Source organism: Doryrhamphus excisus, chromosome 3 (assembly GCF_030265055.1).
Source record: "Doryrhamphus excisus isolate RoL2022-K1 chromosome 3, RoL_Dexc_1.0, whole genome shotgun sequence".
In the NCBI taxonomy this organism is placed as follows: domain Eukaryota; kingdom Metazoa; phylum Chordata; class Actinopteri; order Syngnathiformes; family Syngnathidae; genus Doryrhamphus; species Doryrhamphus excisus.
The window spans coordinates 1,423,097-1,484,044 of NC_080468.1; the positions used below are offsets into that span (position 1 = coordinate 1,423,097).

At 41.9% G+C, this 60,948-nt stretch overlaps 4 protein-coding genes across 6 annotated transcripts; 2 read left to right on the forward strand and 2 right to left on the reverse strand.

The window, feature by feature from the left end:
- The first annotated feature begins 23,560 nt into the window (after positions 1-23,560).
- On the forward strand, positions 23,561-30,662 carry dmbx1a (diencephalon/mesencephalon homeobox 1a). Of its 2 annotated transcripts, none has more exons than XM_058065985.1 (5): positions 23,561-23,685; positions 26,391-26,558; positions 26,802-26,980; positions 27,131-27,524; positions 28,823-30,662. In XM_058065985.1, exons 2-5 carry the CDS (start codon positions 26,405-26,407, stop codon positions 29,266-29,268), a joined length of 1,173 nt encoding a protein of 390 aa, XP_057921968.1. In that variant the 5' UTR covers positions 23,561-23,685; positions 26,391-26,404; the 3' UTR covers positions 29,269-30,662. The 2 variants fall into 2 exon arrangements, with proteins under 2 accessions (XP_057921968.1, XP_057921967.1); XM_058065984.1 differs by having other exon boundaries at positions 26,391-26,557; positions 26,786-26,980.
- Positions 30,663-35,015: 4,353 nt separating this feature from the next.
- nsun4 (NOP2/Sun RNA methyltransferase 4) lies at positions 35,016-43,340 on the reverse strand. 2 transcript variants are annotated; one of them, XM_058065988.1, is made up of 8 exons: positions 43,215-43,340; positions 41,708-41,927; positions 41,430-41,577; positions 41,185-41,339; positions 40,803-40,963; positions 40,605-40,729; positions 40,401-40,533; positions 35,016-40,293 (listed from the first exon to the last, which is right to left on the reverse strand). In XM_058065988.1, exons 1-8 carry the CDS (start codon positions 43,230-43,232, stop codon positions 40,150-40,152), a joined length of 1,104 nt encoding a protein of 367 aa, XP_057921971.1. In that variant the 5' UTR covers positions 43,233-43,340; the 3' UTR covers positions 35,016-40,149. The 2 variants fall into 2 exon arrangements, with proteins under 2 accessions (XP_057921971.1, XP_057921969.1); XM_058065986.1 differs by lacking the exon at positions 43,215-43,340 and adding an exon at positions 42,345-42,504.
- On the forward strand, positions 42,484-45,106 carry LOC131124970 (cytochrome b-c1 complex subunit 6, mitochondrial-like). The gene is made up of 5 exons (XM_058066000.1): positions 42,484-42,534; positions 42,619-42,765; positions 43,502-43,552; positions 43,693-43,854; positions 43,930-45,106. Exons 1-5 carry the CDS (start codon positions 42,499-42,501, stop codon positions 43,960-43,962), a joined length of 429 nt encoding a protein of 142 aa, XP_057921983.1. The 5' UTR covers positions 42,484-42,498; the 3' UTR covers positions 43,963-45,106.
- A 905-nt stretch (positions 45,107-46,011) lies between these two features.
- pif1 (PIF1 5'-to-3' DNA helicase homolog (S. cerevisiae)) lies at positions 46,012-58,090 on the reverse strand. The gene is made up of 13 exons (XM_058065980.1): positions 57,940-58,090; positions 57,192-57,765; positions 56,888-57,011; positions 55,719-55,844; positions 55,461-55,614; positions 54,545-54,659; positions 53,680-53,786; positions 53,438-53,577; positions 51,660-51,766; positions 51,485-51,572; positions 49,566-49,711; positions 46,444-46,635; positions 46,012-46,308 (listed from the first exon to the last, which is right to left on the reverse strand). The coding sequence occupies exons 2-13, from the start codon at positions 57,750-57,752 to the stop codon at positions 46,252-46,254; spliced, it is 1,917 nt and encodes a 638-aa protein (XP_057921963.1). The 5' UTR covers positions 57,753-57,765; positions 57,940-58,090; the 3' UTR covers positions 46,012-46,251.
- Positions 58,091-60,948: the final 2,858 nt, after the last annotated feature.

A 60,948-nucleotide genomic window follows, 5' to 3' on the forward strand; every position in this document is an offset into this window, starting at 1 on the left:
GCCTTCTGGTCTGCTTTTCCTTGTTTTCCAGATATCCTGGAGCGGGCTGGAGGCGGGAGGACTGGGCACACCTGAATCCCATCCAATCAACTGCCCATTTAAGGCCGCCGCTTGCAGCGGGAGTCGCTGGTTCCTCGCATAGTATCCTGCTATCCTACTGGTACTTCGGTTTACCCAGCACTCCCTAGCCGTCCAGCCAGCCTCCTGTAGTACTATTGAGTATTTATGTTAGCCGTGCTCTGTGGCGAGATTTTGTTTTTTTCTCCTCGTGTCTTCCCTCGCCACCGCCTTGTGTTGCCCCCTGGGCAGTTTGTTTCTGAGACTTTGCCCATTAAAAAGAGACTCTAACTGCAACTCCTGCTGGCCTTCCTCTGCATCTGGGGTCCAACCCTCGACACCCCGTGACACTCTTGTCTACATGCGCCGTGAAAATCAACCAGAATAGTCAATAGGGCATGCCCAGTAAAACGTAAACATCAACATCACGTGATACCGGCTTCCCCGAGTTTTTCTTTCACTTGTTGGAATAACTCCGTATTGCCAGTTTTTCGTCTGTCCAGTCTTGAAATTGAGTTTGAATCAAAAACAAACTTTGCTTAGTCCAGTGCCGATCGCTTGCCTCCATTTTTAAAAGTGAAGAACGTCTGGATCTGCGTGTTACGTCATATCTGAGCATGCGCTGAAAGAACGCACCCGGGATCAATTTAAACAGGAAAAGATCAAATTCAATCTTGCTAATATTTTATAATTAAACTCAGGACATGTTTTATATAGATATATATTTTCTTTTTTAATAAAAGTAGACTTGTGAATGGCGTATAGAAGGGTTTAGATTCTGTTCCACAGATGGCGCTAATGCATACAAAAGCTGCTTGCCAACCGCCAATAAACAACAGAAGAAGAAAAACACCAGGAAGAAGAAGGCACCCTGACAACTTTCCGTTTGAGCGGGTACAAGATACCTCAATGGGATTGGTTAAAGGAATATTCCATCCCTGTTCAATTCTTTCCGTTTGAGCAAATAAACCAAAGTGAATTGGAATATTTGGGTCCATGTATACTATTGACATAATGGCTATTGACATCATATTTGCAAATGATGATTAATAAATGTTAATTATAAAAAGTGATATTGGATAATTCCTCACGGCACACCTGACGGTTTCTCAACGTACACTAGTGTGGTTGGAAATCACTGCTTTATAGTCTCTTCAAATGAAGGCCACATTATTCCTTCACTCCTAGAACCGAAACGTTTCACATGTTGCCTGATGCTTTATCACCTGACAGTTGGAATCTTGTAAGGTCGGAATCTTGTAAATGACCCATCGGGCTCATCTGTCCGTCAGCTCACTTCTCATCAACTATTGGTCGTGGGACTTGACAAACAGATGATCATTTCTTATGACTTCTTTCAATGACATCCAATCGTAAAGTTGACGTTGCCGTAGTGTTCATGCCAGGCCAGCGGTTGGTAGAAGAATCTATCTTTTGGCTATGGCACATGACCAAAACCAGCCATTTCTATGTTTAGCCGATGATTGCAATGAGCTAACGCATTGCCAATTATTTCTTGTTCGTGCCATAAAAAGTTGTCAACTTTTTGTATTTCTCGGCCCCCAAGCCACTATTACCATTACAGAGGAACTATTATGCTAATTGTTGGCGCTTTGTATTGAGTTGTGGACTCTTATAGAGCAGCTACACACAATAATCCATGCAGACAGCTTTCTAGATCTTCTAGATTCTGCAGTATTTCCATGGATTTCTTGCTTCCATCCCGAACGGTCTGTTAATTTACTCCACCCCCTCCCCTCCTCTATTGGTCAAATTCCCAACACTACGGAGTACTTCCGGATACGGATCGCATTAGAACTTGGTCTCATTAAAAGGTTGTAAAACCAGTCTAGTCCTTCAGCAAGACACTGAACCCTCTTGCTTTTGCTTGGATTTGCAAAGGAGTCAGCTCCATCAATGGAGAATGATGGAGTGAAGAGTTAGTGAAGCCACGGGTTATTATTATTATTAATGAAGATGTGAATTCTAATGGCAGTGACAGATACCTAATAACCTGACAGGTGAGTGTCTGTTTTCAGGGTCGTAAACAGGGTCTACAAAGTAAGAGCGGTGTGACGCGGACGAGACGCTACTCTGTCGGACCAACCGTGAGATGAGAGTAAATATTAACACTGACACACTGCTGTGGAAATACCTCAGGGACTTACTTACAGGGGCACCAGGAGGAGTGGGAGGAGAAGAAAGATGAGGGGATGAAGACGTGGAGGTGTGCCCAAAGGTAAACTGCAGGGCAAAGCCTACACACATACTATAACCCCGAATACAAGCATAGACACACACACTCACACACACACACACACACACACACACACACACACACACACAGTGATAACATCTAAGCCCTCCCCATTAACTCTCCAAACACCTTCAACCCCAAGATGACATGTTCCTTCAACACCTACTACAGGATCCTTCAGGAAAATATAGCCAGAAGCTCCACACTAAAACAACAGAGGAATATCACAATCTTTGTTTAGCAATAAAGTTTTCTTTCAAAGTCAACACCAAGAATTGGGATAGCAAATTAGAGAGCTGATGATGATGATGACTCTCGGAAAATAAGAGCAGGTACAGTTTTCAAACTCACACTCAGTCTTAAGAGGCGGCAGCTGTACCATTACACCATCCTTGGGTTGACTTACTGTACTTACTATGCTGAAGGTATTTTCTCAATTTTGCTAGCTAAAGATCAAAGCAAACACATAGTCTCCCAAATCCAAAGGATACTTTGGATATAAAGGATACACGCTCCCGCACACAAAAACGAGGACTAACGTGACATCTGACAGTTCAGGTGGAAACATGGAGTACGCATATGACAGCTTGCTTTGCAACAAAGGAAAAGCAGAATGTTCCAGACGCCCTGATGCCCCTGCAAAGGAAAAGACACCTTGATGCCCCTATGGTTCAAGCAAGGGCAGTGGCGAAAGCTGATTGGTCCAGGACTCCAGCCTGAGGACTCCAGCCCTGAGTGTATAAAAGACCGGGCAGGGAAAGGAAGGGTGCTTTTTGCAGCTGTGCTGTTCATCAGACCCGCTTACTTGTAGGCATACAGGGACTTCAGATAAGCCCGGATGTCTGTATTAGGTATTGTTGTCAGGAATAAATAATCTGGTTCTCATTCTATAATTTGGTTCTTTAAGATTCCCTTATCTTCTATTCGAAACCCACATAGAGTCCTCAAGGGGAGGATTTCTACAATGCCTGATTCTTGAATTTGAGTGACAGGAGGCACAGGTTGTGTCCTGTGTGAAAGGAGAGGAGGTTTTGCTGTAGAGTATAAAACTGTGGCATCAGGGTAACCTAATATTAACACATGTTAAACACATTTTACTCAACACATTCATTTTCTACCACTTGTCCTCACAAGGGTCACTGGGGTGCTGGAGCCTATCCCAGCTGTCTTCGGGTGAGAGGCGGGGTACACCCTGGACTGGTGAATATGGGAGGAAACCGGAGTCCCCGGAGAAAACCTACACGCACCACTCGACCGCCGTGTAACCTTTTGCTCGACACACTCAGTGAAAATCTGATGTTCAAGTCTAGAACATCAGACTAAAATCCAAATCAAGTCCGGAGTCACTGATTTCAAAGTCCGAGTCCAGGTTGCAAGACTTTGATGATATTTTCAAGTCGATTTTTCAAAGTCGTCAAAATTGTCAGTCAAGTCCATGTCACATGACGCGAGTCCATAACCCTGGTGGGCCGTACTTCAAATTTTGGAATGGATCCAATACGAATTAAATATAGGACCAATATCAACATGAGTGTCACTGGGCTTGTCCGTGTGCAAACTACCAACAAACTACCAACAAACTACCAACAAACTACCAACAAACTACCAACAAACTTCCAACAAACTTCCAACAAACTACCGACAAACCACCGACAAACCACCGACAAACCACCGACAAACCACCGACAAACCACCGACAAACTACCGACAAACTACCGACAAACTACCGACAAACTACCAACAAACTACCAACAAACTACCAACAAACTTCCAACAAACTTCCAACAAACTACCGACAAACTACCGACAAACTACCGACAAACCACCGACAAACCACCGACAAACCACCGACAAACTACCGACAAACTACCAACAAACTACCAATGAGACACTCTCCATAAAAATGAAAAGCGCTTTTCCTGATGGAATATTACTTTCTAAAACAATTGTTAAGGTCATTGAAGTTACTATTTCTGGTTGGGTTCATCTGAACGAGAAACGGAGGAGAGGCAAGCAGGAGGTCCACGCTAGTATTTGCAGTCAAGGTGTAAGATTTCATCATGGGCCTGTTAATAGAGTCAACACACTCAGCACAGGTTTAGAGGGACAAAGATGTATATGAGGAATGTGAGCGTGGCAAATACTATCTTTTTGCTCCACCATAGACACATACATACATATTCCACTATAGTGTGGCCAGGACTCGTACATACATATTCCACTATAGTGTGGCCAGGACACATACATACATATTCCACTATAGTGTGGCCAGGACTCATACATACATATTCCACTATAGTGTGGCCAGGACTCATACATACATATTCCACTATAGTGTGGCCAGGACTCATACATACATATTCCACTATAGTGTGGCCAGGACACATACATACATATTCCACTATAGTGTGGCCAGGACTCATACATACATATTCCACTATAGTGTGGCCAGGACTCATACATACATATTCCACTATAGTGTGGCCAGGACACATACATACATATTCCACTACGTATAGTGTGGCCAGGACTCATACATACATATTCCACTATAGTGTGGCCAGGACTCATACATACATATTCCACTATAGTGTGGCCAGGACTCATACATACATATTCCACTACGTATAGTGTGGCCAGGACTCATACATACATATTCCACTATAGTGTGGCCAGGACTCATACATACATATTCCACTATAGTGTGGCCAGGACTCATACATACATATTCCACTACGTATAGTGTGGCCAGGACTCATACATACATATTCCACTACGTATAGTGTGGCCAGGACTCATACATACATATTCCACTATAGTGTGGCCAGGACTCATACATACATATTCCACTATAGTGTGGCCAGGACTCATACATACATATTCCACTATAGTGTGGCCAGGACTCATACATACATATTCCACTATAGTGTGGCCAGGACTCGTACATACATATTCCACTATAGTGTGGCCAGGACTCGTACATACATATTCCACTATAGTGTGGCCAGGACTCGTACATACATATTCCACTATAGTGTGGCCAGGACTCATACATACATATTCCACTATAGTGTGGCCAGGACTCATACATACATATTCCACTATAGTGTGGCCAGGACACATACATACATATTCCACTATAGTGTGGCCAGGACTCATACATACATATTCCACTATAGTGTGGCCAGGACTCATACATACATATTCCACTATAGTGTGGCCAGGACTCATACATACATATTCCACTATAGTGTGGCCAGGACTCATACATACATATTCCACTATAGTGTGGCCAGGACTCATACATACATATTCCACTATAGTGTGGCCAGGACTCGTACATACATATTCCACTATAGTGTGGCCAGGACTCATACATACATATTCCACTATAGTGTGGCCAGGACTCATACATACATATTCCACTATAGTGTGGCCAGGACTCATACATACATATTCCACTATAGTGTGGTCTGCACCTGGCAAACTATTGGATTTCGCTAAATGGACTTTATATTTAAAATATGGATTATGAAAAGTGTGCTAAGAATGACAAGTTCATTTATTTAAAAATAAAACAATAAAGTATAGGGCAAAAGGTAAAAGCCGTTAGTGTGTTATGGGCTTTCCATGGCATCAATCTTGTGTTTGTGAGACAAACAAGATTAGGAGATTATGAGCAACAGAGATGTGGACTAATCGCTGGATTTGTTGTGAGGAATGCCTCCAAATCCTCCCACTTTGCCACCACGCTTTAGTTGTTAATCCAACATGAGAGATGCAGCGGTTTCACTTTACCGCCATGAAGCCCCAAAGCATCATAGCATCTTTTTTTTGGCTACATATTCGATTTTTTCATCTATGTTTAAAAAAAATCCACAAAAAGTAGTTTAAGATTTCATTGAGCAGACACCCGGGAGAATGATGTAAGAGGACACGGGGCGGCAATAACAAGAACGGAGATGAATGCTTTGGATGGGGTGGGGCGGGGGGGCGGCGGGGCACTGAGGGAAGGCTGTGATTCACCACAGAGGGAGGTGTAACCTCCCAGGACCTTGTAATAGTTAAATCATATCAATTAAGCGTGGAGCCATCAGGAGATTAGAGCTTAATCTCTCCCTAGAGAGAGAGAGAGAGAGAGAAGCTGTAAATTAGAAAGCAAATAAAAGGCTGCACGAGTGCTGATTTGATGAATGGTTATTATGGTTCACCTCCACATTTGTCTGAGCGGGATGACAACTTCACATGATTAACAATGATGCAGCGATTCCAAATGAAAGGAAACGGGCAAAGTAATGCTACATTCGCATCCCCCTCCCAGCAATGAAGTGGCATTTAGGGATTAAAAACAACAAAACCCAAGCTAATCCCGCAGCTCGGCCACACCCGCATGGGAACTGATTTATGCCACTTTCAATTTGGCTGGGAGGGTGAGGTTTTGCGAGAAGAAAAGGGGTACGAATAATTTACCCCCATAATCAGCCCCCATAAAACGGCCCTCTCAGATTGGGACCGAGGAGCTCACACGAGGGGAGATGGTCTACGAGGTTTGGGGGATGATTTGGAAGGACTGAGGGGTTGAAAAAAGTCAAGAAGAGCCCCCTTTTTCTTTGGTGTGTATATGCAAAAATGGCTGAAGTGGGTAATGGAGCCGCAAGCTAAGAGGATTAAGATCAGCATTGGGTCAGGACTGATAGTCAGGAGTGGGGGGGGGGGGGGACATGCTGGGACAAAGGGGATGAGGAAGAGAGAAAGGAAAGTGGACAAAGAGCCAAAACTAGACAGGTTGGTTATTTAAGAGGGGAAATATGAAATGGACAATAATGGTTCCATTCAGGAGACACTTCAGACTCTGAAGTGATCATTTCAGATGTGTGTGTGCGTAGGTGTGTGTACCAGGATTCTGCGACATGGATACCAGGATACCAGGAGGTATTGTAGAATATGGAAGGAAGTGACAACTTACGAGGACTGTTTTAATCATGCTGTTGTTTTATCTTTACAAAAAGTATCTAATAAAGAGGTGTGTCTCTCATAATGCTTGATGAACATTTCTATAGATATTATTATGTGTTCACAGCAATTCTTAGCAACAGGAGATCACTTAACCTGGAGCAGAAAGTAAAAGAATCGGTCTGATTCCGTATTGCTGATCCCCGCATATTACCAGATTTCAACATTTTTGGTAAAAAATCATTATTTTTTCCCATGAAAATAGGCCATTTTTTCCCTGCAAGATATGCATCTCATTTACCATCAGTCAGAAATAATTTGTAAATACGTGATAATGCAGGTGGAATGTACCGCATACGTGTACCACTGTTAGCATTGGTACATTTTTATGTCTGGTACATGTTAGCATTGGTACATTTAGTGCGCAGACCTCACAGCTAGGAGACCAGGGTTCGATTCCACCCTCGGCCATCTCTGTGTGGAGTTTGCATGTTCTCCCCGTGCATGCGTGGGTTTTCTCCGGGTACTCCGGTTTCCTCCCACATTCCAAAAACATGCTAGGTTAATTAGCCACTCCAAATTGTCCATAGGTATGAATGTGAGTGTGAATGGTTGTTTGTCTATATGTGCCCTGTGATTGGCTGGCCACCAGTCCAGGGTGTACCCCGCCTCTCGCCCAAAGACAGCTGGGCCCCCGCGACCCTCGTGAGGAAAAAGCGGTAGAAAATGAATGAATGAATAAACTGAACTGATCATGTTTGTGAATTTGCACATTTTTTGAAAGTCTTTGAACGCACCATAGTTGGGTGCTGCGCAGGTCTGCCCTATTGAGCTTTTGTGGCATTTGTGAGAGTTATATCAATTTTGCACCTTGCAAAATATGCCATAAAAATATCTATATGACATTTGATGAACAAAGTTGGAGTATGTATGTTGAGTCTTCATGGTCGATGATGTGGTCGTCAGTCAAACTGCAGCTAAGGAGACAAAATGCTGGACAACACTCGTCCATATGTGCGCAAAAGAAAATAACCCCAAAAATAATTGAATTCGTCAGACTAGATGCCCAGCGTCTCCCAGCGTATAAGACGCCAAGTTTGCTGAATGAACGGTCACTTGGAGCCCCGCTGCACGATACCTTTAAGTCCTGCTAGAATGCCATCAAAATATGAACTCTCTCATCCTCGTCTCGCTTATACTGCACCCCTGGCCGAGCGTGCGTCATAAATATGATTGCAATCGGAATCAGCACCATAAAAACATGATTGACGCATCCCTAGTGGAAAGTATACGTAGGTTAAACACGCACAAACACCTGGACTGGTGGCCAGCCAATCACAGGGCACATATAGACAAACAACCATTCACACTCACATTCATACCTATGGACAATTTGGAGTGGCTAATTAACCTAGCATGTTTTTGGAATGTGGGAGGAAACCGGAGTACCCGGAGAAAACCCACGCATGCACGGGGAGAACATGCAAACTCCACACAGAGATGGCCGAAGGTGGGAATTGAACCCTGGTCTCCTAACTGAGAGGTGTGCGTGCTAACCACTAGACCTTTGTGCAGCCTAAATTCATAGAAAATAAATATTAAAGTGCATTTTTAACTCCGTTACACATACATGCAAAAAAAAAAAAAAAACAACAACCCACGCATGCACGGGGAGAACATACAAAGTCCACACAGAGATGGCCGAGGGCGGCCCACAAATATTATGAAAAATACATTTTATAGAGAGTATTTCTAATTGTATATGTAGAAAACAATGGAAAATAATAATATATTTTGCTGCGGACTTCCCGTACATCCAAGATTGAATATGAAAGCGTTTGTCACCTTCTTTGTCACTCACAACATTCTTTGGCCCCATGGCAAGTTATTTATCAGTCATATTCAATTAAAAAAAATACACAGATGTTTTGTTTTGGGCTAGGAAAGAGGAAATGGGCTAGTTGGAATGCAATATTGTACAAAAAGTGAAGATTTTTGATGAAAAATGATTCTCACACCTGGGGCGTACCAAGTTAAACGTAAGTTAAAGTGATACTTCTCTCCCAGTGTAATTCAAACCGGAGCATTGTTCCCTTTGTAAGTAATGCAGGCGTACCTAATGAGTGTCCAGTGAGGTTGCGTCGAGGAGGTCAGATTTTCTAGCTGGCTTTTTGTCTTCTTTTGAGACATTTCCTCGGAATGTGTGCAGTATGCGAGCGTGCTTCCTGTCAGGAGCGAGCAAAAGGCTTTTCAAGCAACCATTTGTCCTTTTTCAACGCAGCTTGCAATAATCCCTTCTCGCTCCTCCACTGCGGCGCCACCTGCTTATGGATCAGGTTAGAGATTTCACAGCAGTGTTCGGAGGTGACACACTTAAACATAATCTTTTTTTCTTATTTAATTTCCTGCCGTCCTCTCAGCTGATTCTCTCCCTGTCACATTAGACGCAGCTGAGAGACTGATTTGGCGTCCATAATCTCTTCTGGCCCCCCCACTTGGAGAAACCCTGAAATATCATAAGGAGATTATTTTATTCGTAATTGATTGAGTAGCTCCTCACCTCGGACCAAGATACTTCAAAGTGTCTGAATTAAGACTTGGGATGGGAGGGCTGTGAAGGCGGCGTGTGCCTCCATGCAGGCGGGGTCGTGCGGCTGAGCCTCTTTGGCGGGCAAATAAGAGCTGAATCGTAGCCCGTGATGGTGGCTAATTGGCTAAAGGAGAGACGTGCGGGTCAGAGGAACGTTCAGATGATTCCGTTCAGCCTCTTCGGGCTCGGTTTTAAGCTCCGAAATGGGTCACCCAGGGCTGCGCTGCGCACGGGGGAAAAAGTTGACAAACTTTGGTCAACACCTTTCACGGGGTGCTGTTTTAGTCGTCTTTTAGCCCTCGTATGGAATTCTTTCGCGCATGTTTTGTTGCGGCTACTCCGTATCAGATTGCACTGGTGTACCTAATATTGTGTCCATTTTGCACTATTACCGGTTACACTACTGTTACTTTTCATTACTACAATGAGTTTTTAAAAATCTGTATTGTAAGTGTATATTGCATGAACAGGGCCACTGTATGTTGGTATAGTCTAAAAATAGACATTTAGAGACAACAGCCCCCCAGGAAAGGAAACAAATACAGTCCCCCACTTAAGGACCTCCAGAAAACGGCGAAAAACTGCAAGTAAAAATGTCGATTTTTGACACACCGCTTACTCCCCCCGTCTCCAAACCCTCCTGCTAGCTTGATGTTGACATTCTCCTCTGACTTCAGATTAACATTTGCAATAAAAGCAACAGATTCCGCCCAGAACCTTCCTCGTCTCTCTTCGGTCGCCATTGTTCACTCACAGCATAACCGAGGTTTAAGGTCACCACTCATTCATATTTCTGTCGGGAAACCGACATTTCCAAAATTGGTGTCTTGGAATAATTGGCGAGTCGACAACTTGATTCCAAAGAGTCCGATTCAATCCCTCCGTGGAATCATATGAAAATGTCATGTGATGAAGGTAGCGCCATTCCGACTACTGGACATGGGAGCATACATTTTCAAAAGTTCAATAGTTTTTGTTATAAATAGCCTATTTAGATATGCCTTATTTATATTCATATAGAATTGAAAGTCAGGCCACACAGCTAGGAGACCAGGGTTCAATTCCACCCTCGGCCATCTCTGTGTGGAGTTTGCATGTTCTCCCCGTGCATGCGTGGGTTTTCTCCGGGTACTCCGGTTTCCTCCCACATTCCAAAAACATGCTAGGTTAATTAGCCACTCCAAATTGTCCATAGGTATGAATGTGAGTGTGAATGGTTGTTTGTCTATATGTGCCCTGTGATTGGCTGGCCACCAGTCCAGGGTGTACCCCGCCTCTCGCCCCAAGACAGCTGGGATAGGCTCCAGCACCCCCGCGACCCTCCTGAGGAAAAAGCGGTAGAAAATGAATGAATGAATATTTGGGGTCTGGAACAGAACAATTGGATTTATAATATTTCTTATGGGAAAAATTGCCTCTGTTTTCATGTTCAAATTTATTTAATTTTTATTTTTATTTTATTTTTTTATTAATTATTATTTTATTTATTTAACCTTTTGGAATGAGTTAACAACATGGCAAAGGAAATCTATTAGAAACAAGACACAAGGTGTTATTATCTCTTAAACAGCTCAGTGAATCATTTCTAAAATGTATTGAACTGAGAAAGTTGCCCCAAAATGTCTGATAAAAAATGAAATGTACAAAAACCAAGGCTATTTCTCCCCCTCGTATTTAAGTAGTTTGCTCCAGACAAAAATATGAAGGAACAAAACCTTTTATAATAAGGTAATAATAGATTGATAGGTAGATAGGTAATAGATAGGTAATAATAAAAGAATAATTCTAGTTCTCAAGTGCCCTGTGATTGGCTGGCGACCAGTCCAGGGTGTACCCTGACAGCTGGGGTAGGCCCCAGCATAAATAGAATAGAAAATACATTGAATGAGAAGGTGCATCCAGTACTGTACCTGTATATACTAATACCTTTTTGCAATGTACTAGTAAAATACTACTAAGTATCCTTCATCCTCACACCCTCCCCAGCATGAGTGTTGCTCAGCCGTTGAGCCGGAGCCCTTTTTGATTTCCTCCACGGCCGAGTGTTGTTTGTGCTGCTGCAGGCTCGGCCATCAGACAGCATTGATCGCTGGGCTTCATCCTCGCCGTGCCCTCCCTTATACCTGACTAGGACCGCTAATTCCCCCGTCCTCTCCCTTCTTCACCCAAGATTGAGCGGGTCGGAGGGAAGAAAATCAATAATGGTGCCAAGTGGGGCGGGGTCATGGGTCAACGAGGTTCTTGACAAGTGTGTCGCGGCAAGGAAGTGGCGAGCAGGTTTTTGCACGTGTGTGTGTGTTGTGTAAGGAGTGGTCAACAGAAACCGTGTGACCAAAGGCCTCGTGGGTGCTCGTGTCGGGCTCGTCACGGATCAAATTTATTACCATTGATCGAAGCTCCGTGTGTGTGTGTGCGTTCTTTTGGATCATTGTGGATTCTGACAGGGGTGAGGAGTCATCACATAAAGCCCATTACGGCCAAACAAGCCAGGGAAGCAAAGGAATGGCTCCCGTGTTACTCCAAATGAAGCTCCATCCATCATTTACGTATCTATGACCTTCGGAAAACTCACCATACAGTTGAGCATCAACATTTAAATGCTCTACAACAGGGGTGGGCAAACTTTTTGACTCGCGGGCCGCTTTGAGTTAACAAAATTGTCCCGGGGGGGCCAGAATATATATTTAATACACACTATTTTACGCTTATAATTCTGACAGTCCGCATTGAATTATTAGTCTAATTTTATCTGTAAAAGTGTCGTACTATCAGCTGTCACTATCATACCACAGCAAATTACGAAATTGAATTTTACAGTTTTGTTTTTTTCTGAATCATACATCCGACTTGACTTATGTTGCCAGCTGTTGTATGTTAAAATTTGAAATAATTAGAAGCAGTTGATGTTTGCAAAATAATCACTAATAAATACAATAAATCACTATATTGACAGTTACTATGGTACCCATTATGTCATTGTATGGTCATATCACCTCGTACTTCGGTACGTGACAAAAAAAACCTTACACCATATTAGGAAAGCAGGAAGTGATCAAATTATTATGTCATTGTAGAGTCACATCACTTCTGTACGAGGTACATTATAAAAAAACAACAAAAAAAACCTTAAACTGTATTATGGAAAGCAGGAAGTGAACAAATGTAACAGTTAGTGATTGTAAAAGTACCAGATGGAGGGGTAGGATTTAATAAGATTTGCTTCTTCCTACTCCTTTTGGACATGTGGAACTGGGAACTGATTATGTGATGCATTCAATTGTAATCTGATGCATGTTCAAATGAAATTAAACCATTACCATTACTATAGAAAGCAACTGGCGGGCCGGATTCAACCGCTTAGTGGGCCGCATGTGGCCCCCGGGCCGTAGTTTGCCCACCCCTGCTCTACAATATGGAAACTAAAACAATGAATATGCTTCCAGAGTCACACAAAAACCTCAGAAGTCAAACAATAATGGAAAAACCCGTAACCACTCGACCACCGTGCAGCCTAAATTCACACATTTAGAAAAAAATAATAAAGTGCATTTTAACTCTCATTACACATCATGCAAAAAAAACCAAAAGACACAATTTTCACACCACTGTACTTTATATGAACTGTTTTCAGATTTGACCAAATCGGAAGTGGACCAGTATCTCGGAATACATTGTCTTCCACCTTAATCTAATGCTAATTACCTCGGACAGAAATTCCGACAGCATCAGCTTCTTTGGAAAATGTCTTTCCAACGCTTGGAATACTGGAGTAACATTTGAAGTAGAGTATTCCGGTTAGGCCCACATGCCACCCAAACTGCTTTACCAACAAGCTCATCACTGATAGTGTCAATTAGCGCTTAGCTTAGCTTAGCTTAGCAATCCCCTGCTGCTACTCAATTTGCTTGCATATTCCCCTACTGTTAAATTCCACATCAGTAATCATTCACTGAAATCTGCTGAAGAGAACATAATCAGCAGCTTTTAGCAGGCTTGGCTTTCTCTCCTCTAGTGGGAATGTGTGTGTGTGTGTGTGTGTGTGTGTGTGTGTGTGTGTGTGAGTGTGTGTGTCTTGATTGCAGCCATTTCATTTGCAATACAAGTAATTATCCTGCAACTTTCCTTGGAGCAGACAAGAGCATTCCCTTGTATGTGAACTCCATCAGTGTCCCTAGACCAGGGGTCAGCAACCCACGGCTCCAGAGCCGCATGTGGCTCTTCAGCCTCTTTGTTGTGGCTCCATTCGCAATGCTCAATTATTTTTTTTAACACAAGAATGGGGAAAATACGCATCTTTGTAATGAGTTTTGAAAAAAATACTTTCTTTTTCTCCTCTGAACTACTTTGATACCCCAAAATTCCCTCCAAATCGGGCAGTCAATCAAAATATTTGGAGGCCTCATCAGGTATTGATGTTTAACCAAGATGATACTATCATTACCCTATGAGTTGGCAACCATCATACATGCACACTGCACTTCTATTTATTGTATTCTGCTGTTAAAACTTGTTAAAATTAGAAAAGTATTAACTATTTGAAAGTTTATAAAATATTTTTATATAGATAGATTTATACAATGTTTTTAAATTACGTTTGGCGGCCCCACTCTATTTTTTTTCTAGTGAGCGAGTGGGTAAAATGGCTCTTTTGATAGTAAAGGTTGCCGACCCCTGCCCTAGACACACACTGACAGTATATTCATTCCACATAAACACACACACACACACACACACACACACACATTCCCACCCCACAAAGTTGGGAATGGAAGATGAAAACTCGAAGAAATCCATTAGCAATTTAAATGGAAATGTAATGAGCTAGCCTGGCAGTGAATTAGCCTGCTGATCAATTGATCAAGTCAAGGACAAATAGGTAAACAAACATATCTATTAGCCTCCTGCTCCGCCTCCTCCTCCGCCTCCTCCCCTGCTGTCACAAAGTACCGGAGGATCACGGAGAGGGGAGGATGCGTCTGTGCGTGTCGGAGCGCTTGCTCTCTCACCGGGAGGTTTCTTTAACAAACGTGCACAAAGTGCTCACTGCGAGCCCATATACACAAATGTAAACACACACCCCCACACACAGAGCGGCTCGGACCCCACTGGGGGTGCCCTGCCCAGCTTGTTACACAGACAGTTGGGCCCAGCAAGGTTCCTTTCAGAGGCAATGGGAGAGAGCGGAGAAGAGGCAAGCAGTCAGGGAGCCTCGGTGACTCCAACAAGGAGTAGGAGAAAGACAGGATAGGACGGGAACAAGTGGAAAGACGAGCCAAATCAGCCCAAATCTCCATTCTATTAACGGGGCGTTTTACCCGATAGAAATAGAAGACAAACACCCTCGATCCTCTTCATGAACAGTACTGTGATGGCAACGGTTTCACTTTGTGGTTATGCTCAGGTGCTCAAAATCCTGCATTTGCGGCATCAGCAGTGTACCAGTGGTAAACTAGGACACCTTCAACTAAACGGCCGTGTATCTGCCACCATCCCTGCTCATCAGAAAGTCATCCTGCGAGGTTTTGCTAGTGCTAGGACAGTAGGCAATGAGAAGTGGACACCGATTGAACCACCATCAAATTCATCCTTACCTGGTGCAATCTTCACAGACTGTTGTCTAATCACCACACCAACCAAGAATCCCCACAGAATTCCTGTGATATTGAGAAATGAAATAATTATTATTACGTATTACCGTAGGTTTGTACAAGATTATGCCAAGATTGTGCAGCCTTTGACCAATTAACTGCTGGTTATCCACCTATGCGAAAGGGAAACAAGTTAAGTGAAACCGATGGCAAATACTTCCATCCCAAGGAGCCATTTGACGAGCGATGGACCCCTTCCTGTCAGCAAGGTTTTGAGAACATCATTGGTCAACTTACCTCATCTGCAGTGTTAGAATTTGCCAATCCCAAATCACCATATGTTCCACTTAGAGCAGGGGTGCTCATTAAGTCGATCGCGATCTACCGGTCGATCGCGGAGGCGGTACTGGTCGATTGCGGCGTGACATTAAAAAAAATATCATCCCAGCATCAATGCCGTCACTTGATTGATATACAGGGCAGCCATTCAGATGACAACTGAATGTTGCCCTTCGGGCGACCAATCAAATCAAACAACGTCTCTAAGTGCAGCAGAACTTACGATGTCAGCCTATCATCCATCCCCGTTACTTGATTGACATACAGGACAACCAATCAGATGACAACTGAATTTTGACCTTTAGGTCACCGCTCATGCGTAAACAACGATGCAAAGTGCTAAGCTAGTCGGCGAATTGCGAGATTTTAAGCCCTCGCTAAAGTTTATGGTCACTAAAATGAGTGAAGGAGCTGGACCAAGTAAAAAGGCAAAAACTGGACCAAGTAAAAAGGCAAAAAACATATCACTTCCATACGGATATGGAATATTATACGGATATTATGATACGGATATTATCCATGACTGATAAACATTTGGAAGTGTGCTTGAGGCTGGCTATCAGCAGCTACTGTCCGGACTATGCATCCCTGGCTGGTTCAATTCAGTGCAAGTCATCAAAGTAAACTCAGGTAATTACAAAAAATGTTAATAGTTAATTATGTGTGTTTTGCAATATTGGCTCATTTGGTTATGTAAGGTACATCAACATACATTGTACGTACAAATAATCCTCAATACATTTGAAAATAAATAGATGTTTTGCATTTTTGTAGTGGGTAGATCATTTTGACTCGCTCATTTTAAAAGTAGCTCGCATGCTGAAAAAGTGTGAGCACCCCTGACTTAGAGTGACATTGTATCAGGAGCAGGATGGAAAAAAAACAGAGTCATCGCTTTTGTCACGCAGTTACCGAGCTGGTAAACGGAATCAAGACACTGATGGTTTGTCAAAAAGGCCTCAAGGTGAGTTAACCAATGACAGCCATTCACAAAGCAAAGGTCAAAGAATTCAAGAATTTACTTTTCATCACCTGAACCCTAGGATCGGCAGCCTGTCGGAGCCACATCGTTGAACAGGTAGAGGAAGATACGTAGCTATACAGAGCGTTCATAGATACATAGCCACCAAGTAACATTGGTAAAGTGATGCTAGAGCACCATACCCTCATCTTGGGCCCGTTTCTCCTCTTCTCTCGAAATTGTGCACCTGATGGCTTTGGCTTTTTTAGGTTTTGTTGACATAAATTAAGAGCATTTTTATCGTCTCTGAACGTCACCCGACTGGCAGCTTAGACTGGGCCAACTCATAACGACTTTTTTTTCACATTTTCAAAGTGAAATAGCATGTTTGAAGCTCTTGGTCGGCAATATAATTAGGTTCTTAATAATAGGTTCTTTTTTCTTTCGCCCTCCGCATTACCCCCTCATTACCCCCGCATCACCCCCTGGAGAATGCTAGAACTGCCACTGAATCCACTTCAAGCTAAAACTGAAATAGTTTTCATGAAAAGAAGCATTGAAAAACAACGAAGGCTCGACTCTACGACTTTATATCTCAGCTTCGTATCTCAGTTACGTCGACCTATACTTAATTGCACGGTGGTCGAGTGGTTAGCACGGAGGCCTCACAGCTCGGAGACCGGAGATCAATTCCACCCTCAACTATCTGTGTGAGGTTTGCATGTTTGGATGCGTGGGTTTTCTCCGGGTACTCCGGTTTCCTCCCACATTCCAAAAACATGCTAGGTTAATTAGCCACTCCAAATTGTCCATAAGTATGAATGTGAGTGTGAATGGTTGTTTGTCTATATGTGCCCTGTGATTGGCTGGCCAACAGGCCAGGGTGTACCCCGCCTCTCGGCCAAAGACAGCTGGGATAGGCTCCAGCACACGTGAGGATAAGCGGTAGAAAATTAATGAATGAATGGATGAGCCTACTTAATCATAATTGCATGAATAATACTCTCACCAAAAGCTAATGAATGTCAAAAGAAACCTAGCAAGGACAACATAAAACATCTCCATTCATTTAAATACAAAATCAAAAAGCTTTTGTGATGATATCTCGGATGACAGCTTCAGCATTTCTTTGCGGGGTGATTTCATGCCGAGCGCCTGTTCAACGAACAGAAAAAAGTGCTGCCACCTCCACTTTGGATGCATTTGATAGGATATTACCCTTAGCTTTCCTGGCCAAGGACACATGCAAAGGCGTTTGGGAAGTGATAATATCGGAGCACGTACGGACCTCCAACGCTATTGGAACAGTCAGGTTAGTTCCTTAGACTCAAAACATTAGGGTTTGATATCAAAAGAAGGATTTCTGATTTTATTTCCAGGTATTTGCATCTGGATGGGAGGCCCAACTTAGAAGATAGCACATACAAATTAGCATGCATCTTGTTGTGTTATTAATACACCGAGTGAGTCCAATTGTGTTCATGTACTTTTATCCCAAAACGTCCTGTTGGCATCCTTAGCTTGCTAACAAAATGGAAACCAGAAGCGGAAGTCAGCTTTGTCACCCATCCATGATGTCATGAACAGTTTACTTTCAAATATAAAACATTTTTATAGTTGTATAATTCCATTTTTAATGTATAAAACAATTGTAAATGCTGAATGAATGAGATAAATCAACATTTAAGGTTACTTTTACCTTCATTGAAGATGTGATTCTGTACTTGCCAGTTCCCAAAGTCACCATGTGAATACCTGCCTCTTCAACGCCACCTTCCTGTTTTGCCATGAGTTATTTCTTCAATTCAGTCAGGTGCCCTGTTTTTGTTTTTTAATCAAAATGCAGGCACTTGCAACTTTCTTTGGTTTCATATTTTGGCGAGAAACACTGTTGAATTCAATAAATAACTCATGGCAAAACAGGAAGGTGGTGTTGAAGAGGACCAGTCATGTCAAGAATCACGTAAAAACGTAATTTTACATTTATTTCATCACATTTAAAATTGTTTACTGCATCAAGAATAATGTGTGATGGTCGAAATAAAAGGCCTCAAAGTAACATATAGTAAGTATATAAGTAAGTATAGACATTGTTTTGTATATGCTCCCAACTTAGAGTAGTAGGAACCGTTTTGGGGAAGGCCTCCAAAGCAAGGTTCATCAAGGCATGCTTGATGAGCTGGGTGTGGGAGAATTGTGCAGCACTGGCCTGTCAAACATCTTTGGGATAAACGACAACAGGGATGATCACCGTATTAAAATTCCCATGCGTCCCAATATTTCTGTCTAAATACCATATTATCCTCAGCTCTTTATGGGCTGACCTGCATACGGACGAGGCGGAAGAAAGAAAAAAGACTGCTGATGAGGGAACAGCAGGTTAATACAGGATAAAGAAAGATGCTGACAAAAAGAACAAGCCTTTTAAAGAGGGCCGTTTGTAAAACAAGGAGTTTGATCCAGATTATCGGGCAACAATGACACAATCCCTTATGTTCATTCCTGTAATGCGCTGTGAAGAAGAGGATTTCTACTTTATTGTGAAGGAATGCACGGAGTCTGCCTTGCGTCTCCTGCGCTGCCTGCCTGCCTATTTGGGAAACATTCCCCCCTCCGGAGGCCAGGTGTAATCCCTGCATGGCGGAACCACAGACGCCTTCAGCCAACGGCTGATCAGCCTTATAATGGTTGGAGTATTTCGAGTGATACCACCGGGGGGGAAATTCCCTCAATCCAGTCTAAAGCTTTCTGTGACTCCACGGAGGAAGATGCTGCTGCTTTTACTTCTTCTTCTGCTCCTTGGTGGGTTGCATTGGAAGGTCTTAATTGCCTTTAATGACTTAATTGCCACAACTATTTGCCTCATTAGCACCGTTAGCTCTATTAGGAGTGAACAGGCGGTAATTGACAGAGGTAATGATGGCAAATGTGTTGATTAAATTAAATGTTGATTTTCAGTCAAATCGCAAAGACAATGAAACTTAATGAAACTTAAGAGTCCTAGCAAGTACTAAGTGGAACAGGGTGGGGTTTTTTTTTTTTTTTGGTTCTGACTTAAACCGCGTAAGCTCTCAAGGTTCAGAAAGTCATCTGCAGCTTATTGCTGAAGAGTGCAGCAGATACAGTGGGATTGTCTCTAAAAGTAAGACAGATGTCGAAGAGGAAGTGAAGGGATTGCGGTACAACAGGGTGGTTTCTCCAGACCTTGTTAAGATGGTCTTAAATGAGGGAGAAGAATGAAGGCAGGGCCACACCTGAATCTAATAGCATTTGGAAGATTAGCTCAAGAATGTGGAGATTACCCTTAAGTGAGTCAAACACCGATTTTAAACACGGGAATTAAACAAGAAAATGGTGAGCCACTCACAAACCGTTAGCATGTTAAGAGCGTTTAATCCCATATAGTCCTTTTACTCAATAGGAATCAGCCGCTGTGATTCAGTATCAAAAAATTCAGTATCAAAAATGAAACATAATTTGGGTATTTTTTGGATAAACGAAAGAGGTTTGTATATTTGTTATCTGGAGATCTGGGTTTTTATCTCCGCTAGTGTGGAGTCCCGTGCATGCTTGGGTTTTCTCCGGATACTCCATGTTAGGTTAAATGAAGGCTTGTCCATAGGTATGAAAGTGAGTGTGAATGGTTGTTTGTCTATATGTGCCCTGTGATTGGCTGGCCACCAGTCTAAGGTCTACCAAACGGCATAGAAACTAAATGAATGAACAAATGTACCGTTTTAAAACATGAGCTAACTCCCCATTGATTCATGTTTGTTGTCTACATTCCTTATCGTTGAATTTACATCCCAGTGTATTGTATTTGTTTGGGCTCCTGAAGTGATCAGAATGTGTCAAGTGACACCACATGGTGGCGTTGTCAATAAACCAAGAGTTTGACGCCATAAATCGTATTATCACACTAATACCTTCTGTAACTTGAGGGTGTATAAACAAATCATCACGAAATTTGGCACGCACCGCGAGGGGACTGATAAGCAAATGTGTGTAAAATTTGAGCGAGATTGGTTGAAAAACGTGGTTGTCGTCAAGCGACGTATGAGGGGCACCGATGGGTATTAGAACCTAATTGGCCATAAGTCATTGGCCAATTGTCTAATGACAATAAGACTTGGAGGATTTCTGTGTTCCCAAGCATTTTGACTACAACCCGTAGGGGGCGCCACAAATGTTTAGGTGTATGACTTTGCTATGACCTCCACCTTTGTGTAAACATATGGTGACACACAAACTGTCCTGCTTCAGACTCCAAGCCCCTCTTTTATACGATCTCACCTTTTTTTTTCCTTGTTCTGTCTTCTTTTCTTTCTCTGCATCTCCAGTTTTTCTGCAGCACATAGGTGGATTAAGGCAGAGGGGCTTTTGTTTAGATAAAGCGAAGGATTAGGGAGAGATTTGCCCCCATAAAGTTGTGGGCTTGATGGTCCTTTTATCCCTGCATGTCCCTAAAGCTGTGTTGCCTCTGGATTAGGACCATACAATGGAGGCCCTTGTGCACAGGGATGCGGGCCAGGGAGAGAAAGAGAGGAGTGAAGGCAAGGAAAAGAAATGCGACACAGGAATTGAGACAAGGGAGAAAGGAGAAGTGGATGGATGGATGGATGGATGGATGAGAGAGAGAATTCTACAACTATTAGAGGAAAGTGACCGATTCCAAACTTAAAGAGGTTTGCACAGTAGCTCCGAGATCTTGTCACCAATAAAAAGGTATGAGAAGGATTCTGCCCACAATAAAATCTAAACCAGGGGTGTCCACACTTTTTCCATCCAGGTCCGCATATTTTGTAAAAATGCCTAAAAACAACCCATTTGTTAAAGTGCCTAGGCCTATATTTAAAAAAAAAAGTGTGGTGCCCTTTGGACACCCCTGACAGAAGCAACCAAGGCCTTTTTAAATTCATTTGGAAAAATCAGTAAAGGAAACAGGAGTGTGTTTGTGGCTGTGCAAGCGTGCTAATAACGTGTCTAATAGGCGGCTCAAGGCTAATTGCTTTGTTATTCTTGTCCAAAAAAAAGGGTCCCCTGCAAGTAGTCGATTTTAAAGTACACATCAAAATGATGAATTGCTGTGGTGTGAACAGATGCTGAAACACCCTCGAATGGCGCCGCGGAGGCTGAGTCTTGCAGGATTGTACATCTAATGTATTCATGAAGTTGCAGAGACATCATTAAGAGTATTAATTAGCTATTAGGGAGCATCGCTCAGCAGCATTTAAGCATATTTTCTATACACACGTGACCTTTTTTTCCCTGTGATTTCTCTTGTATTTTATTGCTTATGAATTGTTTTATATTGTCTGTTGTGATGTGTGTTATACCCTCATGGCATGTGGCATATTTACCAATGTACAATTTATATGTATTATCCATAAGAAAATATTTTCTGCAAAATAGCATGCATAGTTTAAAAGTAATTCACATTAATTGTTGGGAGGGGGTCACTGTTGAGCCACCTTGTATTGAGCAGTGCATCGGGCTACAGGAGTAAGGGGAGATGTTTTTTTTTTTTTTTTTGGGGGGGGGGGCGTTTAAGCCCCTCAGATGCGCTGGACAGCTCTCGACGCTCTAAGGAGCTTTGGGTGGAGAGGCGCTCAGAAGAAACTCTTTCTCGCTTTAATTGCTTTAGAGACGCTCCTTACAAAGAGACAGTGGCCAGATTTACCTCCCGTTTAAGTTCTTATTTCCATTGGTTCACAAGTTAATCCTCTTTCTCGCGCAGAACCCGAAGAAAAGCGCAGATAGAAGAGGAACCATGAGAGGGAAGGCATATGGGAAAGGATGAGTGAAATGTTATACTAATAATAATGATAACTGTGCTAAATAAAAGTGATTTTTTCAGGCTATATCACATCAAATGAACCCATCTTAATTTAAATATACACATACATTCTTGCATATTAATATTAATATTCCATGTTGCATATCTTTTCTGACAAGTTGCGTCCAACACGGTGAAAGATATAAATTAAAAACCACTTTCCTAGAGAATCTTTTACAGCAAAATATGCAAGCTTGACATTAAAAGGCTACTTTGCGCTGCCCTTAATTCCCTACCTAAACGGTTTTGCTCCGGGAGAAAAAAAAATCTTCTCTCTGGAAAAAAAAAAAAAAACCTTGAAGAAGAGAAGGGCATTATTGCCCTAATCCTCTTACCCGCAGTCATTTTAAGACAGGGGTTTTTGGAGGCTGAGGTGGCGTCTTGTCTTCCCTATATTCCATCCCAAAATCCTTCCAGGCCGGGAAAAGCAGCACCCTGGCATCCATTAGTCATCTCTGTAAAGTCCTTCTTCTCTCCAGTAGCATGAAGGAAGGAGGGAAGAAAAGCCCAAACGCAAACAAACCAAAGGTTTTCATCACAAAAACTAAAGACCAATTGGATGGTTTTTAAGAAGCAATGGGACGTGTGGAAAAAATGTGTTAAAATAAAGTGAAATAATTATACTTAATTAAAATGTGATGACACATCTTCACTATAATTGGGTTGTATTTATTTACATAACCCATTAGCGAAAGTGCTGCGTTGGCTCATATCTTCGGGCCTCTGATGACAAACGAATACACCGAATAGTCAAAAAAGGTATTAAGTGGTGGAATTAGAACAAAAGGCGCTCCACATTAAACGCAGAGCTTCAAAATACAAAAATGTCTAAAACGTATCGTTTTGGAAAGTTACATTGGGAAAAAAAAAATCCAGTCTGTAAAGCCCCCGTGCAGCTGGACGAATAATTGGCTCGTTGTCTTGAGTGACGTCTCGAGCAGCCAATAGGAAGCCAGCAACAGCCTCTCCAAGCGCTCTTTAAAAATCCCTGGTCCCAGCTCTCAGCAGCAAGCCGCTGTGGACTTGGAGACCAACACGCAACAAGACGCAGGACTTTTTGAGGGATAACCGAAGACTCGCTGGGACAACTACTGAAATTACACGGTAAAAACAACTTTTGAAATATTATATTCCTTTTTGCTCGCCTGACATGTAAAGAAAAATGTGTTAAAAAAACGGCAATGTTTTGCCAAGTTGAAAACATTCCTCATCTTTAAACGCTTACATTCCAAAGAGAAAATAAATTATAGACCATAACTATTACCAAGTACCATGTAAACATCATTTCAAAGTACGGCTCTATTAAAATGCTAAATCTTACTCCAAAATGTACCAAAGTCAGTATAATGGATCTATCAATTACAAATATTTGTTGTTTTATGTACGCAATGTAATCGTGATAAGGCCATGCAAAACAAACACGTGGTTTTGATTGGTTTTATTGACGCACGTGATTTCAGTCAATTCAGGAAATATGCAAATCGGCAATAATGCAACTTTATTTGAAATAAACCACAGTTAAAATGTAATGTTAATTACCCTAACGTATAATAAATATATACCTGTATGATAAATAAGTACATGTTAATATTAATATTATAAATGCAAATATAGGCCTATAATAGAGCAAAATGTAATAATACACTTTGTTCTCTTTGTCAAGAGAATAATCTAACCAGACATTGACATAATGCCCATATTTGTCTCCGCTTAACAAATGTTTCTAATAAGAGAATAAAAGGGGGATAAAAGGGGGTTCCTCGCCCTCGGTGACCCACCGTGACACGGCAAAGAGCAGACTGTCAGGCCCCGCAGGGCTGCTGGAGCAAATAACATTTTTCCTCATTTAGCGGGATGAAAGAGTTGCACTGTACATGCCAATTTACATAATGACGCTTTGATAATCGAAGCATTGAGCAGAGCCGCCAAGGAGGTCCCCGCGGTGCCTGCAGCACTCATGCAGCTTTACGAATGACAATAAGAACAGGAAGCATTCGTACTTTGTCCGCAGGTGGACACTACAAGCGGCCGTTAACTTGGTCATCGTTGCAAAACACAGTCGCTTAAAGTTCAAGTTGACATTTCAGGGGGACTCGAAGAAAAAAACGTAAAGTTCCTTTTTCCTGCGCATGTCAGCGTTGATGATAAATGGAGGGCCTCGCAGTCGAAACCTATTTGCACTTCCATTAGACGCGGAGCCAAATGGGGATCAACATGCATATTTTTACCCGCGGAGAAGCAATACATCTCAGCCAAAACGTTGCCCGGGGGCGATGGGATAAGAGGCCGCCAGAGAGGGGAAAGGAGGATGGAGGAGGGGTGCAGAGGGGGGGGGGCATTCAACTCAAATACTTGAGGGACTAAAGTAAATGTTTAGCGAAGCACCTTCTGTCCCGGCGAATTAAACTATTCCCCACTGCCCTCTGATCACATTCATCAGCCTCAGCAACCTCCTAATAGGCGGAGGATGGCCGCGCACGCACGCACGCACGCACACACACACACACACACACTTCAGCATAATACAAGTTTCAACTGTCGACTAAAAGTAACATTTCTAAACAATATAGTCCAAGATTGCCACTTGAAGGCCTTCCATAAAATGTCTCTTTTTATACAGGCGCATCTCCATAATCAGAATAATAATACATGCTGCAAAAGTTATTCGATTCAAGAGTTCCGTTCACACTGAGAGATCAATTAAAGATTGAGGACGTTTTGGCAGATTATTTTTTTTTGACAATTTTATGAGATACTGCATTTTTACTGCGTTTTTAAAATAATAAAAATAATTAAGAAATCAACTGGAATTTCATTGTTTTATCTAATTTACAATATAAATTAAATGAATGATAAATATGTATGCATGCAATGACTATGACAAATATATTGCATGGTTATGTGAAAAAAAAAAGATTATGGATTGTGTTTTCTCAATACCTAACAATAATTATATAATAACAACATTTAAATAATAATATGTATCTGTTCAGATATACCCTAAAAAATACAAAATATTCCAAAATTAGACTGTACAAAAATAAAATAACCTAATAAGACAGCAAATATTACAAACAGCTCTCTAACCTCAAACTCCAATGTCAATCATGAATGGGAATTATTATTACGGAAGTATTTATTATTATTAATTAATCTAAAATCAATGAATACATTATAGCCAAATTGAATGAAATAACATAATTGAGTCATTTTTATAAATGATTTTTTACTACGTATGACACATGCATAAAAAAACATAACTTTTTGATATCAGCGATAATAATAGTTATAGAGATGATAGTTCGAACCTCGGAGATGCCTCCTGCTGACTAATACATATCTAATCATGTCCTCAAGCGGTACATCTAAAACTGCCAAAATGGAGTTTGCAGCCGCGTGGAATATTGCGTGGAGGGTGGTTCTGTTCAAAAAGCATGACTGGATTAATAAGATTTAGATATGAAAAATAGCAGCAAATAAGGAGGCGTCACTTCAATGAATCACAGCCTGTTCAAAATAATCCAATTCGCTTTTTAAAAATCATTTTCCTTTCATTAATGCCTTGAAGTGTGAAAGCAATGTGGATTCGGCTTGTGGGATCAGAGTGAATACATTCATGAATAAGGCATCCGTCACGGTTCATTATGGGAACGAGTGGTAATTACCCCAATTAAAAGCCTTTTGTATAATTAATGGAATGAACCCAGCGATAATTGGATGTTAATGGATAACACGTTTATTGGGGTGCAAACATTAACACCCGTTGGCCTTGTCGGTGCATGGGCCGTCTGTCATCTGCTCATCAACAGTCAAAGACGGCAGGATGCAGCACTACGGGGTGAACGGATACTCCCTGCACGCCATGAACTCCCTCAGCGCCATGTACAACCTCCACCAGCAGGCGGCGCAACAGGCGCAGCACGCTCCGGACTACCGGCCCTCTGTGCATGCTCTCACGCTGGCAGAGAGACTGGCTGGTAATTGAGTACACAAACACTCACACGCACACGCACACGCACACGCACACACTTTGAAGGATTTGCAAATTTGTGGTTTTGCTAGTTTTTCTGACAGCTCATACGTGACACAGGTTAAAGTCCCACTGCGCACCACGCTGCAAGTGTCATAAAGAAAGAAATCAAGCCCTTCTAAGAACTGCTCACACCGCCCTTCAAATAAAACCTCCCATGTTTTCTCTTTCAACGGCTGTGCATTTCAAGACATCATCTTGGAGGCTCGATACGGCTCTCAGCACCGCAAACAGCGCCGGAGTCGCACGGCCTTCACCGCCCAGCAGCTGGAGGCTCTAGAGAAGACCTTCCAGAAGACCCACTATCCCGATGTGGTGATGCGGGAGCGACTGGCCATGTGCACCAACTTGCCAGAGGCTCGTGTGCAGGTAGGTCTGGTCTAAGAAGCCTTTCGAAGATCTGCAGATTAGCTCCTATCTTGATCTCATATCTCAGGCTCATCCTACAATTCGGTCTATCTGCCGCACCAATCAAACATTGAGCACTCACCAAAATGGCCCCTCGTCTGTCTCTCCTAGGTCTGGTTCAAGAACCGCAGGGCCAAGTTCCGTAAGAAGCAGCGCAGCCTCCAGAAGGAGCAGCTGCAGAAACAGAAGGAGCCAACCGGTGAAGGAGGATCTGAGAAGGAGGATCCCCCCGCCGCCACCGACGCCATCCTTCCCGACTCTCAGCTGCCCCCATCCTCCTCTTCCACATCTCTGGGAACAGATGGTCCCGTGGTCCGTCCGGTACCGCTTGACATGGAACTCAACGTCACGTCGGCCGAGCAGTCCGGCAGCGAGTCTGCCACAGAGGACAACGGCACGGATAAGGAGGAGGACAGCAAATGTCAGACAGAGGAGATGCAGAGCGAGAGAGCCGTGACGCCCGCAGACATTTCTTCTCCTTGCAAAAGACTCAGTCCTAAACCAGGTAGGAGGCCATCGCACGGAAATTAGCCTGATGAAAGTGTACTTTCATAGACTCTAATGTCTGCATATGCCTCGATATTTATTAGCGATGTCAGCGTCGCGAGACGATACCCGAGATTGTACAATAGAAAACTATTCAAAAAATGTCACACACAATCTGCACTACTAATATAATAATGAGTACATTACACTCTTCTGCACTCTGTGTGTATGCTACCGGCCCCGTCTCCATCCAGCGAAACAAACACACTATCCTTGTATGATATTGAGGCTGGAAAAATCAATGAATGTATTTATTAGCGTCCCAGTCCTAGCGACCACAAACTCTGAGAAATCTTGTCACGTTTTAAACTCCTAATATTCATACTTAAATAACATTATAGTACTGAGGTATCAAAAGTGTGGCTTTTTTTGCCTGCAAAAATGGACATATCTGCAGTAATTTTACAAGACTAAAGTAAAAATACTATGAAAAAAATTATGAGAATAATAAAAAAAATAATGTCACTTTATTCTCCTAAAGTCATAATTTTTATTTTAATTAAGTCATAATATGAGAAACAACCAAAACAACAAAGTTTGAATTTTTGAAAAATTTGGTTACAACACTATGAGAATAAAATCTAAATATTAGGAGAACAAAGTCATAATTCTGAGAAGAGAATATACAATATACAAGAAAGTTGAAATAGAAAACAAAAGAAATTAAAAAAACAAATTAAAAAAAAATGTCCGATTCGAGAGAAAAAAGTCGCAAAGAAATTCTGACAAAAAACTTAAAATAAAATATTAAAAGTCATAATATTATGAGAACCAAAACAAAATAAAGTGGTAATTTTTAAAATATTAGATTGGGGAAATCATGGGAATAAAGTCATAATATTACAGAAAGAACATGCATTATAAATATGGGGTGAAAAAGACAGATATTTCATGTGTGGCCCTTGCTATTGAAGAGTGTAAATAAATAATAGTACATTTGTACTGTAATGGTGTCTTCCTTGCCCAAACAGGCTTCACTGTGCTCATTTGTATCAGCATCAAAGCGTGCCTTAATGTTAATAGATAATAGATAATCGTAGATGACCACAACACATCAAACAGGGCAGCTGAAAATTGTCATTGATGTTGAGCTAAGTACTGGATTTCAACTTCGGTTGGTACCAGAAAAAACTGACAAAGTACTTCCTTGTGTCATGACTCACCTGTCAGTCAAGCGGTTCCTGGACAAACAGACTAAAACGCAATCAAAACACAAACTTGGCTACGTGACATTAAAAGCGATTTCCTTCTGTGCAGACTCACCCGGCGTCTCGCCGTCTGTCACCCCTCCTTCGTCGTCTAGCGGTGGTCTGGCCGCCGGAGGTCCGCTCTCCCAGAACCACTCCTACGCTTCCTCCCCTCTGAGCCTGTTCCGCCTGCAGGAGCAGTTCCGCCAGCACATGGCTGCCACTAACAACCTGGTGCACTACCCCGCTTTTGACCTCGCCGCCCCCTCGTCACTCCCATACCTGGGGATGAATGTCAACATGCCCCCCCATACGCCGCTGGGTACCCTGCCTTGCCAGTCGTACTACCAGTCGCTGTCCCATCACGCCCAGCAGGTGTGGAACAGCCCGCTGCTGCAGGCGTCTGCCGGGGGCGGCCTCAGCAGCCACAACAGCAAGACCACCAGCATCGAGAATCTGCGGCTGAGGGCCAAACAGCACGCCGCCTCGCTGGGACTGGACACCTTGTCTAACTGACAATCCCACCTGGATGGAGTAAAACATAATGCGACGTTTCCGAGGAGTGACGGACCCTTCATCCATTCTTGGTCACGTCACCGAGAGCTTGCTGACTTGCAGCATCTGCTTCAGACTTGACATGAAAGGAGGGAAAAAGAATAGAGGACGTCACAGAAAGTGAACATTCATTAAAAAAGGACAAAAGACTGGAAAAAAAAAAAAGACAATGACTAGTAATGTTTACAAGAAAAATGTGAATATGTGAGGCACTTTGTGAGGTATTGCAGTGAAGAAGCTTGTGAAAAACAATTGTATTGCAGTACTGGTTAACAGTTTAACAGGTTAACAATGGCGCCTGCTCACACACACAAGAGCATACACAGGCCGCTTTTCCTCAACAGCGTCATTAATAGCCACAAATTCACCCGTTGAACGGACGTCGCTTTGACTCGATAATGACAAAATGATTTCAGTGACTAAATTCTCAAAGCGTTTAATTAGATTTGGCCCCAGGCGGAGATGGGCGGGGGCAAATGTAATAATGAACATGCATATCATTGAGGATTGGCTTTTATCACTTCCAGGGGTAGTTACATTTAAGATGTCGAGTCACGTAGCGACATCACCGACTTGATCAATCCGGAAACTAAATAAAAACAGAGTCTCTGGAGGAAATGGTTACACTCACTGTTAGCACTTCTGATGTTGGCTGTTCATGTTGCTCGGATGGGGTAAATTGAAAAAAAAACAACAAATGAAAAAAAACATGCACATTATTTTAATAGGTGAAATATAAAATCTATCTATTAATGTTTACGGATAAGGTCATTGTAAAGTACTGTACTATGTTTTATTATTGATAATGAACTCTGATAAAAGTCCTTTTAGCTGTAAGATTGTACTTGCTCATCCCATCCTACTTCCATCCACTCCTCCTTGAGCCATCTTGGAACGGATCAAGACATTTACTGGTCCTGCTTTGGACTGCTGAGAATATTTCAGCCATTGTTGGGCCCCAAGTCATCCATGTTCTGCTGTCTCGGTTTTATTTCAGCTGAGGTTGTTGCTGCTGTTACTGTCTTTGTCCCCAACTTGGTCCTGTGCTAGATAGACTTAAAATGTGGTGGTGGTGGGGGCGGGGGTGTTGTTTCCTTTCCTCTGCCCAGACAGTGTTGACTTAGTGTTGTTGTAAAATATCCACCAATAAAAATACTGCTTGAAGATCTTTATACTTGAGACGTGTCTGCTGAGTGTTTCAATACACAAAGAGAGGAACATATTTGTTAAACATTATTTCTGCATAGTACGGTCGTCCCTCGCCACTTTGCGGAAATAAATCGATTCATAAATTATGCTGTGTTGTGGTTGAATATGGCACATTACTGCAGTATTTCACTGGTCTACAAGCAAAATCCGGTCCAAAATTAGTGAAACTTTTCTTAGTTTATGCAGAATAAGGCAAAAACTGTAGTTTATCAGAACATACAGTGTGTCTACAAGCAACTACAGTAAACCTCGGATATATCGGACTCGGATATATCGGAAATTCGCTCACAACGGACAGATAAACAAGAACCCATTTTTCTGTAATGCATTTCCAATAAAAATTCATTGCATATATCGGATTTTTTATAACGGATTTCGCCTATTTGGGACAAAATCTCCAGTCCCGTTCCAATGCATTTCCATGAAATTTCCCTGGCATATATCGGATGGCCGCATCGTGGCGCTCCGATTCGCCGAATCGTGACAGGCCGCTATACGACGTCATTTGCAGCGTTTGCAGCGTTGCCTGCGCGTCCAGGTACATTGGAAACATAGTCAAGGAAGTGCCTTTTTATAACGGATAAAATCCCATTTACGCATATACCGGATATAAATCCCATATATGCGTAAAACGGACATTTTCTGGTATACGCATATAACAGATTTCACTTATATCGGACAAAACCAGTGGGAACAATTGAATCCGATATATCCGAGGTTTACTGTAGTTCTATCCGAAAGTCTGTCTGCACATTCCTATACATTCATTTTAATATGGAGGTCTGGAATATGTAGAGTTTTGACATCAGAAATCTCTCTCTTGGAAGTGGACAAAATGCATGCATGTAGAGAAATTACATGAACGGTAGCGCTAAGTGACTTTGACATCAGAGTTTCTTGGACCCTACGAGGGAGATCACTATAAGCAGCTGGTGGCAAACCTCCTGAAGTCCTACAAAGCAATATGTCAATGATAATACACTTTTTGCATTCTGTGGGGAACTGTGGCACAATAATACCCTATAAAAACATGTGATACTGTTACTGTGGCTGTAACACATTCCGAGCTGAAACTCAACTCTGAACTCCCAGCATCACTTCCTGTCCACCACTTTCAACATTTATTGCAACACACACAAGCATGAGTCTTATTCATTCATTCATTCATTTTCTACCGCTTATCGTGGGGGTCCTGGAGCCTATCCCCGGCTGTCTTCGGGTGAGAGGCGGGGTACACCCAGGACTGGTCTCCAGCCAATCACAGGGCACATATAGACAAACAACCATTCACACTCACATTCATACCTATGGACAATTTGGAGTGGCTAATTAATCTAGCATGTTTTTGGAATGTGGGAGGAAACCAGAGTACTCGGAGAAAACTTAGATGCAAACTCCACACAGAAATGCCCCAGCGGTGAATCAAACCCAGGTCCCCTAGCTGTGTGGCCTGCGCGCTAACCACTCCACCACTATCTTATTTATATCTTATATCTTACTTATGACTAACATATTTGGTGTAAAGGTGACTATAGGACTGTAAATTCATGTCTAGAGGGCTCTAATAACAAAAACTGAACTCAGAAGGTGGTTTTCTATATGCTAACTATGAAAATATTCTATTTGCAAATAAGGAATCCTATATTTCACAGAAATTCACTTATCACTGCCAGGTCTCGAACCAATGAACCACAATAAAAGAGGTATTACTGTATATCCAAGTCAGAGCTTTTTTTTTTTTATTACAGAATACACCTGTTCAAAATTTCAAACATTAAAATTTCCAAGAATCTTAAGCAGCCTTTGTGAGAAAACACATGGAAATATGTTACATCTGAGGAGTGACAATAATGCTGTTAAGGGCTTGGGATAGGAAATCAATTATTCCACAGATGATTAAAAAAAAACACAAATAAAAATCTGAATGCAGAAGCAAAAAAAAGAGCAATATGATGTGTAAAATAAAAAGCTGCATGGAGACATAAGCCGTCCCCAATGAATAAGCAGGCCATTATCCTGAAGAATGGCGGCCCGGGGCGGTGATTATGCTGCTATTATATCTTTAACAGCATGGTTTGTCAAAACGCACAGACCCCCAGCCCTGCCGCTAAGCACACTCACACACACGCACACTCACACACACACAAAAGGGGGCATTTAAACAGCTTGTCCACCTCCAAGATGTGTCCTTGCTCTTCCCACGCAAACACATAAGAGTGCTCCGTTGAGCCTTTTCCTCCTGTTGTGTAAATAACAAATACATCTTCTTTGTTGCTTGAAGCAATTCTTAAGATGGCTATAAATTAACGCTACTAAGATAACAAGCTGAGAAGATTAGCAGAATTAATGTGGTTGTGACACATCACCCTGACCTTGTTGTGTTTCATTACACCACAACACGCGTGTTCTCCTCCAAGGGCGTCCTGATTGCACCTCTGGTACCATCACGTTTATATATGCAGCCAATGTGAATGTCCTTGTTATCCACAACCTGTCCAGGTACATAGCGGGATTTTCTCCCATGAGGCGTTATAGGCTTGTTAACATAACACAATACTGTTCTAGTATTCACACACACACACACACACACACACATTTCCCTCCCACCAAAACACACGCCTAAGGCTCGAACAGGGATTGTTAGATTGTACTGCTGCAGGGTCAAATGCCCTTGATGTTGGATCAGGTTGCTTTCATCTCTGGATTGTCAACACTACAGCCACTTGCAAACTGTTATGCAGCATTGGGTATACTGTACGTCAGGGGTGCTCACACTTTTTCAGCATGCGAGCTACTTTTAAAATGACCGAGTCAAAATGATCTACCCACTACAAAAATGCAAAACATCTATTTATTTTCAAATGTATTGAGGATTATTTGTACGTACAATGTATGTTGATGTACCTTACATAACCAAATGAGCCAATATTGCAAAACACACATAATTAACTATTAACATTTTTTGTAATTACCTGAGTTTACTTTGATGACTTGCACTGAATTGAACCAGCCAGGGATGCATAGTCCGGACAGTAGCTGCTGATAGCCAGCCTCAAGCACACTTCCAAATGTTTATCAGTCATGGATAATATCCGTATCACAATATCCGTATAATATTCCATATCCGTATGGAAGTGATATGTTTTTGCCTTTTTACTTGGTCCAGTTTTTGCCTTTTTACTTGGTCCAGCTCCTTCACTCATTTTAGTGACCATAAACTTTAGCGAGGGCTTTAAAATTTCTCAATTCGCCGACTAGCTTAGCACTTTGCATCGTTGTTTACGCATGAGCGGTGACCTAAAGGTCAAAATTCAGTTGTCATCTGATTGGTTGTCCTGTATGTCAATCAAGTAACGGGGATGGATGATAGGCTGACATCGTAAGTTCTGCTGCACTTAGAGACGTTGTTTGATTTGATTGGTCGCCCGAAGGGCAACATTCAGTTGTCATCTGAATGGCTGCCCTGTATATCAATCAAGTGACGGCATTGATGCTGGGATGATATTTTTTTAATGTCACGCCGCGATCGACCAGCGATCGACCAGTACCACCTCCGCGATCGACCGGTAGCTCGCGATCGACTTAATGAGCACCCCTGCTGTACGTAGTACATCTGTATATTCCAATGGAGAATCCATATCCAGTATTCCCTAGTTTATCAAGGTTAATTGGTTCCAGACCCGACTGTGATAGGTGAATTTAAGTAAAATTGCTTACTTATAAATGGAATATTTCACAGTTAGAACAAAGAAAACATGTTTTACGACCTTCTAAACTAGTTTTTTTTTAACAGTAGAGCCCTTGAACTACACCCCTGTAGTCCCCTTTACACTTGGATTACCCAGTATAGCAGACACAAGAATAAATAGGCCATTTAAGGCACACATACTTGGACTTGCGCTCGTATGTGTGGCTATAAATGTGTCCCCCAGGAGAGCAATGGGAACAATTAACAGTTGTTGAACTATTTTTATATTCAATTGAATTGGCAGAGTGAACTACTGTTATTTCAACTACAGTAAACCTCGGATATATCGGATTCAATTGTTCCCACTGGTTTTGTCCGATATAAGCGAAATCCGTTATATGCGTATACCGGAAAATGTCCGTTTTACGCATATATCGGATTTATATCCGGTATATGCGTAAATGGGATTTTATCCGTTATAAAAAGGCACTTCCTTGACTATGTTTCCAATGTACCTGGACGCGCCGGCAACGCTGCAAACGCTGCAAATGACGTCGTATAGCGGCCTGTCACGATTCGGCGAATCGGAGCGCCACCGGATGCGGCCATCCGATATATGCCAGGGGAAATTTAATGGAAATGCATTGGAACGGGACTGGAGATTTTGTCCGAAATAGGCGAAATCCGTTATAAAATTTTTTTATTGGAAATGCATTACAGAAAAATCGGTTCTTTTTTATCTGTCCGTTGTGAGCGAATTTCCGATATATCCGAGTCCGATATATCCGAGGTTTATTGTACAAGCTAGTTGAGATTGGATCTAAAGTGCCTCTGCTGCTTGGGGGATCTAATATACTCCTTTTTGGGCCTTTGTATTGAGTTCTGGACTCTTATAGAGCATCTACAAATGAGACCTGCACAGAAAGCTTTCTAGGTCTTCCAGACTCTGCACCTCTTCCTATAGTGTTTCCAAGGATTTCCTGCTTCCCACCCAAACCACCTGTGTAATTTTCTCCACCTCAAGCCCTCCTCTCGGCATGCCTCCCACCGAGCCCACTCTGCTGTGATTGGTCACACTTCCAAACGCTCCCGAGGACTTCTGGACAGCTGTTCATTTTGTTCGATTACTTACACAAAATAAACACAGACAATAATAAATTGTTATTTACACCTTGCTCCTTTGACTCTTCGTTACGAAAGGTGTCGGACTTCAGCAACATTCAAAGCTGATGACGTAGCCGTCTACACTGGTTACTAGGTGTCAGTAATGCTACTGTAATTGCCAAAACAATAGGCTTTTATTGCAGGTGTGAATAATCTCAGAACAGGCACAATGATTCCTAATCAATGAATCCCCAACACAGGCTAACGCACAGGCTACTTTTGTGGTCATAACCCACGACAAGTTGAAATTCAACTGTGAATCCGCCCGCATCACTTCCCGTCTGCCACTCACTCTGCTAATCAAGTGTAAAAGTGTCAAATGTTCATCCCCATTACAAGTAGAAGCATAAATTCTACATTTTTGACGCCACGTCCAGCACAACAGAAAAACAAAAGCACCACTAAAAGGTTTAAGGTTTTGCGAACAAGCCTCCCAGGCCCGCTGCTTTACTGCCACTCTCTCACAGTACCACACAGAACCCCCCAGAGCAAGCCTCCCCACACAAAAATCACAGTGTACCATTCAATCAGTGCCTCTCTCTGCCCCCTCTCCATGGTTCCCTTAAAGGTTTTAACCATGCCGAGAATGAAAAGTGCCAGCGTAAGAAACCTCGGCCAATTGAGGAGGTGACAAGGTCTGCCAGAAAATGATCCTAATCCTGTTTCCAGCATTCTTTTAGCCCACTGGCATGGCCATTTCGCAGCATATTCTCTGAGCTGTCAGGCCTGGGGAAATCCCTCTAATAGTGTGCATTGGCCAGATACACATCAAAGCTCTCCTGGAAAGCGCCAGCAGGAACTTGAAGGAGAGGAACAATCGGGCTTGCGGCTGCAAGGCCAAAACGTGCCTCTGAATAAACAACACCCAAGACGACACAACCAGCACTGACGGGACTTGGACTAACTCTTGCCTTAAAGATAGTACAGACAGCCATTAAAAACAACAGGTGTCTAAACGGCATCTCGGGCCACCCTCCATTAGTTCCACCTCATCTTCTGTTTTCTCCTTGTCCCCTTTTTCCTAAACACTGCGCCTGCGATCTTGCCCCTCCCGGGTAATCTTCTTAAGAGAGAAGAAAACCCCCATTCTGTCTCGCGCTAATCTGGTTGCAGCCTAAATTTACGGCTGCATTTCTAATGTGGGCCTCCGAAAAGAAGATAGGGTGCCCTCCAGGAAAGTTTGTAGCTACCATTGGCGGAGAGAAAATACTTCAAATGACACATTTGGTAGACAGAGTGTAAATCTTGGGAGTGGTTTTAAAAGTTCCATTGTGTTCCTAGATGTGTTCCAACATGCAAAAAATACTGCTTAACATCATTAAAACACAAGAAATTAAATTTATTTTTACTTTAAAGTCTCCTCTCCGGGATGCCGAGGGCACAGAAAAGGGTGTTGGTTGCATCTCTGGTTCAGAAGGCAGGGGATGCGGCTGGAGGGGCCAGCAGTGGCGGGCAAACCAATTTCCATTTTGTAAAAGTAGCTCTCTCTCAAGAAAAAAAAAACCCATTTATGATTTTTAATACAGTATATTCAGTAGTACATTTAAACATTAACATTTCACCTATGTGATTGGTATCGGTATCGATGATCAGGATTGGTGTCAGCAGCTTAAAACCCTGATCGGAACATCCCTACTTTTGAGGACATTCAAATCAAAGAAAATATACTGAAAATGTAATATAAAAAAAAAATATATATATATATATATACTGCGCATACACAACACTAATTATATAACACATGAAACCTTTTGTGTGGCAACATTACTATTTTTAAAAAAATCATCCAAGGTCCAGAAATGCTAAATGGACAAACACTTCCTCGACAATAAGATTATAAACGCCTGGAAAAGCACAATATCAGGTTTCTTTATATAATGACATTTACATGACCTTGATGTTTCCATTGATGTGTGGGCAAGGCCAGCAAAGCCTTCTCCGCTGGTCTAAAAGCACTCATCTACACTTAAACTTAAATTCTGGTATTTGTTCCATGAAAATGTATTGATTTATTCCCAATAGTCTATTATTTGAATTTGGTAGCATGTCTCTTGGCTGCACTGCTTCCAGTTTAGGTGTAAAGATTTATGTTGTCCAATCAGATTTCAGATTCTTTATGTTGCCATATTCTGCACATGGCCTTCACAATCACGAGTGTTGGCCCTTGTCACTTAAACACTATTAATAACGCAGCTGTTACACTAAACAATGATATTTCACATATACTAGCTGGCCTGCAATAATGGCAGCATGTTTCTGTCCTCTGATTGGTTCATCGCAGCAAATTGATAATAAAAGTTTTATTTCATGTCAAGGTTTTTACACCACTATTGATGCCGAATTGCTCCAAAGTTGTCTGAATCTAACCCCCAAACAGCTTAATAAACTTTATTTTAGTCATAAACTGATGAATATGGACACAAATGACTGTAATGATCTCATGCGTGCATTTGTACAATACTTTATGAGGGACAATGTGCAAGACTGTGAGTGTTTTGCATCTTTATTGACAAAAAGACATCATAGAAATTGTTTCTGCAGGCCTCCGAGAAACAGGGTTAAACCCGTGATATTCATCTTTTTAATACGCAGCACGCGTCTGTCTATGGCTGGCTTATACATGGAGACTAAACTGCACAGCGCCTCATTGGCCAATTCAATAAAGTCGAGACAGACCGAATAGAGCGCTAACTCATCTCTAACAGTCTGCCGTCTCCTGAGTGTTAAAACATGTAAATTTATGTAAGGGCCCCATAGGAAACACATATTTACAATATGTTTAGGTAATCACAAGAGATGTGAACAGGCACTCAAGGCCCTGGAGACGAAAGCAGTCAATACAAAAATAGTTTTTATGTGTCATTAATTCCCTCTGCATTGTCCAATACATCCCCCTTGTACCTCGGTAATACAGTAATCACTCACAATCGCCGAGATAATTATCTGCACTCATCTGTGGAATAAAAAAGCGGAGGGGCAAAAGCGGGCCAGACGTCCCATTTTAGCTCTCTGCTGCCTTTTTAATGTTCATCTGGGAGCAGCGTGGCCGTCCAATGTGGATGGGAGTCAGTGTGCTTGGAGCAGCTTAATGATAGTGGAGAGTGGATGACACTCTCGCTTGCCCTGCTCGTTAGAGACACACACTCACGCTTTTCTTTTTTTTTTTTTTTTACACACCTTTTTCATGCTACATTGACTGGCCGGGACAACATAAAGGGTCATCTATGATGTGATGGAAAAAGAAGCACCTCTCTGCCGCTCACATTTAGGGGGACATTTCACCTCTGAGTGATGCCAATGCAAAACAGAGGTGGAGCAGCACCGTAATGCACATATTGAGATGGTCAAATAAGCCAAGGCCTGCCTGCTCATTATAAAGTCCTGCTATGTGGCGCATTATTAGGCAAAGCTATCAAACCTGACCAATACCCGGCCCTCTTTGGGAAGCTGAAAGAGGGTGCTGGTGTATTTGGGAAGACATTTGTGATTTCTCAAGCTCAAAGCATTATCATGTGACACACAGCGGGAGGTAAAATATGATGGATTTATTGGCTTCATGGAAGATTTGGGATAGCTCATTTGTGGCCTCTGGTGGCCAAAGAATATACAAGGTCTACATGATTTTATAAATGAAACTCTTAAAATATTGCAGTTTACAAAACTGGTTTGCTCACAGTTTGCTTGGTTACTATTATTATTATTATTATTATTATTATTATTATTATTAAGAAATGAGGCTCATGAACCTGACACTGTGTTCAAGTGAAAGTTAAGCTTGAAATTGATATTTTCCACAAAAAAAACTAGTTTTCTGTCTTTTTAGTCAGGAACTGATATTTACCTGAAACTTACCCATGTTCTACTGTTCATTACTAAAGAAAGGTGAGCTGCAGATTCCAGCATTTTGTTAATATTGTGGTAAAACAACATATTGGCATTGTTTGGCTTGAAGTGAGCTATGAAAATAAATGAGAAGTAAAAGTAGCGCTCAGAAGAACAAAACCTTGGTGAAGCCTAATATAGCTAGATTTAAACATTTACACTGCATCTATGTGATCAGTATTGGTCCAGTATCTGTCCATTTCACTCGTGGATTATCGATATTGGCAGAATAAAATCCTGATCGGAACATCCCTAGTATGTAGTTATAGGTATTTTCACAGAAAAAAGCAATAGTTAGAAGGTTACTCATTCATAAATGTAATTGGTTACCTGGGAAGGTAATTGCTTTTTTTATTACCAACAATTGAGCTTGTGATTTGCAATTCTCCTTCAAAACGCTAGGGGACAATGTTTCCTACCACTAGCTATTTAGTTCCTGGTGTTTGGCATGAACCGTGATGAGTGATGCAACATACAGATAGTTGATATACTGTAGGTATCAGTATAAAAGAAGGCACAACATTTCACTATCAGCAACTCCGTTGTAATGTTTTAACTAATTAGGTTACCCATTGGACAACACTAACGGTGTTAGTAATGCTGTTAAAAACAAACAACAAATTTCCTCTAAAATGGACAATAAGGTTTTATTATTTTAGCAGTACACAGAAAGCTTGGGTTCCTCATGTGTACTCCTGAAAGTATGTAACTTACATGTACTGGGTTAAATGCACGAGTCAAAATGATTTCATCGAAGTGTATTCTTGACAATAAAATATTTGGAGTCTTATTTATACTCTAATTGAATGTTATCTGATTTGTGGCCATCCATCCACTTTAAACTGAGCTTGGCGAGCAAACGAGTACAGTCCAAAAAGTGAAAACCCAGCTACCAATAATTATGTCAGCCTCCTTAACTTGCACATATAAATGGGCCCAAAGTTAGCAGCTAAGTGTGGGACGACCAGCTCACCCAGGTGGAGGTCGGAAGCGAAGTGAAAGGTGTTCCTGAACATGTGTGTGAGTGGTCGCAGATCCACTACCTGCATGTGGATTCAATTTTGGAGAGGACAAAACAGAAATATCTGAAAATATTTGGTTTATAATCCCCATTTTCACTGATGTAATGTGTGTGTTGTTTCATACGGACCTGAAGCTGGATGCCGTGGTTCTCTTGGGCCAAGTAGATGGCTTGCTCAACAACGGCAACATTCTGGATGTGAGAAAGCGTACAGGTGGAGTAAACAATCTCACCGCCCGGAGTTGCTGCTACCACGCCCGCCCTGCAAGATGAAAGATGGTCTTGTGTCCGTCCGTCGCTGACATGACATCATAAAGTGTATTCACTGCTTACAGTAGTAATTCCAGCTGTAGCTGAGGCAGCCGTCGTCTTTCACCGGTTCTGCTCTTATTAAATATATTGTTGTCATCCTCCATGAGCGAATGTCGGTCTGTGGTACAAGGAACATCAACAAGGACCTAAACACAGAAAGAGAACAAATCGTATTTCAATGATGAGGCATACATGCAATGAAAGCATGACTCGTCTTACTCTGTCGAAAGTGTTCTGTTCTATTTCCCCCCACTTGGTGCCATCGAAGGAAGTGATGCGGAGCCTCTCGGGGCTTAAAAGCTGCTTGGGTACGTAGCTGTGGAGCACCTTTCTCAGTCGTAATGTCCGAGACACAGAGGCGTCGTTTAAACACAAAAAACCTTTGGAGAGCGCAGATAAATGCCGCATGGTTAACCTTATCCGCAAACATTTAGAAAGACAATCAGCACGAAGCAAACCTACAAGAATTTCAAATGAAAGTTGGTCAAAACACATTTCATTCATCGGGGAACTTTTGACAAAATACAGTGAAACATTTCGGGAGTCACAAAGCATAAATCATAAAACCCTGATGGGAGCACCCACCATTTCAAATACATACCAATTGCTTGGGTCTGGAGCAAAGCCAAGCTCTTTCCTCCTGGGGCAGCACAGAGGTCCAGCACATTGTGGCCCTCGTGAACATCCAGCGCAAGGCAAGGCAATACTGACGCAGCATCCATTAAGTAGTAGCGCAACAGCCCAGACATGTCTGGTCTTTTGGGGGGGAAGAGACAACTGGCACTTAGCAGATGTGGTGAGTAGAGAACGTCCTAAGGATCATTAACATAATCATACTAATCTCACCTCGCTGGCTTGAATCTTGTAATATCGCCTCTTGGAAAGACAAAGCACTTGATGTTAGGATTGAGATGTGGGGGTGATAACTGTTGCTCAACAACATCATCATCATCACATTTCTCCACTTTGCACTCTGAGACCTGACCTGCTTGTACTGGAGAAATGATGGAAAGATGCAGAGTCAATTGTACTGTATATTAACTTCATTAAATAACATATAGTAACACAAAACACACCACACTTGGCAATTTTAAGAGAAGCAATTTCAGTATGTCCTGCCCCACCTTCTCTGTCTGGATCGGTGATGAAATCTGTGCATCCTTGAGAGTGGAGGTCTTCTACAAAAGCGTCATTGCAGAAATGATTAACCAGAGCTCCATACTTTCTCTCGGAGAGCAGGGCAATTCGAGCCGATGGCCAGAGTTGCCCCAGCTGAGTGTTGTAGGTCACATCAAAATGCTGTTGAGCTAAACTGGTAGGAGGGTGCTTGGGTCGAGAAGCAGCCTGTAAAAAGTCAACAATATGTTAATTGCCATCGCAGTCTGGTGTCATACTACACCGCACCAACAAAATATGTTCTTCTATATCTACAAACACATCTTGCACAGACCATGTGACACTTTTCAGCTTATTCAAGGAATATGATTTATTCATTCATTCATTTTCTACCACGTATCCTCACTAGGGTGGCGGTGGTATGCTGGAGCCTATCCCAGCTGACTTTGGGCAAGAGGCGGGGTACACCCTGGACTGGTGGCCAGCCAATCACAGGGCACATATAGACAAACAACCATTCACACTCACATTCATACCTATGGACAATTTGGAGTCGTCAGTTAACCTAGCATGTTTTTGGAATGTGGGAGGCACGGTGAGAACAGGAAAATCAATTGTATAATATTAATGCCATTACATACATACCCATTTCTCTTTAACTCGATGTCTTCTAAACGTTAAACTCCTCAAATTCCTAATTTTTCGGATTAAAAGTGTGGCATCTAAACGAAGCGGCATGTTTCAGTCCGCCAATTTTCTCACCCCGGCATGGCTCAACGTCAGGAATTAAAAGTTCCGGATGACGGAAAACTGCTGGAGTAGGCGGGACTTTAAGGTGTACCAGTATACAATTGGACTACATTGATTTCAATCACACACTTTATCCAATAATATTGCTTTCACCCGGAAAACCTCCCAGACGCTTCCTGCGTGTGACCGACCTATCGCCCTCGACGGATATCTGCTCAGGAGGCACACTCGGGTTTGTGTCCGTTTTGGCGACAATTTCAGCGCAAATATGGTGTCGGAGAGAGAAATGCTCACTAACGGCGACCCTGAAGACGAGGTATATAAAAAGATCGTAATTATTTTTGCCGGTAGGATCATTCTTAGCCTGAGTTTGTGTTATTTGAAAACTTGCGCTGCAATGTTATGGGAGCTTTTACATTACCTGATGAGGAAATTGCCGATGAAATGTGTCTTATACATGTCCAACTGAGGGCGCTGGTAATATAGCGTAACGCTAACATGTGATTTCCATCGATTTTCACGGCAATTGTGCACTTAAAACAACATAGGACTACTTGTAACTCCCTCGGATGTGCAACGATCAGACAGCTACTAGTTCTTGTCTTTTACTGATCGATTTATTACAAAACCAACGTGAGAACTAAAAGGGTACAAAAGATACAAAATACAATAAATTACAGGTCATATAATACAAATATACAATCATTAATAAGGCTAATAACTAAACGACTGAAAAGAAAACAATACAAAACACATATACTGTACCTTAATGGCTGCACACATGCCTTAGGAGGGAATTAGAGAGAAGATTTTCAATCCTTTAGCACCTATTGGCCTTTGAGCTCTAATGGCAACAACTGATCTTAATTTCTATTGGTGTAACAATTAAACATGCACATGTGGAAACAACGATTCTACAGAAAATTAGGTCCGCCTTATTGACTTGTATACACCTCGGTAGGAACCAAAAATGAAAATAGGGAGATTGCAGATTACTTTTAACAGTATTAAAAGCGCTTTTTAACATGTATTTTATTTCCATCACTGGCTAGGGGGAGGATGCCCCTGAAGAGGAAGAGGAGGAAGAAGAGGAAGACCTGGTGGTAGGTTCCTTTATGCGTCTACAGGAGTGATTGTAAGGCAGAAATAGGTCAACTATACAAGAACCTTTATTGTAAGTAGTAGTATATGGTTTCAACCACTGCAAGTTTATTCTGTTTTTACACCTTTATGTCCCCTTCAGGACCCCCTAGAAACAATCCGAGCCAAGTGTGAGGAAACTGAACACTGTGTGCACTACAAGGAGCGTCTGGAGCTCTGCGAGGCCCGTGTGTCGTCCAGATCGAACACTGAAGAAGAGTGCACAGAAGAGCTGTTTGACTTCCTGCATGCACGTGACCACTGTGTAAGTGACCCACACATGCGCTACACAGGAGATATTTTCTGTGTGTTCTAATGTCTCTTTATTTTTTCCTTACAGGTAGCAAGCAAGCTGTTCCACAATGTCAAATAATCAGCCCGACCCGCAACTGCAGATGTGTGATTGACATGACTATAACTGTAAAATAAGTAGGAAGTGCCTGAAAGTTATTTCCCGATATTAATACAGTACGCTGTGTGGAGAAACCGAGCTGAACACACACCATCCTCACTATACATTGCTTTAAGGCAGGGGTGTCAAACTCATTTCGCATCGTGGGCCACATACGGCCTAGGGAGATGTCAAGTGGGCCGGACCATTAAAATTATACCATACTCTGCTATAAATAACCAAAATATCATGTCTTTCCTTTGTTTTGGTGTAAAGAAGCACATTAGGAACATTAGGAAAATATTGAAATTTAATGAACTATCCTTTTACAAAACATTTCATGAAACACCTCATATTTCCTTAGATAAATGTGCAATTTACTTTCATCATTCACAAATATGCATTGAAAATTTGTTCACAAAGGTAGGTTGTCCCAAACATGCACAAAATTTTAGCAGCCAGGGCTGTTAATTTGGGGTACCCTGGTAGTTTTTCGCTGTGATGAGTCTCGTAGTGGCGTCGAATATTATATTCCTTCAATACCGAAACTTTTTGCAAACACACCATTTATCTCTGTAAATAAATAGGACGTGGTCCATTTTTCTTTGAAAATTCTACACTCCTTATCTACTTTTCTCCGTTTGGATAACGACATTTTGGCTCATGAGGGTGTAGCGGAGAGGTAGAGACCAAGGTATTAACAACGTCGTAACAAGCAGCAGATGGCGCATTGATACCGTCTGCTGTTTTCAGTCTGTCTCAGTGATGCGGCTTGTCTTCTACTCTGATGGAAAGAGTGCGCCCATTAGCGGATAATCCATGAATTGCAGCGAATTAAAAATATTAATTCCATGTCTTTTATGCATTTTTTCCACTTTCAAATTATCCTGCGGGCCTGATCGAACCTCCTTGGGGGCCGGTTCCGGCCCGCGGGCCGTATGTTTGACACCCCTGCTTTAAGGGAATGAGCCAGTTGGTACATAATCAATTCCTGCTGGTACAGAAAAACTCAGGTTCAGACTTTTAATGTGTGGTCAGTTCATATAAATAAATATATATAACATGCTTTGTTAATGCAGGGTCGTGGATTTTACCCCTTGACCTCGAAATAAACATTTTCTTACCAGTTTAATACCGTCATTACTCAGCAAGATTATATAAACATTTTACAAAATGGCAACTAACAAAACTTAAACTCAAGCCTTCTGGCAATATGCCACACGGCGACCGAGTGGTTAGCATGTTGGCCACACAGATGATCGGGAAGGCCTGGGTTCAAATCTCCACTTGGACATCTGTGTACTTTGCGTGTTCCGCCCGTGCATGCGTGGGTTTTCTCCGGGTACTCCGGTTTCCTCCCACATTCCAAAAACATGCTAGGTTAATTGGCCACTCCAAATCGTCCATAGGTATGAATGTGAGTGGGAATGGTTGTTTATATCATTGGCTGGTGACCCCGCCTCTCGCACAAATACAGCTGGGATGGGCTCCAGCATACCTGCAACCCTAGTGAGGATTTTGGATGAGTCATTGCTGCTCTCTTGGGGCCACTTCTGGGACGTTTCACCATTGTTACATGTTTTTGCCATTTGTGGATAATGGCTCTCATTCCCAAAGCTTTAGAAATGGCTTTGACCTTTTTCAGACGGAGTTCTCAATATCTGGTGATGCTTTTTTTTGGGTTGTCCCCCACAAGGCCACGGCTGCCGCCTCTCGCCCGAAGACAGCTGGGATAGGCTCCAGCACCCCCGCGACCCTTGTGAGGATAAGCGGTACAAATGGATGGATGGATTTTGGAATTTTTTTTTTTATCTGAAACTTTCAAGTGTAACAAACATGCAAAAAATAAATCAGGAATTGGCAAACACTTTCACAGCACTGTAAAAAGAAAAAAACACGATCTGAGGGAATAGAGAAAACCAAGTAAAAAACTATGTGCTCCACATAATCTCAAAACGTGCAAGTTACTCTACATATGAACATAAAATTGAATCAATTTAATCCGTTCCAAAAAATATCAAAACATGAGTTGACTGAAAAATATTTTATTTTATACAATATGATGACAATAAATAAGGCATTTAAACGCTTTATTAAAAAAAATATAAAAAGTCACTACTGAACACATGGTGGCAGTATGACCACATTGTGTAAAATGGGAACTGAAAGAGTCCCCGAATGGATTTCCTTGATGATCAGGTTTCCCCCCATGTGGCTACATTGTCATTATAGCAAGTGCAATAAAACTGAAAGCGTACAGATGGTGCAGAACTATCCCCACAAGAGATTCTCTTTGTTGCCACTGTCAACATAGTCATCCATGGCGGCCTGCAGAGACGGAGGAAGTTCACAAAGTAAAATGTTGTCAATCCAGTGTAACGTAGCGGCCGCAATGTCATCCCTGTGTCTGTGTTAGATACACAACAGCATAGGCTAAATACGACAACACGGGTTTTTACTCACCTGCATGAGAAGCCTCTCCTTCCTCAGTTTCTTGTAGAACAGAAGAACATCTGGGTCAGCCCGGACCACACGCGGATCAAAGTCCATAACCCTGAGACCTTCCAAGCTGCGAGCCCGAGACAAGGCCACGTATGCTTGGCCGCTCTCAAAAACACGAGCCAAAGAGATTTCCACACAGTCTAATGTCATACCCTGGAGAAATGAAGAAAAGCTCATTAAAAGTGCGTTCACCTTCTCCTCCTCCAACTACCGTTACCAACGACCACTCTACAGTGATCTCATTTCCTGCCAAGGCAGCACGTGTGCAGCTGCTGTGTCTAGCTTTCTCTGGTGGAGATTAAACATTGCCGACACGGTGGTCATGACAAATGAACTCAATTACCCAGAGGTCTCTCCCTCTCTTGTTTGGTCTCCAACCAATTGTTGAGGTCAGGATATTGGAACGTACCATCAAGACAGACAATGATTTGTGATGTGAGAGAGACTGATGAGAAAAAGGCTAAAGGTAGCATCGAACACGTTAATGGCAATGTGTCGCATTTGAAAATCAAACTGCTAAACTGAATGCTTCTTTGTGACGAGCAAGTTAGCTTGTGCAGCATACAGTACAATATGGTAATGGTAATGGTTATGGTAATATTTCATTTGAACATGCATCAGATTACAATTGAATGCATCCCATAATCAGTTCCCAGTTCCACATGTCCAAAAGGAGTAGGAAGAAGCAAAGCTTATTAAATCCTACCCCTCCATCTGGTACTTTTACAATCACTAACTGTTACATTTGTTCACTTCCTGCTTTCCATAAAACAGTTTAAGTTTTTTTTTTTTTTTTTTTTTTTTTTAAATAATGCACCTCGTACTCGGTGATATGAGCATCCAATGCCATAATGTGTACCATAGTGCGTGTCAATATAGTGATATATATAGCACATCATGACTGGTTCAAGACTCTTCATCCTTGGATTTAGCAAACATCAACTGCTTGTATTGTTTCTTGAATTGGCTCATCGTTGTGCATTGTTTGATTTCCTTACTCAATCCATTCCATAGTTTGATTCCACATACTGAAATGCTATGGCTAGCATAACGTAGTCCTAGCATAGAAGTGTTTCAAATGTACTTCTTCCCTGAGATCATATTTCTCCTCTCTTGTAGAGAAGTATTGGATGACATTTTTAGCTCATTGCTTATTTTTAGCCTTATGCATTATTTTAGCTGTTTGAAGATGAACTATATCAGCAAGTTGAAGTATTTGTCATTTTAGAAATAAGGAGTTAGTATGTTCTCTGTAAGCGGCATTATGAATTATCCTTACTGACCTTTTTTGCAGTACATTTAGCGAGTGAAGATTGCTTTTGTAGTTATGATCCCATATTTCCACACAATAAGTAAGATATGGTAGAACCAGAGAGCAATAAAGAGTGTGGAGTGATTTCTGATTGAGAACAAATTTTGCTTTGTTCAATATTGAAATATTTCTGGCCACCTTATGTTGTATATTTGTGATATTTGTATATATATGAGGTTTCCAGCTCATATTTTCATCTATTGTGATCCACAGAAATGTATTTTCGTTCACCCTTTCAATGTCCACACCGTCACCAATAAAAGCCAGTGATAAACAATATGGAGAATCATGGAAAATATGCAGCTACACATGATAACCAGCACACAAAGCGTTATAGTTCTTCCAGAATCTGCACCTATTCAGCTGTATATCTTTGGATTTTGCGCTTTCCACAACAATAATCTGTTTGCATTTATTCCACCCGCCTCCAAGCACGCCCACTCTTCTGTGGTTGGTCACACTGGTCACTCGCTGCCAACAATATAGGAGTTGATGATAAACGGCGATGTATCTTTTTAAAATGTTGGCTTTTAACGTTTAACATTCCCAATCCGATCCGGAAGTAGAGACGAGGCAGTATGACGTTTCTCAAGAAAAGAGCTTTAGCATTTTAGCATTAGGTTTTCTTCAGCATTGCTAACGTCTAATGTGGACCCCAATTGCAATGGGAAACGGCTATTGGCAACCCCGCCCGCTCCCTTTATGCAAGCGCCTTGAGCGCTCCATGACTTACACAAAATAAACACCGTTAGGACATTAATAACATCCTAACACTAATAAATTATTACTTACTGCTTGCTCAGATTACACGACCAATTCATGTTGGAAAGGCGTCGGCTAGTCCAGCTGCGTAGTGGACCATGTTTACAAAACGGTGCAGTGTGAAATACCGTTGACAGATTAAAAAGCATTTGTTTTGCTGGAACTCCTGCCCGAGCCATTGTTAGCAAGTAAACAGAGGAGCAGAGCTTGGAGGAGGGCAGAGACACCACGCCCATATAAGGAAGTGCGCCTCTGTGACATCACAAAGGGTCAGTTTTACCACGCCTTTTGAAACCGAGCGTTTTGAGCCATCCCTAACTTCTTTCAGGGCTCACTTCCAAATGCATAAACCTCATTATCAGAAACTTTGGCATGGTTTGACACGAGAATACAACATTCTAACTACATTTATAGGTCAGAAAAGTGGAAAAAGCATAATAGGTCCTCATTAAGAGACGGACTGGAAAGGCTGTCATAAACCCGCTTAATGGCAGACGTTCTTTGACGTCAACAGAAGGCATTTGCTTCTCTTTCCTGACAGTCGCTGACGTCTTATACGTACACGATTACTGGGAAAGGCTGCATGAGAAATTAAGGGCTGACTTTATGTTTCCTCCAGAGGGCGACCGGAACGTCTGGAACTTTTATGGTCTTATTTCACCTGCCGTGATGGAATTTCTTTGTGCCACTGAGAGAACGGCGAGTGGGTTACACCATCCTGTATGTGGATTTCAATGAGGCCGGAATTGACAGGAAGAAATGACGTTTTTGTCCAAATTTATGCAGAAATATTTCGACCTTGAATCAAAGCGATGAAACATCATGTCCGCTTGGAGACTGCAGCGTGGGTGGAGTTAGATACAGACAAATAATCTGATTGTGTGGCAAACGTAATTAAAAATAGACATGCATCAAGTGGCTGAGGAGAAAGACAACAGAAACCACTCATGTAACCACTCAGACGACGACGAGAGTTGATTCTATCATTTGTGGCGACGTGGTCGCTCACCTGACTCTTGTGGATGGAAATGGCCCAGGCCAGTTTGAGTGGCAACTGCTGTCGGCTCAGGTAGGCTCCGCCCCCGGACTTAAACACCCAGCGTTCAGGCTTCAACACTTCAGTGGCACCACACAGGAAGCGCACGCGTGGGAGTCCTGTGGAAAAAAATCTAAAGTGAGGCAAAATTTTGTCTCTATCGATCTATTCGTCGAATAGGCATGACTAAATACATAGTTAGGACATACCTGGCCATATGTTTGATGATTTTATATATTTCATGAATGGGTCATTTGAAATAGAACATTTATTATTACTTTTTACACCCAAAATGAATGATTTATTCATTAAAGAGTAGAGTACTTGAGATTTGGTTTTTTGCCATGAAGCATAACAGAAGTTACTGCAGCTTAGAGGGTTTTACAAATAGGTTTTCTTTATTATTCTCAAGACGCTACGTCACCCTAATGTCTCCTGGCACCTCCCGGTGGAGGCCTGCCTCAGTCTATGTAAACCCCTGCTTTTTAGATTATGCTAGATGCTATCTGGCTCTGGAGGTAGCAGAGATGAGGATGCGGAGGTTCTCATTGGGAGTGACCAGGATGGATAGGATCAGGAAGGAGTACATCAGAGGGACATTACATGTTAGAGGCCAAACTGAGATGGATCGGACATGTCCAGAGGAGAGATAGTGAATATATTGGTAGAAGGAAGACCAAAGAGGAGGTTTGTGGATGTAGTGAAGGAGGACATGAGGGTAGTTGGTGTGAGAGAAGACCGGGTCGGATGGAGGAGATTGGTTTGCTGTGGCGACCCCTGAAGGGAAAAGCCCAAAGAGAAAGAAGAAGAAGAGTCCTTATTAAATCACCCCCTACTGTCACTTTTACACTCATATTACCCCGTGCAGCAAACGTAAGAGAAAATAAGCCATTATATAATATAAACATAATATAAACTAACATTGGCTTTTTTTTGTATAGTACTTTCTGTGGTGTCTCATCAATGTAACATTATTGACACCTTAGTGACCGGGGTAGAAAACTATCATCATGCCATTGGATGCATCTTCTGAATGCCTTAAGTGTGTATTTTCATCCACACTTCATTTAGAGAATTCATGCTGGAAAATGCTTAATTTTACACACAAGAAAACTAACTTTGTTATAATACATATTGGACTAATAATAGTCTGTATTTAACCATGAAATAAGGATTTAAATTAATACATTTATTAAAAACATGATAGAGTGAAGCGTGAAGGGACGACTATCTCTAGCATAAACTTTAGCCAAAAAAAAGTACTTTATCTAAATCAGGGGTCAGCAACCCGCGGCTCCAGAGCCGCATGTGGCTCTCCAGCCTCTTTGTTGCGGCTCCCTTTGCAATGCTTGAATATTTTTTAGCACCCGTGTGGTGAAAATGCACGTCTTTGTTATGAGTTTACAAAAATCCAACTTTGTGTGAGACCATGAATGCATCCTGACTGAGTTCTGACTGGTGACTGAATGAGCAGACAGGATGCTATCCAGTTCTCTCTGACAGGTTAACATGAAGGGAAATGAGTAATACTTTGAGTTATTTGAGTTATTAATTATTATTAATGAGTTATTTGACGATTCTAAAAAATAAATTAGAGCTCATTTAAAAACAAAAGTTTATCTCCAGTACTAGCAAGAGTACTCCAACTCGTCTTTTTTTTTCCCTCCAATGTTGTTTTAAACATACAACGTTTTGCGGCTCCAGGCTATTTTTCTTTAGTGGGCAAGTGGGTGAAATGGCTCTTTTCATAGTAAAGGTTGCCGACCCCTGATCTAAATGATTTCAGACTTAACAGTAACTCTTCCAAATCCAAGTGCCAATTGAGTTTTCACATTTAAGGATGATGTCCTCCACACAGCTTGCACTAATAATGAAATAAGCCTCGCGCTAACCATGTTTTCCAGGCTCAAACGCCACCACAACCCCTCGGGCTCCATTGACCAGTCCCCGAGTGACATCCAGGTTCTTTGTCAGCATGACCTTGATGACGAAGCAAACAAATCCATGATAACTGCTGTGTCGTCACTGGTGAACAGCGTTACACTGATTATCCCAAAACCACAGTACCTGGGCTCCCACTTTGAGTTGAAGCAGTCTGCTGACGGGGCTGTAGGCGTCTATGGTCCTCACCAAGGCCGGGTCGCTGTCCAGAGCCTCGAATTGTCTCGCTGACCCTGAAGAACAAGCAGAACTTTACTTCACTTCTTGTAAAGTCTTTTCAAGGCAGATGGAGAATGAAAAATAATGCACAGTAGCACCTCAAACGTGGAGAACACCAAAAGTAGTACAATTTGTACTTTTTGAGTCATATAGAGTGGTGTGAAAATGTGTTTGCCAGCTTCCTGATTTATTTTTTGCATGTTTGCAACACTTTTTTTTTTTTTTTTTTTTTAAAAAGCACAGTTCTCAGTGTAACTATTAAGAGAGAAAAAAAAAATCAACCCCTCCCTGGGAAAACATACTGGGATTAATTGAGATCAGTCTGGAAAAGGTTGTAAAGCAGTTCCTAAAGCTTTGGGACTCCAGCAAACCACAGTGAGAGCCATTATCCATAAATGGCAAAAACATGGAACAGTGGTGAACCTTTCCAGGAGTGGCCGGCCAAGCTGAACTTTTTGGAAGGTGTCTGTCCCATTGTATCTGCCGTAAAAGTAATGCCGCATTTCAGAAAAAGATCATATCATCAACAGTAAAATATGGTGGTGGTAGTGTGATGGTCTAAGATTGTTTTGTTGCTTTGGGACCTGGAAGACTTGCTGAGATAAATGGAACCATGAATTGTTTACCAAAAAATCCTGAAAAAGAGAATGTTCGGCCATCTGTTTCCTGAAACCAGGGTTTGGGTTCTGCAGGAGGACAATGATCCAAGACAAAAGCCACATGAAGACTTTGAAGTGGCCTAGTCAAAGTCCTGAGCTGAATCCTATTGAGATGCTGTGGCGTGACCTTAAAAAGGCTTCATGCTGGAAAAGCCTCCAATGTGACTGAATGACAACAATTCTGCAAAGATGCCAAAATTCCCCTACAGCGCTGTAAGAGACTAATTGCAAGTTATTGCCAAACCAGTTAATTGGTCTTGGGGGCAATGACATTTAGGTTTGGAGTGACAAATCTGCAAAACATATAAGAAACCAGGAACATTTACATTTCTCCTAATAATTTTACCAAGAGGGCGGCACGGTGGTCTAGGGGTTAGCGCGCAGACCTCACAGCTAGGAGGACCAGGGTTCGATTCCACCTTCGGCCATCTCTGTGTGGAGTTTGCATGTTCTCCCCGTGCATGCGTGGGTTTTCTGCGGGTACTCCGCTTTCCTCCCACATTCCAAAAACATGCTAGGTTAATTAGCCACTCCAAATTGTCCATAGGTATGAATGTGAGTGTGAATGGTTGTTTGTCTATATGTGCCCTGTGATTGGCTGGCGACCCCGCCTTATGCCCGAAGACAGCTGGGATAGGCTCCAGCACCCCCGCGACCCTCGTGAGGAAAAGCGGTAGAAAATGAATGAATGAATGAATTTTACCAAGTACATGCTAACATAAATAGCATGTAGCTGAAAGCATTTTGCTCATGATTAGCATGAAACTCTGCAAACACCTTAACTCAAGTCAAGTGCCTTCAAAGGGTGAGTAGTTTCACCTGTTGAAATGAGTGCGTCTCAAACACACACACACGTAAAAAGGGTGGTAAAAGTCAAATATACATAAGTATACATAAGTAATGACTGAGCAACCGTAACCAACGGGGTCTGAGACGCGTGCAAGATGACTTGTTTTTGCCCATTTTCACCAGAATCCAAAACAAAACCTTCCAAAGTTGAGAGGAAACGTAGGAAACACTTCAGACCTGGCAGCTGCTGCAGCTTATTGTCGTTGGTGAGCTCCACATCGTTCTTGTGTGTACACAGTCTGGTTGCTACGATACCGTCTCTGTCCACCTGATGGTAGGCACTTTTTATCAGTTTGGCCGTGACCTCTTCTGTTGCCCTGTGTGGAGTTGATCAAGCCATTGCGCGAAGAAATTGTTTCAATATTTAAAGGCTTTAAAAAAAAAAAAAAAGACTGTGATGGAATTGGATTAGAAATTACCTGCCCACCCTCACCGCCTGGAGGAGGGAGATGAACGACTCATCTGTTTGTCGCCGCACCTCCATTAGCTCCATGTTGACCTGGATGACTTTACGCCAACATCTGGCCTAATCAATTTAAAAATAAAAAAAACAGACATTTTATACTTTTACACATCTCAATGATTTATGTGAAACCAATTTCAGTTCCAGTACTGCACATTATTGTTTATAGTACTAATACACATAATTGCATTTGATAGGTTTTTTTAAAACGCTAAAATGAATGACATCATCCTAATGTCGTGATTTAGTGCCCCCTGGCGGTGATATTACAGATTGCAACCACCAGTCACCTCAACCAGTGACAAACAGACTCATGTTTGGTTGCCTTTTCCTGTGCCAATTAATAGGTGACACCCTCCATGTGTCACACAGTGGCTTCTCAAATCCCTCACCACAAAAAAATAATTGGCCCTCAATCGCTTAGCCTTCTTTTCTATCATAAGAAGTGACTGCAAGGAAAAAAAACTAAATGAAAGAATTCACACAGCCCGCAGTGGGGGAAATTAAAGAGCCCACATTACTTATATAAACCCATATGAACCCTTAGCATCTTAATGCTAGCTTGCTAACAATAGCATACTAGCATTTAAAAAAAATGTTGCAGACATTTAGTGCTACCATGCTATTGAATAGTGCTTTGCAATCACTTGCTCTACTTTTTTTGACTGATTCCACCTCGCGGTGATCTAAATACGCTTATATTATTTCTGCATTTCGAGTTTAGCTCGCTGTCTAGCTTAAATGAGCTGCGTTTAACATGGGAGTGAAAATGAAATCATTTGTATTTTGACACATCATACATTACACAAGCAATCATCTACCTGGAAGCAGAACTTGGCCTTCTCCTGCCCCTTCGAGACGGGAGGCAGCTGGAGAAAATCCCCACAGATAACCAACTGGATGCCCCCAAACGGCTCAGTGGACCTCCTCACCGACCTGTGAGCAAAGAGGAAATCTTCAACGGGGTTCTACAATAAGAATACAAGGACAGGTGCTGTTGTTGGTTTAGATCAGAGGTAGGGAACCTATGGCTCGGGAGCCAGGTAGGGCTCTTTTGATGACTGTATCTGGCTCTCAAGCATTTCTTACCACAATAAAAATGTATTTTTGCTAACATTTTAAAGTAAACCATCACAGAAATGACTGTTAAAAATAATATTCAAAATCAACAACTTTCTTATGCATTTTAATTCGTCCATCTATTTTCTACTGCAATACGGCCGACCATATCTATCTTTCCTGATGATATTTTCCAGGTCAAACACCAAAACTTGATTATTACTGGGTAATGCTGTAGTCTACCTCGGTCATTGAGATGTCAAAAAAACATGTAAATGTAAACTTTCCTCCTTTAGTCAAATAGCTAAAGCTGCAAAACCAAGCCTTCTGGTGAAGATGGCCAAAAGAATGAAATATACTGAATACGGTTCAAAACTATGCAGCAGCATAAGTTGCATTAATGGCAACAAGTATTTGATTTATTATTAGACACTGCGCTGCTCACGAAAGTGTGCTGGCCACACCCCATTGGCGTGGGGTAGTGTGCCTGGTCTACGTAATTAGAGCCCATTATATCTAAAACTGTTGGTCTTACATAAAAATGCACACATTTTATTGCATTCAATGTTTAAAAAAATGTATATGGCTCTCACAGATACACGTTTTAAAATATCTGGCCTTCATGGCTCTCTTAGCCAAAAAGGTTCCCGACCCCTGGTTTAGTTCCAAAGATCTCACCTGGCCACGGATTCCAGCTTGTCAAAGAATGTAGCATCCACCATGGAGATCTCATCAATGATGAGGTGTCGACAGCCGGTCCAGTGCTGCAGCACCCCGGGCCTCTGGGCCAGCTCGATACACTGTTCCAATGGGGCGGAGCCTGAGCCAATACCTGGATGTGCATGTTACGGGATTTCAGCAAATCAGCGATGCTGCTTGAAATCGGAATTTTTACATCATTTTCACCGCGTTTTATTTTGCCAGAGCCTGACTGACCTGCAAAGCTGTGTAGCGTTGTTCCTCCAATGTGACATGCAGCCACTCCCGTGCTGGCAGTAGCAAAGGTGCTCTTTGGAGGGAGCGACCCAATTATTCTCTTCAGTAAGAAGGACTTCCCAGTCCCTGAAAGCATAAGGGAATTTATTTACCACAGGCAAAGACTGACGCATCTACTAGATGGTGGCGTGTTTTCGCCGTATTTTCCAGACTATGAGCCACACCTTTTCACTCACACACCAGTAACCCACTCTAAAATGGTGTGTTAAAGACTGGGCAAGTTGACCGATTTAATATTGAATAGATGATCACAAAAAGATGATCACAACACTGCCTTTGATTTTGTGTTAGAATATGTTTACAAATTATAATTTGCATTTGTTTTTTTCTTACATTCATATTTTTAAAGCTGTAATATTGTGAGAAACAAAACACTGAAAATTAACTTAAAAGTTATAATATTAAGATAATCAATTCAAAATAGTATGGGAATAAAATCATGATTACAAGAAGTTGAAATACAAAAATAGCAGAAATGGACAAAAAAAACTGATGTACTTTTACAAGAATAAAGTCAAAAAAGTTGCATTCTAACAAGAACAAAAATCTCACTTTCACAAGAATAAACCAGTAAAATTATAAATAAAAACAACATCCTTTTAGCAGCAGTTGATTTTTTTTTTAAAGTCATGATATGAAAAAACAAAACAAAATAAAGTTGTAGTCTTTGGAAAATTTGGTTGGGGGAAAAGTTATTATGGAAATAAAGTTATAAAATTACGAAAATACAATTTAAATACAATTATTCAAAAAGAATGTGCAAATACTTGGTAATGGGAAAAAAGGTTCATGGAACTAACACTTTTCCACCTATATCAAAACTGAGATGCATTTTTTTCTGAAATATATGCCACTTCCTATCATATAGTATACATGTGTTGGTTTACATGATCTCAAAGTTTCATTTTTCAGTATGCGTGGAAAAAGTTTGGCCACAGCTGGCCACTCAGCACTCTGATCTCCGCATAGCAAGAACCAGCCAGGAGTCTTCCCAAAACAATCAAGGCATTTCTGTTTCTCTAAATACTGCAATATGCGGAAAATGAATTAAAAAAATAAAAAGCGGAAAACAAATGCTAGCTGATTGATATCTACTGATATCATCACACCTGCACTGCCTGTGAAGAAGACGTTCTTTCCCCTCAGCACAGCACCGAGGACGGCAGCCTGTCCTTTGTTCAGCTTCCGTGACGGTAGAGACAGAATGGGCTTCTTGCTGGGGTTGGCTTTCACCTGAAATAACAACATGTGCATATTCCGGTTCAACCCTTTGGAAATACACAATAGCAATACTAGCACTAGCAATAGCGCTTTGCATGCTGTCCATTCATTCATTTGTGTTTCACGCGTTCCTTTCCTCCATATCAACACAGTCCTCAAACTAAGTTCTAAAAGGACCCAAAATGTACTCACGGGGCTGAAGTCACAGACCCCCCTTGATCTTTTGACCTGCTGTCCACTTCCTGCTGCCGTATTCCTATTAGTGCGGTCTGAAAGGCCTTTGGGAGGACCATTCCAGGTGCTTCTGAGCTCATTGACCTTCTGGAGGTCTTTTTGCTGCAGGGGGCTGATGGCCTCAAAGCTGCGTGGCAGCCCCGCTTTGAGCTTCTCTCGGTGGCTCAGAGGTTTGTTCCCCATCCTGGCCTGGTGTTTGATGCCCAGAGTTCTCAGGAAGAGGCCGAGTTGGTCGGGAGGGCAGTTGGAGATGAGCACCTGGATGTTCTCAGGGAGCAGTTGGACGGTGCACTTCCCATCACGGGCAAATTTGGTGAAAAGTTTGAAGTCTTTCAGGGGATAATTTTGCGGCACTTTTCCGTCGTGGATGCGAAGGATGATTTCCTGGAACTCATTTCTTCCCAGGACAACAGTTGCTTTGCGGATGACCTGCCTCCGGGTGGCTTGTCCTGACGCATTTAGGTGCTCGGTTGTTACACAACACTGCAATTGGGCACTGCTATCCTCAGGTCCAGACATTGGAGCCACTTTCCTACAAGTCATGAAGCCATATAAATACACAAATTAATCACAGCTTGGTCACAAAAGCTGACAACAACAAACATCCCGAGTTCACTTATTCCTGCGTAAATGCAACAACAACAAAAAAACACTAAATGATCGAAATGCGTGCATCGTGGTTGATTAAAACCATATTTATATCTACCTGCAAGGTTTCAGCTTTTGCTCCTCTCAGCGAATCTAACGAAAACGCCGATTTCAAATTGTCAGCGTGCGTGAATTGAGCCAATCACGTAAGGATATTCCTGGCCAATCCGGGTAAGGAGATTTAACAACGCAGCCAATGGGAAAGCGCGCAGAGGAACCATGTGATTTTGTCGAACCAATACAAAGCGCGCACGTTCATTACGTCACTATACGTCCGTATTTCCGGAAATGGCTACAAAGCGTATTTGTTGGGCTATTGAAGTGTAAACGTTATGTGCATGCCAATAATGGTGAAGGAAATATAAACACATATATGTACAATACGTTTGACTGTTATATACACGAGTTATTTAAACTTAAAGAGACGTGCCTTTTGAGTAAATATTACAGTAAATATGACAGTAGATATTACAGTTTAGTAGGCAAGACTGACATCGATCGACAACGATAGCAGCTTTTAGCAAGCAAATCCGTACTTTGTTTTCATAAACACCAGTGCTCTCATATAAACAAATCAGCCAAACCAACAGATACCGGCACACAATCAACATGTTTCAACGGTGCATCTAATATTTGTTGTTTTAGGGATGTCGAAGCTCAGGTCTAATAATATTCCTTTGAGGAAAACTACAACATCTGAGCTGCAATTTCAGTTGTTAGTTGTGCCAACGGCCGATAGTACATTTACAGTAAACACTACGTTGACACCGTGCGCTTGAACCCGATACATCACCTCACGTTTCTACCTCCAAAGCACACATTTAATACTCTGTGCTCCAAATAAATTCACATGAACCGACATTAACAATCGTTTCCCAGCGTTATGGTGTGGAAATGGGAAATGACATCCAATTAGTTTCACAGTAGGCACTGTTTACAAATTGAAAGCTCAACACATTGTGTTGTATTAAAATGATGTTGAGCGCGCATAGTGTTGATTTTAGTCAGCAGTAGCATGCATTAGAACGCTTTTTCATTACTTCTGAGTGTGTGGGCCGGCCTTTTATTTCCTCAAAGGCTTCAAAGGAACACTATTTGCAAATTTCACTTCATTTTTTTCCACTCGAAACATGAGCGTGTAATACAAACTTATTAGGGAGCTTCTCTTCTTTCAGTCTGAACATTGTATCTACGTACGTGATACGTGATAAGTGGCAGCAGCACCTTAAAATCCCAATAATGAGTCACAAGCTGATGGCTTGGAGCTGACAGCATCCTTTTTTTAAAAAACAGTACTGGAGCTCCAGACAGAATTAGGTTACCTTACTCGTCTGTCAAACTAAAGGGCACATCTGCCTAACCTTCCACTTAACTATCAACCCCACCACACACACACACACACACACACACACACACACACACACTGACAGTGACAAAAACGCTGCAGCGGAATCAGGACCTCCTCCTGGTCCAGTAGCTAATTATCTGTATCTCTCAAGCCAGGTGTCCATGACCGGAGAGCACAGCAGACTACATGTATGCTGAGAAGAAGAAAAAAACACAGAATGTATGATTTAGTCAGAAGAAGAGCCAGGATAAGTTGTTCCCTCTTTTGTTCGCTGCAAGGTATATCTTCTCAAACGCAATTGAACTTTTATGAAACACGGAGCTCCCCTTAAGCCACAAAGCTCTATTTCCTGTGTTTGCTCGGCGTGAGAGGCGTCTGGATGCATGCGGCTGTTAGCAGATCGAGAACTCTGTGATTGTTTCAGCTTTCTTTGCTTCAATGAATGCCGCTTTTGCATTTTCCCATTTCTTGTATCTAATGTTTGTAATTGAAATGCTAATTCATATGCTAAATCAAGCTCCAAGAAGAATGAAACAAGTGACGTTAGATTTCCAAATTGGTGTTGCATGACTGAAGTATATTTGCATATTTACCTCATTGGCGCTCAGTCTCCATAGTACAATTTGTGTGCACGCACGGAATGCAGTCAAATGAGGCTGTTTGGAAATAGTACCCAGAAGATGGTGGAATGTGATCAGAAATATCAGCTCGTAGTTTCAAAGTCTAATAATAAAAGGTGGTATGAGTCACGTATTCAAATATGACTTCAAAGTAAGGAGTGTCATTCATTAACACGGTTGTCAGTTTATACGTACATGCACTTACTCGTTATCTTTACTAGAATCCATTTTCTATTCTGCTGATCCCCTTAGAATGGTGGGCGTATGAGCCTGCCGCACGTCAACGTCTGCAATGTATAACACGCTGTATAGGTCAGGGGTGCTCATTAAGTCGATCGCGATCTACCGGTCGATCGCGGAGGTGGTACTGGTCGATCGCTGGTCGATCGCGGCGTGACATTAAAAAAATATCATCCCAGCATCAATGCCGTCACTTGATTGACATACAGGGCAGCCATTCAGATGACAACTGAATGTTGCCCTTCGGGCGACCAATCAAATCAAACAACGTCTCTAAGTGCAGCAGAACTTACCATGTCAGCCTATCATCCATCCCCGTTACTTGATTGACATACAGGACAACCAGTCAGATGACAACTGAATTTTGACCTTTAGGTCACCGCTCATGCGTAAACAACGATGCAAAGTGCTAAGCTAGTCGGCGAATTGCGAGATTTTAAGCCCTCGCTAAAGTTTATGGTCACTAAAATGAGTGAAGCAGCTGGACCAAGTAAAAAGGCAAAAACTGGACCAAGTAAAAAGGCAAAAAACATATCACTTCCATACGGATATGGAATATTATACGGATATTATGATACGGATATTATCCATGACTGATAAACATTTGGAAGTGTGCTTGAGGCTGGCTATCAGCAGCTACTGTCCGGACTATGCATCCCTGGCTGGTTCAATTCAGTGCAAGTCATCAAAGTAAACTCAGGTAATTACAAAAAATGTTAATAGTTAATTATGTGTGTTTTGCAATATTGGCTCATTTGGTTATGTAAGGTACATCAACATACATTGTACGTACAAATAATCCTCAATACATTTGAAAATAAATAGATGTTTTGCATTTTTGTAGTGGGTAGATCATTTT

Bases quoted from the DNA above. Each gene is read 5' to 3' on its own strand.
- dmbx1a (XM_058065984.1), top strand. From the start codon at position 26,405: ATGCAGCACTACGGGGTGAACGGATACTCCCTGCACGCCATGAACTCC. The intron at 26,558-26,785 runs GGTAATTGAGTA...TTCTCTTTCAAC, and splicing joins CGCTGGCAGAGAGACTGGCT to GGCTGTGCATTTCAAGACAT. The intron at 27,525-28,822 runs GTAGGAGGCCAT...CCTTCTGTGCAG, and splicing joins AAGACTCAGTCCTAAACCAG to ACTCACCCGGCGTCTCGCCG.
- nsun4 (XM_058065986.1), bottom strand. From the start codon at position 42,437: ATGCCGCTTCGTTTAGATGCCACACTTTTAATCCGAAAAATTAGGAAT. The intron at 41,928-42,344 runs GTATGTATGTAA...GACTTTTTACAG, and splicing joins ATCGAGTTAAAGAGAAATGG to GCTGCTTCTCGACCCAAGCA. The intron at 40,534-40,604 runs GTAAGCAGTGAA...TTCATCTTGCAG, and splicing joins CTACAGCTGGAATTACTACT to GGCGGGCGTGGTAGCAGCAA.
- LOC131124970 (XM_058066000.1), top strand. From the start codon at position 42,499: ATGACGGAAAACTGCTGGAGTAGGCGGGACTTTAAG. The intron at 42,535-42,618 runs GTGTACCAGTAT...AAAACCTCCCAG, and splicing joins GGAGTAGGCGGGACTTTAAG to ACGCTTCCTGCGTGTGACCG. The intron at 42,766-43,501 runs GTATATAAAAAG...ATCACTGGCTAG, and splicing joins ACGGCGACCCTGAAGACGAG to GGGGAGGATGCCCCTGAAGA.
- pif1 (XM_058065980.1), bottom strand. From the start codon at position 57,752: ATGTCTGGACCTGAGGATAGCAGTGCCCAATTGCAGTGTTGTGTAACA. The intron at 51,573-51,659 runs GTACTGTGGTTT...TTCGTCATCAAG, and splicing joins AACTCAAAGTGGGAGCCCAG to GTCATGCTGACAAAGAACCT. The intron at 46,636-49,565 runs GTGAGCGACCAC...TCATTTCTCCAG, and splicing joins TTTCCATCCACAAGAGTCAG to GGTATGACATTAGACTGTGT.